The 72,089-nt window shown below is 28.5% G+C and overlaps 4 protein-coding genes across 4 annotated transcripts; 3 read left to right on the top strand and 1 right to left on the bottom strand.

Moving 5' to 3' along the window:
* The first annotated feature begins 25,400 nt into the window (after window positions 1–25,400).
* LOC131630996 (MYB-like transcription factor ETC1) lies at window positions 25,401–26,452 on the top strand. Its single transcript, XM_058901758.1, has 3 exons — window positions 25,401–25,549; window positions 25,706–25,790; window positions 26,178–26,452. Exons 1-3 carry the CDS (start codon window positions 25,495–25,497, stop codon window positions 26,269–26,271), a joined length of 234 nt encoding a protein of 77 aa, XP_058757741.1. The 5' UTR covers window positions 25,401–25,494; the 3' UTR covers window positions 26,272–26,452.
* Window positions 26,453–33,053: 6,601 nt separating this feature from the next.
* On the top strand, window positions 33,054–38,987 carry LOC131630998 (bifunctional L-3-cyanoalanine synthase/cysteine synthase 2, mitochondrial-like). The gene is made up of 4 exons (XM_058901760.1): window positions 33,054–33,080; window positions 38,494–38,553; window positions 38,706–38,786; window positions 38,889–38,987. The coding sequence occupies exons 1-4, from the start codon at window positions 33,054–33,056 to the stop codon at window positions 38,985–38,987; spliced, it is 267 nt and encodes an 88-aa protein (XP_058757743.1).
* Window positions 38,988–41,580: 2,593 nt separating this feature from the next.
* LOC131630995 (MYB-like transcription factor ETC3) lies at window positions 41,581–42,838 on the top strand. The gene is made up of 3 exons (XM_058901756.1): window positions 41,581–41,732; window positions 41,863–41,947; window positions 42,306–42,838. The coding sequence occupies exons 1-3, from the start codon at window positions 41,648–41,650 to the stop codon at window positions 42,397–42,399; spliced, it is 264 nt and encodes an 87-aa protein (XP_058757739.1). The 5' UTR covers window positions 41,581–41,647; the 3' UTR covers window positions 42,400–42,838.
* A 6,023-nt stretch (window positions 42,839–48,861) lies between these two features.
* On the bottom strand, window positions 48,862–49,870 carry LOC131631004 (aminopeptidase M1-like). The gene is made up of 2 exons (XM_058901766.1): window positions 49,332–49,870; window positions 48,862–49,233 (listed from the first exon to the last, which is right to left on the bottom strand). Exons 1-2 carry the CDS (start codon window positions 49,557–49,559, stop codon window positions 49,084–49,086), a joined length of 378 nt encoding a protein of 125 aa, XP_058757749.1. The 5' UTR covers window positions 49,560–49,870; the 3' UTR covers window positions 48,862–49,083.
* Window positions 49,871–72,089: the final 22,219 nt, after the last annotated feature.

Here is a 72,089-nt window from a genome sequence, read left to right as displayed (position 1 = left end):
AGCTCGCCACTCTAGAGGCTATATTGGTTCGGCCACTTGTCGACCTCGGACCAAGTTTTCACCTAGGGGAGGATACCAACCCTTGGCAGGGCACGAACCTAAGACGCCCAATAAACTTGGAGTAAAACCTCGTAAGTTAATACAAATATAGGAGCAATTAACTTGGGATCCAACACATACACCTTAGTCAGGTAAAAGCTATATCTTAATGTCAAATTCATCTACTCACGCTTCCCAATGCATGTATGACATATTTTAATTATCTTTGAACAAAAAAATATGGAGAAGGACACAACTAATATCTAGGAGAAACGACTTTTCTATCTTTAATTATCTGGTCTGGTTGTACTTGCTCCCTCAAAATATGCAGAAGGGAGTAAAAATGCTCTAGTTGAAGTAAAGCATTCTAAAAAGACTTAGAAACAACCACAAGGCCGACATTGGATAATTCATTTATTTTTTGGGCCATAGAAACATTCTCAAGGTGCAAGTTTTCAAGATCCTCCTGAACAATAAAGAGATGCATCCACAAAAGATAGAGCGACCCTCGCTAAGAGTTTTACCTAGTCAACTAATGAGCTAAGGATATTGATGGCACTAAGAGCATCACATATCCTAGTAAGAGAAACATAAGCCTTTTGTACTTCTTGTAGGTACGTGTCTTGCTGAAGCATACAAACATTATCCTGTAGTAGTCGTCTCTTATTATGACATCAATCGGATAAAAGAATATCCCAATAACCAGCCCCACCAATGGGCAGGACGAAAGAAGCTCGTGAATGTAATACGCCAGGTTTTACAACTTCTCCTTAAGAGCTTCATTAGTCATATTAGCAAGGTAAGAACATACCTCTTCTGAAGTAGACACATGATGCTCTTTTGGAGTGCGAGGTCCCGACCTCGTCAAGAAGACAGGAGCAAAATGACCAAGCATATGCGACATCCTTTGGGAATTTACAAGAATACTATCATCAAATGTAGGCCCCGAGGTGGTTCATTCTCGAGAGTCCAACCAAGAGGGATGAGGAAAAGTCCTAACCAGTATGGGCGGAGCAGGAACATTGATCAGTGTTGAAGTGTTCGAAAGACTAGAAATAGTTGGGAAGACTCGAATCTCCCTCTTCGTTTGGCAAATTATTTTCCCATTCTTCATTGAATTTGCATATAAAAATTATCAATTTATTGAAAGGCATTACAACACAAATTGGCATCGACAAATAGAGACAAGAGGAGCTTACTGAAGATGACCTTCCTTTCTTCCTTGGTACAGGCATTCATCAATAGACGAGTTTCAATAAGCCATTTTCGAGCATTTCTTTGAAGGTTCATTTTGAGGGACAACATCCTTGGCAAAGCCCAACTCTTTAAAAAAGGTATTTAACTACTTTTTCAGGTAAAACTCCTCCTGTGACAAGTCACTTTTCCTGTAGACATACGACCATTTACCCATTAAAAAGTAGCCCCTCATTCCAAGACTTAGGAAACAAACCAGTGCGTTAATTTTCTGCTATGGTCCATATGGCACACACCTCCGCATGAGCCTCTTTGTTGAGAGGGATAACCAATAAGATCTGATCTTTGAAATGCTTCACCCAATCAAGAAACATTTTAAAATAATGGGTAACTTGTGCCAGAGTAATAAAACCCTGGCCCTGTGTATGGTTCACTGAGCTATGTTGTACCTTGAAAAGATGAAAGAAAAGCGATAAAGATGGCTTTCCTCCCTAATAGTCACACTAGTACTAGAAGATATTAATATAGGCCAAACTTACGAACTTTAACTACGAGGGGAAATTATTAAACTTCAACTACGAGGGGAAATTATCCGATGGTTTAAAACCTTTATTTAAAAACTATTCGCCATACGTCAAGGAAAACAGAGATCCATGATCGAGAATGTACCCTCATAAAAAGGAATAGGGCATTCTCTATACTCACTACAAATCCTTTTATCCTCCTCAAGGATCAATACACCCTAGTCGAAAGAAGAACCCATGTCAAGGAAATCCCTTCGAGACCACCTTTACGAGCAAATGTAGAAGTAGTTGTTGAAACGATACGGTCAACCTAAGAGACATAAGTATCCTCTTTCGATTTCTTACTCATGGTAGACACTACTTCCATCGATTGAGAAAATAGTATGTTGGGCAAGTACAAGCAAAAATAATGCATAAAAAAACTATACAACTGACTCCGCAAAGATTGCACAATAACTTACCAAACAAAAAATGATATGTATTATCAACAGTCTATATTGCCTTAGAAAATATTAAATATAAAAATTCAATTATTTTAATTTTTATTATATTAAATATAAAAATTTAATAAACAAAATATATCTTACACTCGACAATATTTCCCTTCTAGTATTTATTTAGAAAGGAACAAAAGTAAATAAAAAAAACTTGGATTGATATTAAGACTATACACCATAAAAAACAAACACATTTATAACATTGTTATTCAATGGAACAAGGGCTCTGGCTAGGGTGAGAGGCCTGTTTAGGTCTCTTACCGTGAGAGATTTCATTTTTTTTTTTTTTGGTTTTAAATGCTTTTCAGCCATTGGATTAAATTAGGGTACCATTAGATTAAATTGGGGTTGCTGATGGTATGGTGTACCCAACACATACAATAAAACTCTTTAATGTTGGTCCATGTGTTTTGTTGTTTCCAATGTCTGAATGGTACAGTAAAAGTTAAAATTTTTGCAGTCAATGATTGTAGCATTAATTGAATGCTGAAAAAATTAAAAAAAAGGAAAACTGGGCGTGGAGCAAATTGAGATAGTGGTATCATCTTTGCAAAATGCAACCTCATTAACATATAAATATTACTAGTAAAATTAAAATTAATAATAAAAAAACTGCATATTTAAAATTTATATTAAAATTATAAAAAATATTGTTATTTATTTAAAAACTTGATGTTTATTTGAATAAAATAAATAAATAAAGTTTATTTTGTAAAATTTATTTTGTAAAATTTGATTTTTTTTTTAATTTAAAAAAAATTATGTTTACCATAAAAAATTTCACGTTAGTTTTAATTTTTTTTTAACTTTAAAAAATATTTTTTTTTATTTAAAAACTTGATGTTTATTTAAATTAAAAAAATAAATAAAGTTTAACTTAATAAATCTAACCGTTAAATTTATTTTGTAAAATTTGATTTTTTTTAATATAAAAAATAAATTATGTTTATCTTATAAAATCTAACGTTAATTTTTTTTTTTTAAATTTAAAAAATATTGTTTTTTATTTAAAAACATGATGTTTATTTAAATTTAAAAAATAAATAAAGTTTAACTTAATAAATCCTAAATTTATTTAGTAGAATTTGATTTTTTTATAATTTAATAAATAAATTATGTTTAATATTATAAAATTATTATTATAAAATTATAATAATATTAGTAATAATATTATTAATTATAATAATAATAATAATAACACATAGTTATAGTAACCATAATAATAATAAAAATAATAATAATTACCAAAATAATTGTAATAATAGTAATAATAATAATAACAACACATAGTTATAATAACCATAATAATGTGTGAACCATGTCAGAGATTCAACTGATGATGTCGAACTATGTGTGAAAAATGTCAGGGATTCAACTGATGATGTCGAACTATGTGTGATCCACGTCACAGATTCAACTGATGATGTCGAACTATATGTGAACCATGTCAGGGATTCAATTGATGATGTCGAACTATGTGTGAAACAAGTCAGGGATTCAACTGATGATGGTAAACTATGTGTGAACCATGTCAGGGATTCAACTGACGATGTCGAACTATGTGTGAAACATGTCAGGGATTCAACTGATGATGTCGAACTATGTGTGAACCATGTCAGGGATTCAACTGATGATGTCGAACTACGTGTGAACCATGTCAGAGATTCAACTGATGATGTCGAACTATGTGTCTACCATGTCAGGGATTCAACTGATGATGTCTAACCATGTGTGAACCATGTCAGGGATTCAACTGATGATGTCCAACTATGTGTGAAACATGTCAGGGATTCAACTGATGATGTAGAACTATGTGTCTACCATGTCAGGGATTCTACTGATGATTCGAACTATGTGTGATCCATGTCAGGGATTCAACTGATGATGTCGAACTACGTGTGAAACATGTCAGGGATTCAACTAATGATCTCGAACTATGTTACTACCATGTCAGGGATTCAACTGATGATGTCAAACTATGTGTGAAACATGCCAGGGATTCAACTGATGATGTCGAACTATGTGTCTACCATAATAGGGATTCAACTGATCATGTCGAACTATGTGTGATCCATGTCGGGGATTCAACAGATGATTGTAAATAATGCGTGAACCATGTCAGGGATTCAACTGATGATGTCGAACTATTGTGAACCATGTCAGGGATTCAACTGATGATGTCAAAATATGTGTCTACCATGTCAGGGATTCAACTGATGATGTTAAACTATGTGTGATCCATGTCAGGGATTCAATTGATGATGTCCTACTATGTGTGAACCATGTCAGGGATTAAACTGATGATGTCCAACTATGTGCGAACCATGTCAGGGATTCAACTGATGATGTCGAACTATGGGTGAACCATGTCAGGGATTCAACTGATGATGTCTAACTATCTGTGAACCATGTCAGGGATTCAACTGAAGATGTCGAACTATGTGTGAAACATGTCAGGGATTCAACTGATGATGTCTAACTATGTGCGAACCATGTCAGTGATTCAACTGATGATATCACACTATGTGTGAAACATGTCAGGGATTCGACTGATGCTGTCGAACTATGTGTGAAACATGTTATGAATTCCACTGATGATGTCGAACTATGTGTGAAACATGTCAGCGATTCAACTGATGATGTCGAACTATGTGTGAAACATGTCAGGGATTCAATTGATGATGTCGAACTATGTGTGAAACATGTCAAGGATTCAACTGATGATCTCGAACTATGTTACTACCATGTCAGGGATTCAACTGATGATGTCGAACTATGTGTGAAACATGTTAGGGATTCAACTGATGATGTCGAACTATGTGCCTACCATGTTAGGGATTCAACTGATGATGTCGAACTATGTGTGATCCATGTCGGGGATTCAACTGATTATTGTAAACTATGTGTGAACCATGTCAGGGATTCAACTGATGATGGTAAACTATGTGTGAACTATGTCAGGGATTAAAGTGATGATGGTAAACTATGTGCGAACCATGTCAGGGAATCAACTGATGATGTCGAACTATGTGTGAACCATGTCAGGATTCAACTGATGATGTCGAACTATGTGAGAAACATGTCAGGGATTCAACTGATGATGTCGAACTATGTGCGAACCATGTCAGGGATTCAACTGATGATGTCCAACTATGTGCGAACCATGTCAGAGATTCAACTGATGATGTCCAACTATGTGCGAACCATGTCAGAGATTCAACTGGTGATGTCCAACTATGTGCGAACCATGTCAGGGATTCAACTGATGATGTCGAACTATGTGTGATCCACGTCACAGATTCAACTAATGATGTCGAACTATATGTGAACCATGTCTGGGATTCAACTGATGATGGTAAACTATGTGTGAAACATGTCAGGGATTCAACTGATGATGGTAAACTATGTGTGAACCATGTTAGGGATTCAACTGATGATGTTGAACTATGTGTGAACCATGTCAGGGATTCAACTGATGATGTCGAACTATGTGTAACCATGTCAGGGATTCAACTGATGATGTCGAACTATGTGTGAACCATGTCAGGGATTCAACTGATGATGTCGAACTATGTGTGAACCATGTCAGAGATTCAACTGATGATGTCGAACCATGTGTGAACCATGTCAGGGATTCAACTGAATATGTCCAACTATGTGTGAAACTTGTCAGGGATTCAACTGATAATGTAGAACTATATGTCTATCATGTCAGGAATTCTACTGATGATGTCGAACTATGTGTGATCCATGTCAGGGATTCAACTGCTGATGCCAAACTATGTGTTAACCACGTCAGGGATTTAACCGATGATGGTTAACTATGTGTGAACCATGTCAGGGATTCAAATGATGATGGTGAACTATGTGTGAACCATGTCAGGGATTCAACTGATGATGGTAAACTATGTGTGAACCATGTCAAAGATTCAACTGATGATATCGAATTATGTGTCTACCATGTCAAGGATTAAACTGATAATGTCGAACTATGTGTTAACCATGTCAGGGATACAACCGATGATGTCGAACCATGTGTGAACCATGTTAGGGATTCAACTGATGATTGTAAACTATGTGTGAACCATGTCAGGGATTCAACTTATGCTCGTCAACTATGTGTGAACCATGTCAGGGATTCAACTGATGATGGTAAACTATATGTGAACCATGTTAGAGATTCAATTGATGATGGTAATCTATGTGTTAATCATGTCAAGGATTCAACTGATGATGGTAAACTATGTGTGAACCATGTCAGGGATTCAACTGATGATGGTAAACTACATGTAAACCATGTCTGGGATTGAACTGATGATGGTGAATTATATGTGAACCATGTCAAGGATTCAACTGATGATGGTGAAATATGTGTGGACCATGTCAGGGATTCAATTGATGATTGTAAATTATGTGTGAACCATGTCAGGCATTCAACCGATGATGGTAAACTATGTGTGAACAATGTCAGGCATTCAACCGATGATGGTAAACTATGTGTGAATAGAGAACTAACGATATCAATCGTTTAATTTTATTAACGCTTAGGATTTATTTATTTTATATAGAGATCACCTTTGAATTTTTTTTTATGTTTAAAATTTACAAATTCTATAATAAGATAATCTTACCATAAATAATTTTCTATTTCTTATTCTAACATTTAGAATAAATTAAAGACTATTTTTTTTCTATTTTTTTTATTTGACAAAATTAAACAAATAACAAGATTTAAAATTTTAATTTTCCAACATCCAATATGCACCTCAACTATTATAATATTGTTAAAATGGTAGAATTTATTTTAAATTGTCTGAATTATAGAATTTACAAAAATGAATAATATCCTAACTTTCAAATAAATAAATAAATCAAACTAAACTATTGATAATAATAATTTCACATTATCGAATGTTTTAATAAAATTAAAATACAAGTACTAAATAATTTAGGTATTTTTATTTAAAATAATCACAATACTAAAATATATAAAATAAAAAAGTTAATTTTATTTATAATATTTTTTATACTTTAAAATTAATATAGTTCTTTAATTTATGATAAATAAAATCAATTTTTTATTTTTGAATGTTCTACTATTGTGACTATTTTAAAATAAAAACACATTATTGATTTAAAATTATGGTTGAGATGCATATTGGATGTTGGGAAATTAAATTTTTTATTCTTGTTATTTGTTTAATTTTGTCAAATAAAAAAAATTAGAAAAAAATAGTCTTTAATTTATTCTAAATATTAGAATAATTATTTATGTAAGATTGTCTTATTATAGAATTTGTAAATCTTAAGCATAAAAGAAAAAATTCAATAAGGTGATCTCTATATAGAATAAATAAATCCTAAGCGTTAATAAAATCGGACGATTGATATTGTTAGTTCTCGTTTCTCATAATAGTTATCAGTTCTCACCGGATACGCTCTATATATATATATATATATATATATATATATATATATATATATATATATATATATATATATATATATATATATTTCAATTACTAACTTTAATGATTGATTTTTAATACATATTCATTCTAACCATTATTCTAACCATTTAATTTATTATTATCATTTATCATTATTCTAACCATTTTAATTTATTATATATATATATATATATATATATATATATATATATATATATATATATATATATATATATATATATATATATATATATATATATATATAATATAAAAATGAAAATATATTTTGTATAAATTTATTAATAAATTTTGAAAAAATTAAAATTTTAGAAATTATTTTCCCTTCCCTCTTATATGCTGAAGGTTTCCCACATTTATTTTCCATTTCCCTCTCATTTTCTGAAACTTTCCCTCTTTTATTTTCAACTTAAACTAAATTTTTTAAAATTATATAAAAAAAGATAATTTCAGAATATTCTGTACCACTAGGCACTAACATTCACTTTCTCTCTAATTTGATATCTTCACATTCTCTCTGTTCTATATGGTAATAAAATATTATTATACAATTTATTTGATGTCATAGATATTTTTTTTTATATTTTATTTATATTTACTTTTATATATTTCTTTTACATATTTATTCTGTTGTCGTTATTATTATTATTATTATTATTATTTGATATATCACTTAAACTAATTCCAATACTAAATAGAAAGTTTCTTTATTTCTCTCTCTACAACAACCCTTAAATTCATCTTCCCCAAACATTAACCCTAGCCGCCCCTTCCATTTGTTTGGCCATGATTCTGTTTTTTATGGCCACACCATCACCACTAATCTCTTCCTCTCAACATACATAGTTTTTCTACGGATTAAATTTGCGCCAGACATCCATCGGTGAAAGCTCCTCTTTGAATTTGTGATCTTAATGATTGAAGTTTCATCTGGATCTTCACAATTTCAACATTGTTATCGGCGCCGGAAATAAACTTCTGTTGATCTTCTTCTTCTCTTCACAGATGAGTAGTCAATTCTTTTTTTCTTTTGTTCAATTCATATTCCATTTGAAAAAAAAAATCCTTTTTTACCCTAATTTCTTATAGATCTGAAGTTTGCTAATATTTTTTTCTTTTTTTCTTTTGTTCAGTAGACGAGTAGTCAATTCTTCTTCTTCTTCTGATGTTTAGATCTGGTAAAATTTTCTTCCTTTCTCAACATGGTTAAGGTTTTGTTGTAAATTTTTAATATTTTAATTCTATTAATTTGTATTCACATTTATCTGTATTGTAGAGAAATTTCTTTTTAAAGTGTTAGCTATGTGTTTGTTTGTTTTTTACATTGAGAATGTTGGGAATCATATCAAGATCAGCTGGAGGAGTGCATCTCTTTGATGGAATTGAAGAATAGAAGAATTAGTATCAACACATTTTTGTTTAGATGGTCATTATAATATGCAACTCATTGAAATTAATTTCATTTTTTTATGACAAGTTTGTAATTTGTAAGAATCATCCTTCATTCTTGGATGTGAATTTATATTTTAACAAATGTACAAGTTCTTTGATATGGAATACTTTATATGAACAAAACCTTTATATATTTTATTGTGTTGTGTTATCTTTTAATTAATATTATAAAATATTGAATATGTAGTATTTATTAAAAAACATCTATTATATTTAAAATATTTTGATTGGCTAGTTATGAATATTTATTGAGATGATATAAAGATTCAATAATATAAAAAATAAATAAATAAAATTTTTGTAAGACAATTTTAAATTGAATTATTGAAAATTCATTGCTTTTTTTTTTAAGCAAATAGAATATATTACATCAAAAAAACAATTATGTACAATGGTGATCCTTAGATCCAACCTATCTAAAATTCATTGCTTTTTAGACTATTTCAAATGGCATAATTAAAGCAATTAAGTAAATAAATATTATACTTATTATTTATAAATTAGTTCATAGTTATCACATAATTATTTTAAAATATATTATAAAAAAAATTAATATTAAAAATAGTTATACTTATTTTGATTAAGTAACAACTTAAATTTTAATATTCTAAAAAAACCTTGTATTAAAAACTAACTTAATTAATTTTTATTTAATTTTTTTAGTAATGTTTAAAATTTAATTAAATAAAAAATGTTCTTTTAATTTACTGTTACAATTAGTAAGTACTTGCAGCATTGGAATCTTCAATGTGACAATTAATATGTAGTATTGAGTGTATTTTAGTGTGTGGTTGATATCTATGATAATAATTATACACTTGATATCAAATAGCTATTCAATGGCTGAGATTGATTTGAAACAAAAAAAAAAGAAAAAAAAAGTCTCTCATGTGAGAGACCTATGCATGTAGCTCACCTTAGACGGCGCCATGGAACAAGTAGTAGATGATGATTATTCGTCTTATTCCTGTTGGTGGATACCGTGATTGAGAGTGTGTTGTTGTGAATTGTGATGTGAAGTAACCTGAGAGATAGAGCGTGAATATGATGATGGAGCATGTGATATGGAGTGTGTCACCACGTGAAGTAGGGTACACACTAGCTGAGGGAGAAACGACACTGACACAAATTATCAGAAGTGAGAAAATAGTAGTACTATTATTAATCACTTTTGAAAGACACAAATAGTGATCAGAAACGACTATTGAAAACGTTTTTAGGGGCCATATAACTGAGAATGTTAGTACCTTAATAAATTTATTATAATAACAACAAAAACAACTAACTCAACCTTGTCCAGCAAACCACTAAATTTATTACATATAAATATTATTTAAATTATGCGTTTTAGTCTATTAGGTTAAAAAGAATTATTTATGATACTTAATCTGATATATTTAATTAAATAAATTTTTAAATATTTTTTTAATTTTAAAAAGACCTAACACATAAGTAAGAAGTTTAAATTGTAAATTTATTGTAATCAACAAAACTAATTTTAGCAGAATTGAATTTGATAGAATTAATTTTTATAAAATTTAGTTTAGCAGAATAAATTTATGTTTAGAAATGTAAAAATGAGTTGAACAATAAATTTCAGTCTAAAAATTACTCAAAATTAATTTTAGAGACAAAAATTACAAATTATAACTTATCAATTTTGAAAGAAAAATCAATTATACTTTTAAAAAACCAAACACATCAAAATCACCCAGAATCAATTCTACATCTCGAGAATTGATTTTAAGTTTTGTAGAAGTTGAACTAAAAATACACTTTGGATTGACGGTGGACATATTTGATTCTTGCAGAATTGAGTTTGCTTGAATTAATTTTAAGAGAATTGAGTTTAGCAGAATTCATTTATGTTTGAATACATTTATATAAAAGTGAGTTGAACAATAAATTTCAGTGTAAAAATCATTTAAAATCAATTATGAAGATAGAAACTACAAATTCTACCTTCAAATAGAATCAATTTTAAAGACAAAATCAATTTCACTTTTGAAATATCAAACACCTCAAAATCACCCAAAATCAATAATTCTACATATCTAAAATTGATTTTTTGTGTGTTTGGTTATACGGTAGCACAACACTACCTCCCGTTTAAACACTATTTCACCAAATTTTTTGAAAGCTACTAGTTGTAGCTTTTGTGAAACGTGCGATGTTACCGCAATTTCTCTCAAAAGTCAAACATAGACTTTGAATCTTGTAGAAGTGGAACCAAATATACATTTAATTCAATATATTTTATTTCAATCCTAAAGCATTGCATAAAATATTTGTTTTAAATTTAATTAATACGTTTTTTTAAATAATAATGTCCTTAGTTTTTGCTAACTTATCTAATGTTATTTTTTGTCTTTATATTTTATTTAATTCAAAAAATTATTTTTTTAATCTTAAATTTAAATAATTTTTGTTTCTCGCTTTCATTCTTTGTATTGAAAACTGGTAAAATAATATTTTTTAATTTATAAATTTATTAGGTTAAATATATTTGTGATCCTCCTAAATATCTCAAATTTTTTAGTCAATCAAAATATTTTTCTTTAAAAAATATCCTCCTAAAAATTTTTATCCACACTTTTGATCCTTAATACTAAAATCGTCATTAAAATTGGTGCTAATTCAATCGCTAAATAATAAACTGTCGCTAAAACTATCGCTAATTCTGTCATTAACTTGTAAAAATCATCTCTAAATTAGAGGAGAGATCAAAAGTGTGGATGCAAAATTTTAAGAGGATCACTCTTTGAAGAAAATATTTTGAAGGACTAAAAATAAAATTAAAAATATTTAGAAGCACCACAAACATATTTAACTTCATTTTATTTAAAAATTTTATATCAATAATTATATTATAATTTGTCATGTTTCGCACGAAAATTTTCATTTTAGAATCAACATACCATTAATTTTAAATACAAAAACATGATTGTTTAATTTTAAGAATTAATCTGTGAATATGGTAAAATAGAAAACCAAAAATCTAATTAAACTCAAAAATAAATAAATAAACATAAAATTAGTATATATATATATATATATATATATATATATATATATATATATATATATATATATATATATATATATATATATATATATATATATATATATATATATATATATATATATATATATATATATATATATATATATATATATATATATATATATATATTTCAAAGGGTGTGAATTAAACGATTAAATTGACTATTTAAGAGAAAGAAGCATATTATTTCTTGAAATGACTTATTTATTATTTTTGAAAATTAAAGAAAACATGTCACATAGGTAAAGGACATACAAATTAACAAAACTCATTAATTTTGTATAAAAAAATGAATTATAATAAATATTAAATTAAATACTCATAAATATAAATCCAAATTTACACAATTAATTAAATAAAGATAGTGATATTTATATTTATGTTAATTTGTATGTGTTAGTTAAATTAATGGATGTATACAGTTAATCTTTTAAGTTTTTTCAAATATTATTTATTTATATTTATGTATTAAAATAGATAAATTATAAATTAATAATTTTATATCTATAGCTGCCTGATAAAGACGAAAGGAAGAAGATATTTTTTTAACTTATTCAAGACTCAAATTAAATTATATCCAATGAATCAGCATATATATGTGTAACAATGTTTGTTCACTTAAAATATAAAGCAATTATAATAAATGTGGTTGTAAAAAAACTAAAATAAATGCAAGATACAAACAAAAATGCTTTATTGAGTGGATAGTTTTTTCTTAACAATGTTATAGATAAGTTCTTACTGTTGTGTTGTTCAAGGCTCATTGTATTCTCGGATAAAAAAAAGCAGCGAAGCACATAATGTAAGTTCTCTTTTTAATCAATTTTTTTTTTTTTCAAATACAAGAGCGATTATCTAATAAAATATAAAAAATATTTGTTTAGTTAAATAAAGTTTATTATAAATTTTTTAGTTTATTAATGTCTTACCTGCTTTATATATATTAAATAATTTATGTAACTATTTTATATCCTTTTAATAATGTAATATTTTAACTTTCATTATAAATAATTTTTATAGTGGTGTATATTTTTAAGTAAAAATTTTTCAAAGAAATTAAAAAATTCAAATAAACAGTTATTCCAAATAATTTTCTTAAAATGTTATTTAAGGTATATTATCCTTTTATTATAATTTTTTTAAAATCAAAATTTTAAAAAATTAGTTAAATTTGAATTTATTATAATCTTTTTTAATAAAATATTTTTTTTTGAAATTTTGACCATGTTTAATCTTCAATAATGTATTTTTATATTAGTGAATATCAAAATTAATCTTTTAATTTTTAATCAAGATATTTAAAAAAAAACCTTTAATATTTTTACAAAAATTATTTCTAAAAAAAATCTACTTTTTAAAGTTAAAACAAATGAGTTCCTTATATTTTCAATATAATTTAATATGGTGGATTATTTTTTATTTTCATTTTATATTCTTCAATCATCATTTCGTTCATGAAAGTAATAAGGTATAAGAGGGATAACTATTTCACTACATTTTTCATTTTCTCTTTTGATTCTTGAACTATTTGTTGATCATTTTCACCATTTTTCATCAAGTTGTTTATAACAGATTCATCTTCATTATTCATCTATCTTCATTATTTTCTTTCTACTCATTGTTGATTTCTTTACTTCTAAGATTTTGAGAGAGAAAAGTTATTGACAATAGATATATAGGTTCAAAGGATCTTTTCAAACATTCATTTCAAAGATGTTTATTTACAAAAATTCATAAGATCTCAAAAAAAAAATGCACTATTGATTCTTAAAGATTTATTTATTATAATTGAATACAATGTAGTTTACATTCTAGAAGAGTTTGAAGAAATTAAGTAAAACAATTTAGACATTAATTCTTTCTTTGATTGAATTAATATCAATCATAGAAAGTTCTTCAAGAACACAAAAAAATTTGGTGATATTTTTCTTTTTCTCATTTTAGCCTAATTGACATTGTACCTATTATTCATATTAAAAAAAAATATAAGCAAGCAAAATTTGTTTCTTTAATCTATTTCACATTTTACTTCTTATTCTATATAAAAAATTAAACAAAATTCTTTCTTTTAGTTTAATTGCTTAAACTAAATGTTTTATGAAAATTACTTCTTTTATATTTATTGGCATTTAGTTTCTATCTAATAAAAGATAGCTAAAACAAATTCTCTCTTCTTAGGATGTTTTTACTGCAATTATTCTTTCGACGTAATATATTTTTAGAGTTTGTAATATGTTGATTATTTTAGTTTTGTACTCCAAACTTATATCAAATTTTCTTTTACTATGATTTTGTGGGAGGATAATAGAATAAAGAAGTTAGTTGATTAGTTTGTTAAAATTTATTATAAATTTGTTAATGGCTTACATACTTTATATATATATATATATATATATATATATATATATATATATATATATATATATATATATATATATATATATATATATATATATATATATATATATATATATATATATATATATATATATATATATATATATATATTATCTTAGATTTTTTTAAACTCATTTCTTATTCTTCGCCTCCATTTATGCATTTAGTGAATATTATTTATGTGTTTACTGTCGTGAGTTTTTTTATAGTTATACTCAATATCAATCAGCTGTTAATGTTGGTTATGTATTAGCTCTGATATGAGAATACTTTATTCATATATCCTATTTGAATTTGTTGGTAATGATGTTGATTCTTTAATGGCAAAGTTAATGCTAATGTGAATTTATTTTCAATTTCATCGTTATTGACAAGTGGCGTGTCTAATTGAAAATGTTAAAGATATCAATGAATCCAAAGATTTTATGATTTTTTGTTGTTGTTAGAATTAGAGATATGTGGTTTTTCACCGGCATGTCAAACAAAGAGCACTTGAAAATGGTTATAATGGATGTAATGATATATGTTTTATCTAACATGGTAACTAATATGTTACTTTTTCAAATTGAATTATTCTTTCATATCTCATAATGTTTATCTTTTATTTGATATTTAAGTGTGACATGATCCAAGTCATCGTACCAACCCATTTGGTTCAAAAGCATAAATCTAAACTTATTTTAGGAAATGCATACATCATGCAAAACTTCAAGGTTGCTAAAAATGATTTCTCCTTCAACGTAACCACTCATAATTTTAAGTTGATATTTTATGGTGCATCATCCGCTCAAAGTGCAAATTTTTCTGATATTCCTTTGACGCATTTGAACTTGATTAGCTTGACTGACATACTTTAAGGAAAACTTTATCCTGATTTGTTAGATGGTAATCACATTATTCATATTAGTTTTTCGAGATATGTTATTGTCCTTTTTTGCTTCCTTTAAATATATTTTATTTATAGATGTTATTGGAGAAGTGCATGAAATCATTCAGACCCAGATGACTGCAACTAACAACAAAAATAAATGTCTTTTTACCATAACAGATATAAGGTATTTCCATATTATTCATAATAATTTAAGTTTAAGTTAAAATTCATTACACTATTTTTTGTTTGGCATATTAGCTCAATATTTTATTGTAGTAGGTCTTTTGTTCATTGTACTCTTTGCGGTAAAATTGCATCACAGTTTTCAATTACTACAATAATAAAAATGACCATGATCAAAAGATTGTATGATTACAAAATGCAAGGATCAAGAGAGTCGAAGGTATATAACTTCTATCTGTTTAACCCCTCTTTGAATATCTTTTTTTGTTGTTAATATAACTCATGTCAACTATACTGATATAAATATCTTTACGAAATTTTCCCTTGATTGTGTCCAATGCTTGGAATGACACAAAGTTACTAATCAATGATGTTACGATAGATGAAATAAAGAAGTTCCAAAACAAGAGGCATAATTTTATAAATTTTTTTACTTAAATAATATATCTAATTTGGATTCATGTTTGACGTTGATTTTATGTTACTTTATATCCAGTCTTCAAGGAGAGATTTTTTTATTATCAACTTCTCAAGTGAAAGTTGATTTGATTTAAAACTCTAAATATTTTGAACTTGACAAGTTTACATGGAAAGTTCAGGTTTTAAGTCTCTCTGAAATAAATTATCTTCAATATGTAATTGCATGTTAATATGATAATAACAATTGTATCTATTGATTTCATTTCAAACTAATATACTACTCTATTATTAATTATTTTTTATTTTTCTTGAAACCAGGAGACAAGTTGTGTCACTGTAGCCATGATAGATAAATTTGAAGCTGGATAATTTGGGTAGTCTTATGATGGTTGTGGTTAGTGTCCAAGAAGTGTTTCCCTTAAAGATGGAAAGTTGAAGTGTTTCTTAAATCATAAAACTGTTGAACTGGTTCCAAGGTGTGTTATTTAAATGATCTATTGTAATTTTTTATAAGATTCGCAATTCTATTGTGTTTGAATCTATTTAATAATTGATTTTCAAATAGATACAAACTTGAAGTTCAAGTTGTAGATGTTGGAACAAGATTGGTTCTACATCTACAATCCTTAAGTTGCGATGATAACAAAATACAAAGAACAATTTTGTATGCTAACAGTGTATCTAGTATGAAGAATCTGGACAAGCTATAAGGTGAATGTAGTAGAATATGGACTAGTCAAAAGCGGGATATAACAAACTCTGAACAAGATGCAGACTCTGAACAAAGTAGATTCCATGCTCTGAACATACTATGATAAAAAGAGACTCTGATCAAGTAGACTCTGGGCTATGCATGAAGACAAATTCTGAACGTTGAACTAAAACAGACTCTAAAGACCAGGATCTGAAGATTATTAAATCTCAAGCAAGCAAACTCTGAATTGTAGACGCACTCTGAACCATAGAAAGAAACAAAGACGTGTTTAAATGAAAGTCAAGCATCTAGATTCCCAAGTAAACGCTTATGAAGATATCCATCAAGATCAACTTTAATAATGACTCTGTTAATCAACTTTGAAGTCTCAAGACTCTGAAGTCTCCAGCCTTTGGACTCAATAGACTATGAAGTCATATTTTCACTAGGATCTAAAGACAAGGAAGACAAACTCTAAACTCTACTCAAGCTTCAATTAACTTATATACGAAGCCTCTAACTAGAAGTGTATCTCTGAAGAAACGAGTACAATCAGTATAGGATCAAATATTCTTTCCACTACTCAGAAAATATGGAAAAAGGACAGTACTATTGTATAAATGTGTTTTCTCTCGTTCTAAATCCCTCATCCACTACATGCTGCAAGCACCACTACTATGGTACTATCAAGCATCTCCAATAGCTATTTTTTGTGTGGATATTCCAACTTCACCCTTAAATAGATCTATTTCACTACCTATATAAATAGGATTTGGAAGCTTAGAAATAGTGACGAACAACAAGAGGATTGAGAGAAAACCGTGAAGTGATTCAAGCCAAGAGAAAAAGAGAAAATAAAGAGAAACATTTAGAGAATTATATTTCAAATAAATTAAGTGTAGTCTTTTGATCTTCATTTGTATAATCTTCTTATTGTATAAGAAATTTTGTAAACACATATTGTATTTAACCTTTGTTTAATTTCCTCTAGTGACAAAGTGTTAGTCAGAATACTCAAGAAGTAATTGACGGGTAGTATTTGAGTTGTATTTCCTTGAGGGAATAAGGTATAGCTAGAATCCTTGAGAAGTCTTTGATTGTGTGTTATTAAGTTTGTAATGAAAGTTTAGATTAGTGGATTTAGTCCTTATTAAGAAGGCAAAATCACCTTGGCAGGTGGGCTGGAAGTAGATTTGTTAACAACGAACTAGGATAAAAATTCTTGTGTCTTTTATCATTGTTGCATATTTGTTGTTTATGTTCTTGGGTTGAATTTTTTTTTTAAATTTCAGAACCCAATTCAAACCCAACTTTCTTGTGTTTCTTCTCACCTTCAGTGGATAACAAACACATGGCAAAATCTATCTTTTACAACAATGATTGTATCAAGATGATTAGAAAAACTTCACTCGAGCTCAAGACTGAGTTGATTCATATCCATAGATATCTTTATCCTAACATGTTATTTATATTTAAGGTCCTAATTTTTTGTATCATTTTAGGCCGGTGAAGATAATCCTCTAGCATGTCCATATGCACGAAATGAAATGTTAAAGAAAGAGTTAGAAATTAAAGCGGTGTTTCAACTAAAATTTGGTTGATTGTATTTCGTTAGATTCAGGGACAACAAAGAATCAATTCAGAAAATAAGGGACCAATTCCAGTGTGATGAGGTAGTCTAAATTCAAAGTCTTATATATTTAAATAAATTACATTTTATCGATTCTATTAATTTTTTTAGCATACACCAAGCTACAAATCACTGAACCTAATTAACACACAAGATGAAATTTATGTTGATTATGTAATACTCCTTCTCTATATTTTATTTTTTATTTTTCAAATTAACATCATATGTTATGAATAATAACATACTGCTTTATGCCACATATTCTTACATAATGTTAATTGATCTCTATGTAGGAATCTCTCTCTGTCTCAACTGATTATGACCCTACTAGTGAAAGTTCAGGTCTTACTCCTTCAAAAAGACCAGTAAGTGTATCAGTAGATGATATAGAAAATGTTAAAATATCCTTAACTAAGATTATCAAATTTATTAAAAAGGATAAATGGTGTTGTGTTTTCCTACTAAAAACCTTTATAATATATTTATAGTTTGCAATTTTATTTTGACTTGTGTTAAAATATATTGGTCGTATCAATCGTAACTTTAACAGTTCTTGAAATTTCTTTTGTAACATAAGACTTATCCTCAATGCTACAAAGCTTCATATTTTGATTCCAGTTTCACTGTTGTATTTTGATTATGTTGTCTTCTAATTTTGAAATTATGTTGTTATAATTATTATTGTTTGTTATATAGTTTTTATTATGTTCTGATTAGTTTGGGCATTCTGAATGTTTTGCTTAGACTTCTGCTTATATATTATTTCAGTATTTCAAAGTGAATTTTTTACTTCTTTCATTTCTAGCATTTCAGTATTCCAAACTTTACATGTTAAGATATCCTCATCTTCATAAGTCATATTAAACGTACTAGATATATGAAGAATATGTTAGAGGCACTTAAAGGGGGTCAACGAGAGAGCATTTTACACTTGTGACACACTTGGTGAGAGAGACACCACATACTCACCAAAAACCTTAAGGTGATAGGTGTGTGGGTTCTCTCACTTATAAAGTGTTCATTCTTCCATTTTCTAACCAATGTGGGACTTCTTCCTCATACTTGATTCTTAACACTCACCCTCAAGTGTGAGTCTATACAATACTCCTCCTCATGTGGAAGATCTCTCTTCCACATACACTTATATCCGTTGACTCTCTTCAACTACACGTATTCGTTGACTTTCCTCAACTACAAGTAAGTCGGTCCCTTTCTCGAACCAAAGGCTCTGATACCACTGTTAGAGGCACTTCGAGGGGGTCAACAAGGGAGCATTTTACACTTGTGATACACTTTGTGAGAGACACATCACATACTCACCTAAAATATTAAGGTGATAGGTGTGTGGGTTCTTTCACTTATAAAGTGTCCATTATTCCCTTTTCTAACCAACGTGAGACTTCTTCCTCACACTTGATTCTCAATAGAATAAGTGAAAGAAATGATTTTAGTTTCTCATTCTCGCAAGTATCAAAAGAGAGACCTAACCACATATCATCTTTGTATTTCCTTGTTTTTTTTACGAGTTAGAGGATGATATGTGTTTAGGGCTCTCCGTTAGGATTTTGTGTGAGTTGGAGGATGATGTGTGTGTTATATATATAAGCGTGGCGCGTCCAGGAATTATATCTCGATTTTTCATTGGGTGAGGTGAAAGTGTTGTTATAAAATGTAGGGTTAAATATATGTCACCCCTTGTAATGTTAGAGAGATTCGGTTTATCCCCATGTAATATTTTTTTTCTTGATTCTCCCTTGTAATGTAATGATTATGTGTCTTTGGCCCCTCAATTGACAAAATGACATGGAATTTTCATGTTTGCTGACGTGACATATCTAGGCGGATTTTCTTTTAATTTTAGTTTATTTTTTAAAAAGAAAATTTTAAATATATATATATATATATATATATATATATATATATATATATATATATATATATATATATATATATATAGTGGATTTTAAAACATTGAAAAAACGTGAAAAATGGTCCTAATGAATTTTAACTGAGGGCCATAACCTTCCTCTTACAGAGGCATCTTACTTCTAGGCCAATTGCTTTAGCTTGTCAATATTCATTTCCTTTTAATGAAACTACTCAAATTGTTTCTTTAAAAAATAAAAAGTCTCAAATGTAGATCATCAGTTTTACAATAATTATTCCATTGCTATTGTATCATCACTGAACTGGAAACAACAAGGTTGAAATTATTATCCCTTAAACTCAAAACCTATAAATCTTTCAACCCTTCAAAACCAGGTAAAGGACCATTAAAGCCATTAGAATGCAACCAAACCTCAGCCAAAGAAGTCATATTCTGCAAAACCTCAATTGACCCATTATGCTTAACATCACTCTTGTGAACATTCAACCACAAAGACTCTACCAATAAACCAGAAAAACACTTTGGCGTTGTTAGCCGAAAAAAATACAAGAACTTACCCTTAATATAAACATTAATGTCGAAGTATTTTTTTGGGTCTATTGGTTGAGTCTTTGTGGTTGAATGTTTACAAGAGTGATGTTAAGTTTAATGTATCAGTTGAGGTTTTGCAGAATATGACTTGTTTGACAGAGGTTTGGTTGCATTCTAATGGCTTCAATGGTGTTGTACCTGGTTTTAAAGGGTTGAAAGATTTAGAGGTTTTAAGTTTAAGGGATAATTATTTCAATGGTATTGTTCCCAGTTCATTGGTGGGGCAATAACAATGAAATAATTATTGTAAAATTGATGATGTTTATTAGAGATTTTTTTTGTAACAAAAGATTGGAATAGTTTCATATAAAGGAAATGGATATTGAGAAGCTCAAGCAGTTGGCCTAGTGGTAAGAAGCCTCAATTAGAGGAAAGCTACGGTCCTCGGTCAAAATATATTGGGACCATTTTTCAATGTTTTGTTATCTAAAATAAAAAATGTATATATTTTATCCCTGCAATGCCAACGAGTTTTGATTTTACCCCTGTAGTTAAAAATAATTAAAAAATTATATTTTTTTATAAAAAAAATTAGAAAAAATAATTTTGAATTTGTTTTTTTAAAGTAAATAAATAAAAAAGCCACATGGATGTTAAAAAATAAATAAAAATGAAAAGAAAAGCCATCTAAATATGTCACGTTGGCAAACATGAAGATTCCATGCCATTTTGTCAGTTGAGGAGCTAAAGAGATAGAATCTTTATATTACAAGGGGAAAATCAAGAAGAAAAAAATATTACCGGGGATGAACCAAATCTCGCTAACATTACAACGGTGACGTATATTTAACTCTTTATTTAATTTTTTAATTAAAAAAGAAATAACATTTCCCCTCGGTTTTATAAAAGAATCGAGGGGTATAGTTACTCTGTTAACCTACAACAAATGTATGCCCTACATTCATAAAGTAACAATGCTTAAGATTATCAACACATCAATCCACAAGAAATCCTCCACATCCAATAATAACGCGAACACTACAGTTATATATATTGGACACTATCTTATGAAACTCAAACATTGATAATGAAATCATTTGTCATAAACATCGTGAAATATAAAGAAGCTTGGAACAAATCTTTGGGATGGATTCCAAATGCAGAAAAAAATTTATTCCAAAGTTGGTGTTCTTACATAATATCTTATCTCTTAACTAAAATTTTATGTCATGTATCTAACCTTTTTTTATGTTATATCAGAAATTAGACGTGCTCAAAATCATTGAACTTGAAAAGCAATGAGTATACAACAAAATCTAGATTTGTTCTTCTTCAAGAATAACACTGACAATGATGAATCAGATTTGTAAAAAATTTGTACTTATAATTTGAAACCAAAATAATGTAACATAAAAACTTTGTATTTTAATAAAAAACTGAAGATTTATAGACAATGTAATTTAATATTTTGTATAAACAATGTAATTTGTATTTTAATAAAAATATATTTTCCCCTCGGTTTTGTTTAGAAACCGAGAGGTATGTGATACTAGTTTTAAAAATATAAAAATAATGTTGGTGGGGATCAAACCAATGACTATTTCAACTATCCCCTGGTTAGTTAGAAACCTACAGGTAAAGTGGCAAGTTTTCATGACGCCCTTTGTTATCTCACTTGTGTAACCAAGGTAAAATCTCTTTCGTGCCCGAGGTAAAATGTGTTTTTGTAGTAGTGTTTGGGAGTCATGACGTTCTTCAACCAACCAAGAAGTTGTTCATCATTGTCTGTCAATCTTCATATGTATGATTTAGTATTTTGCTTCAGTTCTCAACTGTGATGAAATATTCAAAACCCACCTTTGTCCGTAGCATATATCCACCAAGTTTGCAACCTTTGATTATAGGAAATACCAAGGATCTCCACATTGGGTAATTGTCAATGTCGATCTTGACAAAAAAAGTTGATAGAAGATCGTCGTTATTGTTTATTTTTGCAACGAATGTCATGATTAAGATTTTGAATCGAAGTTTTCAAGCAATGTTGCTCTGATGTCAAGTTAAAAAGTATATAATTTGTATAAATTTATTGTGTATTTTATTGGATGACAATGTTTTATTTAATAGGCATTAAGATGATTTCAATAAAACGAGTACTAGGGGTACTCGAACCCAAAATACAAAAACAAAAAAACAACTAAGCCTAAAAACAATCTAGGGGAGAAGAGAACCATTAAAGAAAAGAATGATTAGAGGTGATTTTACAATTAGACTTTAACCACCTCCAAGACATAAAGTTGATAGAGTTCAAGGATTTCTCAAAATTAAAGACTCTTCCTTAAAACAGAATGAAATTCATACATAGCTAAATGTTCCAAGAAATAAGTAGCAAATGTCTTAATCATCAATATAAACAAATCATGCTAACCATAATGTCAATATCCAACTAGTAATAGTGCGATATTTAATTCTAAGATTATTACGATTGCTTCCTCCATTGCGAGGATTGTTGCTTCTTTTTCTGTTATTGGTTTTCGCTCTAAAGCTAACTCCTTTCTCCCTCTGACGGTTTTTGTGGTTCTTAAGCATTTTAAGGTTAAAATTCAGCCTCCTGTTGCTAATAAGATTGTGGAGGTTATTTGGAAAACCCCCCGTGAAATTGGATCAAGATTAACTGTGACAGTGCCTCTTTAAACAACCCAGGGCCTTCGGCTTGTGGCGGCATTTTTAGAAACCACGAGGGTGATTTCTTTGGCGCTTTTTCTTTGTTCTTGGTCCTTCGAGTTCTCTCATTGCCGAACTCTCAAGGGCTATGTCTGCCATTGAGTTCACATATGAGAAGTATTAGAATCACATATGGTTATAGTCTGACTCCATTGTAGTTGTGCAGACTTTAAAACCCCCTTTTAAGGTTCCTTGACATGTTCGTTCTAGATAGATTGATTGTGTTAATATTATCTCCCATAAGTCTTTTGTAGTTTCTCATATTTACAAAGAATCCGATCCTATTTTTTTGACTCTCTTCTTGTTTTTTTAAGAGCTGACTTTGTAAAGAATAGGCTTGGATTGCCCTTCTTTAAATTTTTTTCCAGCTGAGAGGGTTCTTGGTTTATGCCCCCTCTCTTTTTTTGTATCTCTTCTTTTCTTTTTAATGATATTTTGGTTTATAAAAAATAATAATAACTTGTTAATTACAAAACAATATAATTTAGGATTAAATATGTTTTTAGTCTCTATAAAATTGAAAATTTTGTTTTTGATCTCTATTAAAACAAATGACATGTTTTCGTCTATACAAAATTATTATGCATGTAGTTTTAGTCCTACTGTAAAATCAATGTATATTTTTAAATGATTTTTTGCAGACATGTTTAGAGCGTTTTAAAAAATTCTTTGAAAAAAAAGTAACTCAAAATTTGTTTTTTATGTTGAGATTTTCATTACTTTTATCATTATTTTTTAAAAATTTAAAATTTCATATTTAATTCTTCGCATTTTAAAATTTGATAAATAAATATTTTACAGTAGCATAAAAAAATTATTCAAAAAAAAATTAAAAGGTAATTAAACAGTTTTTAAAATTTTAGAAAATAGCAGCGACTAAAACTGCATGCATACAAATTTTTAAAAAATTATTCATCAAAATTATTTTTTCTAAGAACTAAAAATAAGGGTCGCATATTTATAGGGACTTCTGGTATATTTAATCCTATAATCTATGTAATGTATAAATAATTTTTTTTTTTTTTTGGTTACGAAAGACACTCTCTTTGCCTTCTATAGATTTTTATAAATATAAAATTTAATCCAAAAAATTGCTCTAAAATAATAAAAATTTAATTTTCTTTAGTATTCAAACAGAATCCATACATGACTAATTTAGATTCACATGCTTAGTCATATTTAAAAGGTACGTTTTTGTCCCTTTCCAATAATGAATATGTTTTATACATATCAAGGTTCTGTCCTCCTCCATATAGCAAGAAATTCTCAGCCACACACCATTTAGGTAATAAATAATAAATATATATATATATATATATATATATATATATATATATATATATATATATATATATATATATATATATATATATATATATATATATATATATATATATATATATATATATATATATATGTTTTTGCACGGACATGTGTATGTCATTTTCTGAACTTATATAGTTCATTTTATAGTACATATGCTCAGACCTACATGTTTTCCATAAAATTCACCATACATGTATATACCATATGAGGAGTGATCAGAGTTATTAGAAGATATCAGTAATTCTAAGTTTATTCTGTTTCATAATTTATTAAAAAATAATATATTTTGTCAATTCATCTGTCAAATGAAAAATTAATAGTGAGTAGTTAAATTTTAATAAAATAAAAATTTAAAGCTATTTAATACTTTATTAAATAATTTCAAATAATTTCATATGCTATATTTAATAGTTACAATTTTTAAATTTATTTAAAATAAAATAAGTCAAATGTGAAGCTTTGAATTATCCATAGAATAATTGAAACCCCTCTAGAATAATAGTATATATATATAGACTCATATATATATGCTTATCTCAATACGAGTTCCTGCACACATAAACTGAGTTTAAGTTATCCTTTCACAGCAAAAAATATGAGTGACTCAAAGTATACAACCACTGCAAACAATGGTCAGTATGCATATGCAGGTACCACTTCAAGTTGACCAACCATAATATATATTATCTCTCTCACATACACATTTATGTGTGTGTTTGTTGTTTTTAACTAATCTATGTTGCAATCAATTGTTCATCCCTTCTCAGATGATATAAATCTATATTTGTTTCTGCTTGTTGTGTCAGATCAAAAGAAACGCGAGACTGAGCTGGAATTCTCCCCGGAAGAAGAAGATATCATTGCAAAAATGTTTAGATTGGTTGGAAAAAGGTAAAATTTATTATAGCATATATGCTGTTATGCGACTGCAATATTGCGGTTGTGGTTTTGTTTAGAATTATTTGTGAACTGAAAATTATAATAAAAACTGCATAGTCGCAATATAATTCTTGTTTTTTTACCATAAATTTTAGAAATGATTTTAAAAAATTAGATCGGCTGCAAGGCGGCAATATATTTCTTGTTTTTTTATAATAAATTTCAAAAATAATTTTAAAAAGCTAGAAATATTTATTGGAGGATTCATAATGAAATAAGTATTGGAATTTAAATATGAAATAATGAAGCATAAAATAAATACAAAATAAAATATTTTATACTAATAAAAATAAATTCATAATTACATCTATTGCAATTTGTTTGACATGTTAATTGTAGATGGCATCTCATTGCTGGAAGAATTCCTGGAAGAACAGCTGAAGATATTGAAAAGTATTGGAATTCAAAGTTCTCTTCATCAACTGCATGTTAAATGCTATAGCTGATTCTCACATTCTTCTGCCTAAGTACCATTCTAAGTTCCTTTTACTTTTCACAATTAATATGCATGCTTTGAGATTGAGTAACTTATTATGCAGTTATTGTTATAAAGATCCCTACACTGTATCCAATATGCATGATGTAATAAAGATCTGTTGGGTGATTTTATTTTATTTTTGGTATGTGATAAGTGATTTTCTTTAACCATGCCCCTTTTGGGAAAAATGGCCTTGATAGGTTTAGAGCTTGATTCTAAAGAGATAGAGTTTAATTTACAGAAAAAAAAATAAATAAAAAGATAGTGATAAATTTTCAATTTAATTTTGTAAACGACTAGGGTTTTAGGTCTCAAACATTTGAGCTTAAAAAAGACTTCAATTTATTTATTTATTTTGTTATAATAAAATATAATGACATATTAAACACATAAATTATCATAGTTTAGTTGTTAGAATTTAAGTCTCTTTTCTTTTTGGTATTGAGTTAAACTCTTAGCAACCACAAATTTATTATTTTAAAATATGTTTTAAAGATTTATTTAAAAATATATTTTAAAAATTCATTTAATAATTTTCTTTAGACCTTCAAATGGGTTAGACCGAGCCTAAAAAAGATAAAAAAGTAAAGATAGATATGACATAGGAAGATAAAGTTTCACTTTATATGTGTTTTGATGTGCATTTGATAAGAAATAAATGGACTTCAAATTCAATTCTTGAGAGCAAAATTTTTTAGTATATTTTCATATTATTATAATAAAGATAAATTAGATAAATTGTTAATACTATAAATTAGTAATTAAAATAAAATAAGATTAGTAATTTCACAAACAATCATCCATTCTAAAGCAAAAATATAGGAGATTCAAGTAATCGGTTTTCATCAAAAATCGTTTCAAAAACCATTCAAAAGACTCCAGTAAATTCACTAAAATTCTTGATAAATTACTATTGTCCAAGACCCAATTCAATTTTTCAAAAATAAAACTTTTTATACAACACTCGCTAAGCGAGGCTCTAAGTTCGCTAAGCGAACATGCAGAAAAATTCTGCTACTGTTCGCTACTGTCACAACCCCTAAATCCCTCAAAACTCCATCTTAGACAGTCCGATTTTACGGAAAAATCATATATTCATGCTCCTCTAATCATATAACATCTACTGGAACCTTAAAAATACGATTCTACGACGTCACTTTCGACACCAATTTTACCGTCAAAACACGAAATTTCACGAAACAATAACAACACCAATTATCATGCAATATAAGTCATACAATACGCATACACCACATAACAACAAGAATCATAATCAAACATGCATCAATTTCATCAATTGCATAGAATTTCTCATCAAAACCTAAGTTATCAATATAAACCTAAAACCCCGTTCCTACATACAAATTATCATACTCAACCTTATATAGTTAGAACCCCACCCTTACCTTGGATTGAATGTGCTCTACTCTTTCAATGGAATCCTGCCCTAACCTCTTTGTGCCTCTTCTCCTCTTTCACATTCTCTCAAAAACTCTCCATCTTCTCTATTTTCCCAATTCTTTTTTCTCTTATTTTATTAATTTCTTACTAACTTTCATCACTCTAATGGGCTTAACAACACACCCCTCCCCAATTCTAATGCTAACACCATAATAGGCCCAATTACCTAATCAATCATCTATTCTATTATTATTATTATTATTATTATTATTATTATTATTATTATTATTATTACTATTATTATCCATTTATATACTAAAATAGCACAAATACCAATATCTAGCCACACGTTCATGTTTCTACACTTTTAGGCATACACCCCTCCAAAAACATAAATTAATCACAATTTCACCAAATAGTTCACAATCAATTAATTAATTAAATAATTAAATAAATTAAACGGGCTTTACACTAATCGAGGTGAATAGTGGTTTGTTATTAGATAAAAAATAAAATATGAAGAAATACACCAGTTTTTCTTTGGGTGAGGTGAAAGTGTTGTTATTAAATGTAGGATTAAATATACATCACTCTCGGTAAAGTTAGTGAGATTCAATTTATTCCCGTGTAATATTTTTTTCTTGATTCCCCCCTTACAATGTAAAGATTATGTGTCTTTGGCCCCTTAATTGACAAAATGACATGGAATCTTCATGTTTGCTGACGTGACATATCAGGCGTTTTTCTTTAAATTTTTATTTATTTTTTAAAATTCAACGTGGCTTTATTTATTTATTTTTTAAATAGAAAATTTTAAACATTAGGACAATTGCTTTAACTTGTCAATATTCATTTCCTTTTAATGAAACTACTCAAATGTTTTCTTACAAAAATTAAAAAAATCTCAAATGAACATCATCAATTTTACAATAATTATTCCATTGCAACTACCCCACCATTGAACTAAAAACAACACCATCGAAATAACTATCCCTTAAACTCAAAACCTCTAAATTTATCAACCCTTCAAAACCAAGAAAATGACCATTAAATCCATTAGAATGCAACCAAATCTCAACCAAAGAAGTCATATTCTGCAAAACCTTAAGTAACCCACTAAGCTTAACATCACTCTTGTGAACATTCAACCACAAAGACTCAACCAATAACAAGAAAAACACTTCGGCGTTGTTAGCAGAAAATATACAAGAACTTACCCTTAATATTAACATTGTTAGTAGAATTTTTTTGAAGCAAAGAATCATCTTTAAGAGAAACAAGATGCTTTTGTGTTGCTTCGACTTGTGGATGCTAGGAAATGAAGGCTTCTACGTTGCTTCGATTTGTAGTTTCGAAGCAGAAGGAATCTGTGATGTTGAGGAAGGCATTTGTTTTTTTATTTGTCTGTTGTTGATTTTCCAGATATGTGTCTAGTGTTTGAAGAATTTATGCGATTGGTTCCATTAATAAAATTCTTGTTGCATAAGGGTGGTTTGTTGGGAGAATGATGAGAGAGTTGAATTGTAAAATTTGTAAGATAACAATATAGAATGGAGTAAATTAACACAAATAACGAGTGGCCGAGTGGTAAAAATTATGTGTTATGTTACAAAGGTTCTTGTGGTAAGGCCCCTCTGCAAGAGGGAGGCTATGGCCCTAGGTTCAAAACCTATTGGGACCATTATCCATTGCAATGTTACCAAATTTTGATTTACCCTCTCATAATAAAATATACGTGTAAAAAAATCCACAAATTGAAGTAATGCAGAAGTATCCTATTTCTCTTAAAGAGGCTTCATCACTTCAGAATTTTTCTACTAACAATGCTAATAGTAAGGGTAAGTTCTTATATATTTTTTTGTTAACAATGCTGGAGTGTTTTTTATGGTATATTGACGTGGAGTTCTTATATATTGAACCCTATATATATTGACAATGCTAATAGTAAGGATAAGTTCTTATATATTGATGTGGCGTGCCACGTAGGCCTCCGTTAGTCGAATCTAACGGGAGAGACGAAAAATATTGCGAGAACCATTGTTTGAAGAAATTTTTTGTAGGAACTAAAATTGAAGGTTGTCAAATTTATAGAGACTAAAAACATATTGAACCACATATATATATATATATATATATATATATATATATATATATATATATATATATATATATATATATATATATATATATATATATATATATATATATATTTACCCTTACAAGTTTTGATTTACCCTACTTGTATTAAAAATAATAAAAAAAATGTGTTAACAGTAATATATATATATATATATATATATATATATATATATATATATATATATATATATATATAAAACAAATTAGAAAAAATAATTTAATTTTTTTTTAAAAAATAAATAAACCACTTGGATTTTAAGAAATAAATAAAAATAAAAAAAAAAGTCATTTGGACATGCCACAAATTTATACCCTACATTCATAAAGTAACAACACTTAAGATTGCCAACACATCAATCTACAAAAAATTATATACATCCAATAAAAACGTGAACACTGTCACTATATATATAGATTGGACGCTATCTTGTGAAACTCAAACAATGATAATGAGAGCATTTGCCATAAAACAATGAAATTTAAAGAAGCGTGAAACAAATCTATGGGATGGATTGTAAGTTCAGAAAAACTTGTTCTAAGGTTGATGTTCTTACATAATATCTTATCTCTTAATTGAAATTTTATGCTATGTATCTAACTTTTTTTTATTTTTTATGTTATATCAGAAATTGGATTCGTGTAAAACTACTGAACTTGAAAAGCAATGGATATGCAACAAAATTTAGATTTGTTCTTCTCTAAGAATAATAGGGACAATGATAAATAAGATTTATCAAAAATTTGTACTTGTAATTTGAAACAAAAACAATGTAACATAAAAAACCGAAAATTCGTAAACATTGTAATTTAATGTTTTGTGTAAACAACATAATTTGTGTTTTTTTTTAAAAATTATTTTCCCCTCGATTTTGGTTAGAAACTGAGAGATATGTGGCGTTAGTTTTAAAAATATAAAAATATTGTTGGGGATCAAACCAATGGCCATTTCAACTATCCCTTCGGTTAATCAGAAACCGAGGAGTGAAGTAGCAAATTTTCGGACGCCCTTCATTATCTTGCTTTTGTAACCGAGATAAAATCTCATTTGCTCCCAAGGTAAAATGTATTTTTTTTTATAGTAGTGTTTGGGAGTCACGGAGTTCTTCAACAAACCAAGATGTTGTTAATCATACTCTTGTCAATATTCATATGTATGATTCAATATTTTACTTGAGTTCTCAACTTTGATAAAATCATCAAGACACATCTTTGTCCGTAGCATGTATCCATCAAATTTTCAACTTTTGATTATAGGCAATATCAAGGATCTCCACATTGGGTAATTGTCTATGTCCAGCTTGACACAAACAATTGATAGAAGATCATCTTTATTGTTTGTTTTTGCAACAAATGTCATGATTAAGATTTTGAATTGAAGTTTTCAAGCAATGTTGCTCTGATGTCAAGTTAAAAAGTATATAATTTGTATAAAGAATTTTTTTTCACCCACCTCCCAACCTTCTTGCCCACCCATGGTGAATTTACCACAATACCCCTTGTTTCGGAAGTTCATTTCCGAAACTGTACTTTTTTTTAAAAAAAAGGTGATTTCGGAAATGCATCTCCGAAAACGTGTTTTTTTTAATATAAAATATTGATTTCGGAGATGCATCTCCGAAATAAAGTTACATTTTCAGAAAATGTGGTGTTTCGGAAGTTCATCTCCGGACGCACCCCCCTTGGGGAATTCGGAAATGAACTTCCGAAAATATGTCTGGACAGAAGAAAATGAAAAACAACAACAATTCGCTTTATTTAATCGGGTGAAGATTACAACGATAATATTACATATAATTAAAGTTACATATTGTTGAACACAGGTAGGTGGGGATGAGTCAACATTTTGATAACATCGTCCGCCGATCTTTGAAGTTTCGCGTCCAACTCGATCGGGCCCTTCGAAGAAAATCGGTCGAACATTGTCCACAAAACCGCCAAATCTTCGTCGTTCTTGATCTCAAAAGGTGTGAACTTAATGCCTCCCTCGTCGTTAAGCGATGGCGAGCGGTACTCGAGCTTGACAACCTTTCGATTCTCGGGATAGCGCAAAAGCGTGTTGAGCGACGGTATCAACTCCGCAAACGGCGTGTCGCGCGAGAAGCGAAATTGGAACGGCATCGGGTAGCCGGTTTCAAAGTAGACGAATGCTAGGTGGGGGTAGGTATGTGTCATTTGTGTTTTGTGGTGTGGAGAGGATGAAGAAGAGTGTGTATTTATAGACTTATTGGAGCATTGATGTCCTAACAAACCTTATCATGCCTCAGGGGACATTTCGGAAATGAACTTCCGAAAATAGGCTCCAGACATGTATATTTCGGAAGTTCATTTCCGAATTATGCAGAAACAGACATAAATTTTGCATTTTGTTGATTGCTTAGTGTGTTGTCTAAATTGAACATATGGAATTGACATTAACCATAAATTAGACAAGCAAGTCATAAAACATAATTATATTATACATGTATTGAATCGGTCCGATTTTACATGATAAACAACAATACATACAAAAAACGATCCGGAACAAACTAAAATTCACCGAACCAATCGGTGGATCCTAAGTCCAAAATAGGCTCATTCTTCGACCGCTCTCTATTTTGCTCGCGCTCTTGGCTCATCATTTCTTCAAACTCCGCCATTCTTGAAACAAAAGGATCCGGCCAAGTTTCCGCCTTATTTGAACGATGTGCGGTCCATTGACAACAAGTAGCCGGTATAGGACACCCCGGTTTCAAAAACACTTGGACGAAGTGCCGCGATCGTAGTGAAATAGGGAATGAAATAAGTGATGTTTACCTGAAATTGTAGCTTTTTATGCTCCCTTTAACGTGATCAACGGTTTGAAACTTGATTTTAGGACGGAAAATGGATGGAGATTGATTGGGTTTTGTGGAGGGTTTGGAAAAGTGTTGGAGAAAAATGATGAAATAGTGAAGGAGGGAAATTTGTATATGCAGAAATATTTTCGAAAATGAACTTCCGAAATATTAACGGTTTTGACATCTTCGGAGGTTCATTTCCGAAGACAAAAAAAAAATTCAAAAAAAAAAGCGCTTCGGAAGTTCATTTCCGAAGCAGGGGTAGTTTTGGTTTTTCGCTGGGGGTCACCCCCATAGGGAGGTGGCTAAAGAAAAAATCTTGTATAAATTAATTGCGTATTTTATTAGATGATAATGTTTTTAGTTTTAATAAGCTACGAGATGGTTCTAATAAAACGAGTACTAGAGGTACTCGAACACAAAAAACAAAAAAAAAAAACGACTCACCGTAAAAACATTCTAAGAAAAAAGAGAACCATTCAAGAAAAAAATAATTAGAGGTGATTTTACAATTATACTTTAACCGCCTCCAAAATATAAACTTGATAGAGTTTAAATATTCCTCAAAACTAAAGATTCTTCCCTAAAACATAATGAAATTCCTACATAAACAAATGTTTCAAGAAGTAGCTACATAAACAAATGTTTCAAGAAGTAGCTAACCAATGTCTTAATCATCGATATACAAGAATCATGCTAACCATAATATCATAATCCAACTAGTAACTTGTTAATTACAAATCAATATAATCTATGTAATGTATAAATAACTCTTTTTATGGGTACAAGTATAAATAGTTATTCTATCAATGAAAGACACTTTCTTTGCCTTCTATCAATTTTTATAAATATAAAATTTAATCCGAAAAATTACTCTAAAATAATAAAAAAAAAAAATTTTCTTCAATATTCAAAGAGAATCCATATATGACTAATTTAGATTCACATGCTTATATTTAAAAGGTACGTTTTTGTCCCTTTCTAATAATGTATATGTTTTATGCATGTCAGGCTATGTTTTCCTCCATATAGCAAGAAACTCAGCTAGGGCTGATAAAAGGGGCCGTTAGCCCTGCACCCATTCCATGTTAAATTCGTCAAAAAGTGAATGGGATAAGAAAATCCGTCAAATAAATGGGCATAAAAGTCAAATAAATGGGCATAAAAATCATATCCGTTCCGTTAAAATGGCGGATTGACGCGTGGTAGACTTGTTTGCCTATTTTATTATTTATTTTTCATTCATTTCTTTAATAGATTAATAATTTTTTTATATTTTAATTAAAGTTTTCAATTATTTTTTAGACCTATTTTTATCACTAGTACAAAAACATTAATATAATTTTAAAATTTACACCCAATATATTAAAAACGGGTGTAAATGAGAAATATGGTGGCAATTTTGTAAATAAAATGGCATTTTAAGCATTATCAGGTGACAAAATACACCTTATTTTCTAAAAACGGGTTTAAATTAAAAATATTACTATAATCAAATCTCAATTACACCCTTTAAACTAAAAACGGGTGTAAATTTTTATAAACTAAAATTTTTTATTTAATTTTACAACTTAAAATATGTAATCTATATGACATTTTAACAAATAATTTAAACATTATTAACAATTTAATGAGTCTAAATTTCTTAAGTTAATAAAATAATTTAAACATTATTTACAAATTAATAAGTAAATATTAACTTATAGGATTGAACAAAACTCTCAACGTTATTCTAACTAGCGCTTGTTTACCAGTTTTCTGGGTAAACAGTAGTGTATAAAATTTTAATGGTAACAAAAATGAAAATTATTGAAAATATAATTATAAAATTTAAGAGTTAAAGTTTAAAAAATGAAAAGATATATTATTTGGTTTAGGTGATATTTTTTAATAATAATTAAATCAATTTAATTTGAAAAACTATGAGAGAATGACACGTCATCTGAAAAGCTATGAGAGAATGACACATCATTCTAAAGCTAGGGTTTTGTCTAGGGTTGCCATCATGACAACCTTACATTTATATTAAGTAGATTTCATAGCAGTTTTCAACCAAACTCTTCTAAACCCAGTTTTCAACCAAACTCTTCTAAACCCAGTTTTCAACAAATTTCATAGTCTTCTCAAATCTTCCATTCTCCTTCTCCAACATTGAAACCCTAACCTTCTCTGAAACATAGTCTTCCCAAATATTCCCTTAATCGAAATTCCGAATAACATTCAGAAATAACAGAAAACCCTGAATCGTGAAGAACCATGGCGAAGAGTATGTTTATCCAAACGCAATCCACTCCGAATCCAGAATCTCTCATGTTTCATCCCGGTAAGGCGGTTATGGATATCGGAAGCGCCGATTTCCCTAACGCTCGTTCCGCCTTGAATTCTCATCTCGCCAAATCACTCTTCGCTATTGACGGTACTTCCCTCGCTCTATCTTCATTCCTTCTAATTCTCTCGACAATGCCCCATCCTCATCAGTAGTAGCAGGAGTGCTATTGAGTTCACTCCCAGAGAGGTACGAGAAATTACACGTTCAATTTCACAAACGTTAAACGCAAGGAATCCAATTTAGAGTAACCGGATTGAATTTCCTTTTTTTCTGATTCAGTCATTTGATTCCTCTCCTAATTGATTATTTTTTTTTTCTTTAGGGTTGGAATTATGAAAGGGTTGTTATGCGGTGAAGGTTGCTGATGATGGATGTTGTAGTTGAAGCTCAGAACTGAGTTGTGGAGGAATGTTTGGATGTTGCAATTCAGTGAAGTAGATGCAGATTGTTGGGAAGTTGCGAGTTGATGTGTTTATTTTTGTTGAAATTGGCAAGTACGGGTTTCGGTTCTGATTGCATTTTGGTGACACTAAACGCGGGTTGAGTTCGATTGAAAAATGGGTGAGGATGCGGAGTTTGTTGAAGGTGAAATCGAGTCCAGATGTGAAGCCTAGGAAAAATCAGGTGCGGATTACTCTGAAGTTTATTTTGGTAAGCATTTGAAAGTGTATGCATAGAGTGCAGTGTGGACAACATTGATTTTTAAAGTTGTGACCTATAAAAAGTTTTTCTTTCTTAATTTTCCTAATTGAAATACTCACAAAGGTAAAGCAAGTTATTTCTATGTCATTCATGTATATATTTGCAACTTTATCATGCTGATGTAAGTAAGTTTCTACACCGCTTCTACTTGTGGCATCCGTTTATCATATAACTGAACTTCATAAGCTCCAAAATGTACGCAAGTGGATGCAAGCAACACTAGTTGACTTTTATATCAATGTTGTGGCTCTAGCAGCAAATCTACATTTTATTAATCTTAGTAGCTCTAAATTATTTTCACTGACTTTGCGGATTAATATTCAAGAAGTTCTGTTTGTCCACAAATAGATTTTAAGACACTCTGTTGACATTATTATTATTTTTGTGCTTATAACAGAAAGACTTATTCTATGAAATTGTCAATACTCCTCTCCTTGACCTATTTTATGACTGACTAGGGGTCACAACATTGTTATTTCAGGGTGAAGATTGGATTGATGAAGCTGAACTTGATAATTGCAACGAGAGAACAAATAACTGAATTCCCTTAATGCAAATAACTTCTCACTTAGCTATGTAGTATTAGATAGATACATATTACTCTGTTAGAAGGTATGAAATGTAAATGATTTCCATCAATAGAAAAAAACTGATGTTTGGTTTATTTTAAGTTTTCATTTTCAGTTGATGATAAGTTTTCACATAATAAGAAAAATGCTATCTATTTTTATTTTCACTACCGTGCCTCAAGATTTTTTAGAGGTGAGAATGACACAATCTTGTTTCCATTCCAATGTTTTTCTAAAATCACAAAACAAGGAAATAGAATATCAAATTTAAAGTGAAAACTTCATCAACAACAAATTAATGCGAGTAACATTGACTGTGTTGGATACAATATCTATAGTGCCAGGCTTCAAGTATTAACTTTAGTACAATTCTTTATTTTACAGGCTTCGGAAAACACAATTCTCTCTCATTTCTTTGGGATTCTTTTCTCACTAGAATTGTTGAGATCAGTCACATTACCGCCTTCAGAAGCTCTTCCATTTCTCAAGTTTGCATAAGGTGTGTCTCAATTTTGCATAATTGTTTCTAGTGGTTGTTTTCTAAATGAATTGTGTTGAGTCTTGATGCAGCATTTTAAGGCCCTCTTTGTTGGTGGTTGCATCTTATATTTCCAAATTGAAAAGTTGTTAATAAGTGTGAATCATGATAGCTCCTCAACAATTCAAGAACCATGAGCAGATTATCACAGTATCGGGCTTCACCGCACTGTCGACAGTTTGGGAATGTTTGAGTTTGAACCTTGTCACCCTCATAATTGGTCCACAGTAAGTGTAAGAATGGAGAAATTTCAAATTGCAACTCTGAAACTGTTGTATATTAGGCCTGTCATGCAATATAATAGCTTTTTAAACTCAAAATACTGGTTACATGTCTGTCTGTTTAATAAGAGATATTTCCTTCTAATTAACTAGTAGTTGTTCAATGAAGGTTGTGATTAGAAAGCTATCTACGACTCTAAAGTGACATGTATTGATAGAGAATCTGCACTAGAAAGAACATTTAAATTTCTATCTATACAATTTTGTCAGGCTTTAAGAATTAAGTGTTACTATTACTCCTATAGCACACAGTTTGAATGCTTATAAGAACTTATTTAGAGAAATGGTTTTGATGTGTCTTTCTCTTGCAATTGGTTATTAATCTCACATATTTGGCATGCTATTGATTCCTAAACAGGAGTATAACTACCTCCTCAACTTATTTACCTTAAGTACGATATGAAAAAGAAAAGAGGGAGACCTAGGAAGTATGGTCCTGATGTACCTGTTTCTTTGAGGCTCTCTTCTCCTATGTCTGCCACTGATAATTCCATGTCTCCTTCGGAGAAACGGCCTAGAGGATGCCCACCTGGAAGTGGAAGGAAACAACAACTAGCTGCTCTAGGTAAGCATAGATACTTGATTGTATGTATTGTTTAAGGATTTGGCATTGGAATTTGGCATGTTCATTTTAGAGAGAAAGTGTGATTAGTTATTTACGATTATCTGTTAATACAAAAATGTGAAGATATGTTGCTTTTGTTGCTGAAAGCTTTTGTCTATAAAATTGGTCATTGTGAAGTTGTTCACTTGCTAAAAGTTTACTCTATTGAAATTATCGATTTACTAATAGATTAATTTCTTTAGAATTTAGATAGACTGTGACTTTTAGGGACAAAGCATCCTAAGTAGCACTTTCATGGAACTAAATTCTATTTATATTCCAAGATAATTGACGGATGAGGGCAATGATAATTGATAAAATACATGTGCATGTATAATGAACTATTAGGTTGTTGAAATTTAGTGTTATGTTTATTTCTTGAAGTCCTCGTTCAAATTTCTGATATAGATTAAAGCTTCATAATGAATACAAATTAGAAACCATGTGCATGTATAATGAACCATTTTTTTTCAAGTGCTGGAAGAACTGTAGTTTGAAGAAATGTGAATGTTACTAGCCACCCATTTATCAAATAAGACTTTCTTTTAGGAAGTGACTCACAAGACTAACTTTTCTAATATCTCTTTTTGATCTAGAAAACTCAACAGCATTTACAATCATAAGCACAATCTATTCTCGGTTCTAATATCGTTGTTGTTTATTGCCTTTTTGAAATTGAATTTTCAGATTTGTTTTGAACAGATTTTGCAAATTGTGTGTGATCTGTTATATTTATGAGTTAGTATAATTAGTTGTCATTTACTTATACTAACTTGTCACAAACTTACATTGTTGTAGGTTAGCAGTGAAGATGCAGTTAACATGGCTAGGACATTGGCCGTAAAAGAAGGACTCATGGTAATCTTGAAATGTCAATTTCCTACACTTAAAACAAAAAATGTCGGAGAAAACTTCAATCTTTATACATTGGATACATGATTCTTAAATAAATTGCAACAAACTGTTTGCGAATTGCAATTGGAAGTTTGATAGTTTAAATTTTTTTCTAGGTTGGCATATCGTCCGGAGCTAACACGGTTGCACCACTTAGATGGGCTAGTCTTCTTGAGAACAAAGGAAAACTTATTGTGGTAAGAACAATTATCCTTAAAACAGCGTGAAACTTCATTATGCGAGGTCTAATTAGAGATATTATTAAAATATTGTAAAATTTCTGATGACTTGAATTTCAGACTGTTCATCCAAGTTTCGGGGAACGATACTTGTCATCTGTCTTGTACCAAGACCTTAGGACAGAAGCTGAAAACATGCAGCCCGTGTCCATCGATTAATTCTTTCCATGAGTTCTGATTCAACTAGAAACTATAATTTGAGTTTGAAGATAAGATTATACCCGAGAAAGTAGTTTCAATAGGATACATTTGTAAGTGTGGTATTCTATTAATCAGACATGTTGTTTAACATATGGCTAATGTGCCATGAACAATAGGGTTTAGTGCCCCTAGCTGGCTCAAACAATGAATCATGGTGCCAAGGTATAGACGGTCTTGCTTCTTGTTCGGCTGCATACTACCAGCAAGGTGCCAGTTTCGCCAAATGGTAAGTGTATGCTTGCATTGGTACTACTTGTCATGATCATTTTATTAACCATACGAGTTTCTATCGTATATTAGGCGTACTGTCGTGAGCATCCCCAACGGTCTTTCTGCTCTTGCTGTCAAGGAAGCAGCCCGGGATCTTGTTCGCAAGGCTACAATTAGTCAGGTGAGAAAATCACTCCAGTTATATAAATTCTTTCTTTTAATTCATAGTTATTAGTATCACATCAATAAAAGGCAAAAATATGTCCAGGAACCGTAGTTTGTTTAAAACTAAAGATGTGATACTAATAAACATCAATAAAGACCAATAACACTTCCACCCATGACTCTTGTGAGACTTCTCAGATTTGAGAAATATTTGATTAAATCGTCTTCGACTACTGTCTTTAGTTCGGTTGATCCATCATTCGACTAATAGAAAAGTGATGTACTTCATATTTCATTTGTTTGTACTGAATCTTTAATGCAATAAATTATTATTTTAATATTGTTAATTTATTATATGTTGAACTTGTAGATATTTACAGACACGTCACCATATGAAAAAGAGACAATCGACCATATTCGGCAACTTTGGGCTCAAGTATTTTTGCAAATGGTTGAAAATCAAAAGGTTGAGGAGCAAAATCTGCCAGATCAAATGCAAATGGTTGAAGAGGATAAGGAGATAGAAATGTTGCCAAAACAAAAGCCAAAGAAGAAGAAGAAGAAGAAAACTTATATATGAAGAAAGTGTTATGACTTAGTTAAAATATAATTTTGATGTACTTGAAATATTATGACTGCACATGATTTTGTATACTTTTTGGTTAATATTAAAAATATTTTGACTTAGTTAAAATATGATTTTTATAAGTATGATTTTATAGTATTTGTGACTGAAAATAAAATTTAACTAAATGGTGTTTATGAAATTGGGTGTAAATAGATATAATTGCTCATTCATAAATGGCGTATTTACACCCGATTTTTACTAAAATAGGGGGTAATCAAGAACATATTTACACCCGATTTTTATTAAAATAAGGAGTAATTAAAACATAATTAAGCCCAATTACACCCGATTTTTATTAAAATAGGGTGTAATTAAAACGTAATTAAGCCCAATTACACCCAATTTTTATTAAAACAGGGTGTAATTAAAACGTAATTAAGCCCATTTACACCCGATTTTTATTAAAACAGGGTGTAATTAAAACGTAATTACGCCCAATTACACCCGATTTTTATTAAAACAGGGTGTAATTAAAAACATAATTACGCCCAATTACACCCGATTTTTATTAAAACAGGGTGTAATTAAAAACATAATTACGCGCAATTACACCCGATTTTTCTTAAAAATAACGGGTGTAAATTCGTTAGACATTTCTCACCCTGTGGATATACACCCGATTTTTATTAAAAATAATGGGTGTAAATTTAATAAAAAACGGGTGTAAATTAACATTTTTGTACTAGTGTATAAAGCATCTTTTAGACAAATTTTGCCTAAAAAAATGTTACATATAAATAATAAAATCATCAAAAATTTAAATTACTATAACTAACTAAAAAAGGCGGAATTAAGGCGGAATGAACTTAACAAATATGTGAGGCGGGCTTTTGCGAACGACGAATTTTAGCGTTGCGAGTTTAGACGGACAACATGTTTTGATGGAGCGGACTTTAGAAAACGGCAGACCCAAAATCTAAATTCAATCTGCCATTTTTTAACGGATGCGCGGACTGACTTGGCGGGCCACCGCCAATTTTGTCACCCCTATTCTCAACCACACCATTTAGGTGTGATAAATATACATATATGTCTGTTTTTGTACGGACATGTGTATGTCATTTTCTGAACTTAGTTCATTTTATAGTACCTAGGCTATGCTTATCCTAGACCGACATGTCTTTTTTATAAACAAGCTATATTAAAATTCACGCTACATGTATATAATACGAAGAGTGAACAAAGTTATTACTAGAAAACTAATTTTAAGTTTATTTTGTTTAATAATTTATTAGAAATAATAGATTTTGTATTTCATCCATCAATTAAAAAATTATTTGCATATAAAAAATTTTAAATTTCATAAATTTTATAATATAAAAATGTAAAACTATTTAATACTTTATTAAATAATTTCAAATAATTCCATATGTTATAGTTAATAGTCATGAAAAATTATAAATTCATTTAAAAATTTTGTATATTTTTTTTGGACAAATATACATAAATATAAACTAATATTCACTCGAATCATTAATAGTAATTTGTCTAACTTATTGTTTATGATAAATTATAAAATAAAATAAGTCAAATGTGAAGCTTTGAATTATCCATAAAATAATTTAAACTCCTCTCGAATAAGGAAAATTCTTAGTGTATATATAGACACATATATATGCTTATCTCAATACTAAGTTTAAGTTATCCATTCACAGCCGAAAATATGAGTGACTCAACGTATGCAACCACTGCAAACAATGGTCAGTATACTTTCTCACACACACATGTATTTATGTGTGTGTTTTATTTTTAACTAATCTATGTTGCAATCAATTTTTCACCTCTTTGCAAATGATATGAGTCTATATTTGTTTCTGCTTGTTGTGTCAGATCAAAAGAAACGTGAGACTGAGCTGGAATTCTCACCGGAAGAAGAAGATATCATTGCAAAAATGTTTAGATTAGTTGGAAAAAGGTAAAATTTGTTATAACATATCAAGTTATGCGACTGTAATATTGCGGTTGCGGTATTGCTCACAATTATATCACAGATCAATTGTAACTTCACTGTAAATTATAATAAAAACTGCATCGTAACGCTGTAAGAGCCGTATTATATTTTTTGTTTTTTTATCATAAATTTCAAAATAATTTTAAAAAAATAAAAATATTTAGAGGAGAAATCATAACAAAATAGGTATCGGAATTTAAAGATGAAATTATGAAGCATAAAATAAATACTTAATGATATATTTTATACTAATAAAAATAAATTCAATTTACAAATATTGCAATTTGTATCCAACTAAGTGTTTGTGACATGTTAATTGTAGATGGCATCTCATTGCTGGAAGAATTCCTGGAAGAACAGCTGAAGATATTGAAAAGTATTGGAATTCAAAGTTCTCTTCATCAACTGCATGTTAAATGCTATATATAGCTGTTAATCTTTTGTCTATGTACCATTCTATGTTACTTTTACTTTTTACAATTATTATGCATGCTTTGAGGTTGAGTAACTTCTTATTTATTTGTTGTTATAAAGATCCCTACAATGGTATCTTCAAATATGCATGATGTAATAAAGTTCTGTTGTGTGATTTTATTTTTTTGGTCTGTGATAAGTGATTTTCTTTAACCCTGCGCCTTTTGGGGAAAATGGCCTTGATAGGTTTAGAGTTTGATTTACACACAAAAAAAAAAAAATTAGTGATAAATTTTCATCTTTTAATTATTTAATTTTGTAAATGGTTCCCCTCAAACAAGATTAATTTTCTTTTTATTTGTTTGATGACCAACTAAGATAAAGACGAATAAGATAAAAAAAATTAGAGATAGGTATACATGAGGAAGATAAAGTTTCATTTTATATGTGTTTGATTGCATTTGATAAAGAAATAAATGGACTTAGAATTCAATTCTTGAGAGCAACAGTTTTTAGTATATTTTCATGTTATTATAATAAAAAGTAAGTTGTTAATACGATAAATTAGTAATTAAAATAAAATAATATCTATTATTTTATGATATATTATAAGTAAATTAAATGATTCTTATATTTAAATGATAAAACTATTTGAGACAAGTTTAATTGAATTTTCTAATGAAATTTAGATAAATTTTCAGAATTTTATTACTTTTAATAATAATTTTTTTAAAAATTAAATTCTTATTTTTTTTTGATAATCTTCTTAATAATTTTATACTATTTGTGTTTGATGTTTTTAAATTCTTATACCGCTAGAGGCTCTAAGTTTTTTTACAAAGAGTAAAAAGAAATGCAAAACAATGCTGGGTCCTTTAAATCTATAAATATAATTTTTAACAATATTAATTTTATCATTAAAAAAGTTTCTTCTATTTATGAGTAATTCTTCATATATTGAATGATATTAATTTTGTGAATATTAACTGCAATTTTCACAAGTCCATATTTCTTTTTGGTTATATCATTAAAAATTATCCCTAGATAAAATTATACATAATTTTTCAAAGTTAATCATTAATATTTTAAATTTTATAAAATTTAATTTAATATATAATTGTATTGTTTTTCAATTTAAATTTTGAATATTTCAAATTATGTTTTTTTGATTAAGATTAGATGAGAAAATTATCCTCTTAAATTCTGAAAATTGCTAACTCAGATCCACATGTATCATATGATCTTTCCTCACAAATAATAGACTTCTTTTTAGTGGCTCACAAATTGAACTTGCATAAACATAGGTACGACTTGCATATTCTGTTCTGACAAACGTATTTTTTTTATCCAAAATTTTATCCAAACTTTATTAGATTGCATCAATCTATTATATATATATATATATATATATATATATATATATATATATATATATATATATATATATATATATATATATATATATATATATATATATATATATATATATATATATATATATATATATATATATAGAAAATGGATCATGCACTGGCAGTGTAAAATATTTTTACACTGTCAACCAATCACTACCATGCATCCAATTAAAACATTCTTTTATTTAAAAAAAACTTTAATGACATGACACATTCACGACTCCCTATTGGATGACAGTGTAAAATAGTTTTACACTGTCAGTGCACTACCTTTTAACTCATATATATATATATATATATATATATATATATATATATATATATATATATATATATATATATATATATATATATATATATATATATATATATCCCTCATTGATTTTCATTAATATGATGGTAATAATTGATCATTTAATTTAATTATTTTTGGAAATATTTTTTTATATAAAAAATTAATTAAAGTCGTTAGATTAATGATAATCAATGGTTAAGATTTAGAATAAGTGTTCAATACTTACTCTTGAAATATATCCCTCCTCTCATATATATATATATATATATATATATATATATATATATATATATATATATATATATATATATATATATATATATGAGAATGTCTTTTTTATATGAGAATGTGAGAATGAATCTTAACTATTGGATTTTAAAATAAATGGTGGAGATTATGTGTGAAACTTTTCTCTCTCTCCTCCATTATTAAAATAAATGATGTAGGGGAGAGAGAAAAAAAAGATTCATACATAATCTCCACCATTTATTTTAAAATTCAATGGTTCAGATTTATTCTCACATTCTCATATAAAAAAGACATTCTCATATATATATATATATATATATATATATATATATATATATATATATATATATATATATATATATGAAAACATATATATTCTTACATCATAATTGTCAATTTTTCTACTTCTCCTATTGCAACATGAAAACATTTCATATTTAGATTTATGTCCTCTATGTAATCATTATTCTAAAAGTTTTATGATTTTTTCTTCACTCTTTCGACACTTTAATAATTTTTTGTTTTAAAAATTTGGCATATACATAATTCATTCTTTAATCTAAAATTCTAAGGGAAAAAAATTAAATTGTGATCTTTTTTACTTTTTGAAAAATATTATCAAATATAATATTTTTTCCTTTCAAATATTAATCTAAAAGAAGATTATATTTTTGTATTATAATTATAAAACATAAATTTTACATTTATACTCTAGTTGTATTCAATAAATTCACATTTATCTTTAATCAATTCAACATTTACATTATATTTTTATCCAATAAACTAAACAAGGTTTAGTAAAAATTAAATCTTTATTTTTGCCAAATAAAAAAAATCTCCTTTAATTGTAAAAATAAAAAAAGTTGTATGTCTTTAAAAATTAATTTTACATATAAACATTTCTCAAAGAGTGCCCGGTGTCGATAAGAATCTGGAAGAATATTCTGCAGTAGATAGGCAACCCGATAAAGCTGTCATTGGGGTAGTTTATGTTCTATTTTTATTATTGTGAGAAAGTGTTGTGCAAGTTGAAAAGGACGATTATTGTTGTAATTTGGTTAGCAACGACGTGGAGTCTTTGGCTTTTGCATAACGATGTCATTTTTAACGGAGTAACGTTTATCTTTGATGATTTTATGTCGATTATAGTTCTAAAGTCTTGGAACTGATTATGTTCTTTTTGTAAAACTGTCGTTCTAAGCAACTTCTCTATATGGAATACACTTCCCCTTCTCTCTTTAGAAAGTAAGGGGTTGTTTGGTTTCTAAAAGGGCAGAGTATCCCTTATAATTCATTTTTAATGGATTATTTGTCTATTAAAAAAAACAATACTATTAAACATTTTAAGTTTTTTTCTTAATGATAAACATTTAAAAACCCATTTTACATTTTTTTCTTAATGATAAACATTTAAAAATCCATTGTGTATTAATATTATTATCATTATTCAACACTTACCTGCATCGCGCGGTCACAATCTAATTTATATTATTGATCATCCCATAAATTTCTACAAAATATAGATCTTTCACAATATATAGTCATACAAAAACATATTTAAATTATATAATACTAGACGTACACCCGTGCGATGCACGGATATGTTTTATAAAATAAGTTATTTACAATTGTTAAAATTTAGTTTAATAATTTATAAAATATTATTATAAATATTTTATATGAAAAAATTAAATAAGAAGTTGAAATATTATAAAAATGTGAACTTAAAATAGAAGAAAAAATTAAGTGATAAAAAGAATAAAGTTTAATAGTTTATAATATGAAATAACAAAGATATATGAAATAATGATTTCTTGTAGTGATTACTTAAACTTATTAATAAATCTAATATATGAAATAACAAAGATATAGTTTATTTAAAATTTTGATCCAAAGTGAAATTAAATTAAAAAAATAGAATGTAAGAATAATAATATAAATAAAGAATATAATTTTTTTAACACACCATCTTTCATAACTCAACGTTTTAAATTATATCATCATTAAAAATATACATATTTGTAATGCTTTAAAATTTATACCTAAAAAAATAAACATAAAAAATTAATATACAACAATAAAAAAAATAAAAATAGAAAATAAAGGTAAGACATGAACAATATCTTTATTTAAAATTGTGTTTTCGTGATTCCTAAAAATATATACCTACAAAAAAAACACAATCAACAATTAAAATTAGAAGTGAAAGAAATAAAGGTAAAACATAAACAATATCTTTATTTTAAAATGTGTTTTTGTGATTCCTAAAAATATATACCTAAAAAAACACAATCAATAATTAAAATTAGAAGTGAAAGAAAATAAATAGAAAAATAGAAGAAGAAAAAAATAGTAAAAGAGAAAACATATAATGTTATAATAAATTAATAAAATATCAAAGTTGAAAAACTTTATCGAAGACTATCTTAATTTTACATGTATTTCCTTCATCTTTAACATGTTTGTACCTAAAAAAACAAAAACAAATATAAATATATAATAAGTTGAAAAATAAAATCAAATATTTAAAAGAGAAACTTAATTTATGACATGTTGATATATGCATAAATATAATACATTATATTTTATACCTTAAAATTTGATCCTTGAACAAATTAAAAAAATCAAAAGAAACACAATAATTGTGTAAATTGTTAGAAAGAAACTCACAAAAATGTTAGTTAAAAATTGACAAATGAGTTGTTAACTTGTAATGGATTGTGTTATATGTGAAACTAGTAACAAACCCGTGCGTTCGCACGGGTTCTGGTACGGGACGCGTATTTGTTTCAGATGTATATTTTTTAACAGAAAAATATCTAGTATTCGAGAAAAAATTAATAATTGAATATATAATTAATAAAAAATATTTTGATGCGGGTTTTGGTACGAGATGAACATTTGTTTCAAATATATATTTTTTAATAGAAAAATGTCTGGTACCCGTGAAAAAATAATAATTGAAAGAAATACAATTGTAATTGATTTGGCTTTGCAATAAATTTGTCATTTTTCTTATTTTTCGATAAATTTAGAAAAAGAAATACAATTTAAATCAAATAGCAAACTTAAAAAAAGTGAATTTGAAACGTAGCTTAAAATATAATACAACTAATAAATCAAAGAAAAAGATTATTTTATCAAGTATGTTCCTTTTTGAATTTATCTTTTCTTAATAATCTAAGCCGCTACACTTATAAGAAGAAAAGTGAATAAAAAATGTAGCTTAAAAAATAATACAAATAAAAAATAAAGGACAATGATTGTTTTATGTATGTTATTTTGTAAGTTGGCCCCTGCCATTGCTGTCTCCACTTGAAGAAGATAATATATGGCCCTTGATTCATCAATAAACAACAATATTTAAACGCCTAAATCTACCTTCATCAAGGTGATAATTTTGTTGAAAAAACGGTAATGTATTCAATTTAATGGCTTCAGGTGTGAATTGGACCGGATTCAATTATGTATATTTTATCTTAAAATTTATTGTATTTTAAATTTAAAATAATTTAAAAAAATATTAGTAACATAAATAATTTAAAAACAATTTATTTTTTCCGTGTCTGAATTCGTATATAATTTTAAATATTTTTTAATTGTATAAAAAAATATAATAACCCGTGCATTCGCACGGGTTCTGGTGTGGACTGCAGATACATCATCAGTTTTGTTTTGAAATTCATCTAAAATAAAAAATATTTAAATTTAATTGTAAAAAAAAATAGTCAAAGATAAATATATAAGTAAATCAAAGACAAATATTTAAATGAAAAAAATATTTTTAAAATTAAAATAAAATTGTATCAATTTTCCAATTTTTAAAAGAAATACACCAATAACAATAACAATGAAAATTGATCAAGTAGTTATGAAATATTTAATTTTTATAGCTCAAACTAAGTAAAATAGTAATGTTAGAATTCATGTTTCTACCCTTCAAAAAAGAAAAGAATTTTTTGGTTCAACCAACTGGCTCAGAGATTTTGTCAAAAAAAAAAACTGGCTCAGAGATAGTACTATCATTTAACTTTTAAAATAAAATATTATATAACCAAATTCTTTAAGATCTAATGTATAATTTTCAAATAAGTGTTCCTAATAATAAGACAAATAAAATTCATGTAAAATAAGGTAAAATAATAATTTGGAAAGTTATCAAGCAGCACCCTTTCTCTTTTTCTTATGAAGCTTTTTCATGTAAAACTCCAACTCTCTACCTTCCAAAATGTAGTTGCATAATCATAAAAAGAGTCAAGAATATATGGTTAAATAAAAACAAAATAACATCAGTAACTAATGAAAATGCAACCATTCAAGTGTAATGTACCAACCTTGTATAAATCAAGTTGTAACTACAAACATTAAAATGACATAAAAGCAAGCATAAAATTTTAAAAACTATTAGAAAAGAATTACCTCAGAATCTTTCTTGTCATCAACTGCTTCAAACTGTGTAACTGCCATATTCCTCTTCTCACCGTTATGCTCATATTTGCTGCTATATATAAACATGTCCATATGATATATATGATATATAGTAACTAATAGGACTATCAAACAATCAATTTAAAAACCAGTAAAATCCCAACTGGTTAAGTTCAGTCCCTATGTATATTCGATTCAGTGATCAAGTGCATGATTTAGCATCAATCTCGAAAATCATTTTGCTTTCAACTTGTTAGTGGAACTTTGAAATCAAACAATGCAAAGCTTAAAAAAAAGAGTTACCTTCGGTAAAAACCTTTCATTCTATCATTCAATATTCCATCAAACTGAATAGTCAATACACCCAATCCAATAGATATTCCCTCTGGAAACTCCAAGACCAGAATTTCATCATCTTCAAATAATTCAACTTTTGAAGGTTTGAAAACCTACAACATAGACATTCATCAATCCTAAATCAGAAAAAAATTATGGTAACAGAAAAAACTCAAGTTGACCAAAAAGAGTTGAGAAATGAGAGTAGTACCTTAGAGAAATGACAGTTAGTGAATGAAATAGCGTCGTTACCGATGGTGAGTTCAGCGGCATTGAGAACGATGAAATGAGTAGCGGTGATGATGTCGAGATTGAAGACAACAGAACCGTAGAAACGACATTCGATGAGGTCGGATTTAAGCTTAATGTCGTAACGTTTTGGAACAACGAAATTAGAAAGACGAGTCTGTCCTTTGAATTCATCCATGTTTGAACACATTACTGAAACTTAATGATTTACATTACTGAAACTTAAAAATTTGCACTTGATCAAACATCAAAAGAAAGAAAATAAAGAATATATATCATAATTTTCACATAATAGAGAATTCAAAGTTACTTATTCTATACCAGTTGCTTCCTATATATAATAAGCACGACACCGATATTGACACGTCGACGTTGATAATAATTTTTAAAATAAATAATTAAAACGTAATCAGTGTTTTGTTGTTGGTATCGAAGTTGAATTTGAACCTGAGTGGCAACAATAACGGGAAATGAAGCAAAAGAAAATGTATAAGCTAGAAGAATACCACAAGAAAATCCCTTGATTGTGTTGAAGTGAAGTAAGTTACTTTATTTTCATATCCATTCAACTCATATTCTTCTACAATTATAACAAAACAAACAAATTTCACTGACTTGGGTGGATTTTACATAACAACAAAATAAGCTAATGTAACAAAATTAAGAAAAAGAATTGAAAGAGACTTAGACCAATGCAAGTAATTGTGAAAGGTGCAGATGAAGTGGTGAAATACCGGAGTTTGGTTGAGCAGTTGTGGAGTTTGCCATTCTTTTATCTTCACTTCCAATTTTGGAACATTCAAAATTCAAACCACTCCAAACAGTTGCTTTTCTGCAGATAAATATGTTACCTATAATCATCTGTGGAAAATTCAATATTTCATTATTTCTAATGACACTTTTATATTTTGTGGACTTGCCTAAGAGTTAGCAAGAGACATTCAAACACCTAGATAATCATCACATGCCACCAAAACAAAAGGTTTTTTTGACAGTAAAAATAATTTAAATGCCATTGAAACACAATGGAAATAACATCTAATTATAAAATTTTATAAAAAAAGAAGCCAAATACAAATTAAATCAAAATGCTTTATTTTTTCATGAGTTGCATCAGTCATACTCTATTAACAATGTCAGTCATACTCATAGTTGTGTTGTTGATCCTCTACTTTAGCCATTCACCTAGATTTTTCCACTTGTTGATCTCATCTTAATGTTGCCACTAAGTTCTCAAGATTAACAATCATTCAATCACTTGTAGTGTGACAGTAATAACATAAAATTCAGGTAACATTTTCATGCGCTATGATAATATAGGTAAGGGAGCAGAAGACCTTATCGGTGTTAAGCCATTTTAGGTTCTGTTAGAGAAAAAATACGCCTAAATCACTATAAAAATATTAGACTGTAGTTGCAGGTTTAATGTAAAAGTGTCTGGCTGGAGAAATTAGAAAATCTAACCCGAGTAATGGCACCAATTATTCCCTAGTGGCTGATAAAAATTATAAATCCATTATTTTCCCACCAGTTATTTCCATCAGAAACATTATCCTTCCCAATACAATCTGACACTATCAAATTATAATTCTCATCACAAAAAACATTAACACAGTCAACTCCCAACATAATACGAAAAAGATATTCAGTAAATTCGGACTTCAAGAAAGTCGCCGACATAAAAGATCTATAATGGTAAGTCGACATGTTCGGTTCGAGTAAGGATTTACCAAACGGGAGGAAATGAAATTTGTGAGAGAGAAGATGAAATTTGTGAGAGAGAAGAAGAAACAAACTCAAGGCAGAACGGTAAGAGGAAAGCTTGAGTGAGTAAAATAAGTAGGGTTAGAAAAAGAGTACCAAATAACCAAAATGTATAAGGGCTTGAACATTTTTTCCCATTTTGATCAGTAACATGGAAACTAAAGATTAGCAACACAATAAACATTTTTTTTATGAAAAATCAATGGTGATTAATTAATTGATGAAAAATTAAAGATTATGATAAAGATTATATAATACCATCCATAAACCATTCTCCATCAGATGGTTTAGAGTCTTGGGCCAAACAACCTGCAATGGAGTAAAAAATCAAAAATCAAATTAATACCGACACTAAAAACACAACACCAGAAACATAATCAACACTCAAAATCATCCATCAAAATACCCAGAAAAATTTCTATCATAACTCAAAATCATGAAATCAAATTTCTATTCTAAAAATCCTAATCACAAATTATACCCTTTTTATTATCAACACCAACAAAATTAAAACCTCACTTTCCCGATTCTTCTATTTTTTTTTTACATAATCATACCTTTCTATTTTACCCACAAATCTTTTGTTACTGTTGACGAAGAAATTAGAAATCCCTAAATCAAACCTAAAGAACCTGCTAATTATCAAAAACAAAAAAATCAACTAAAATCAAAAATCAAAAACTAAAATAGATTATCTGATATGCAAAACCTTAATTTCTGAAACCCTAATTTTAGGCATCTTCTTCATTTTCATAGGATTTCTGAAACCCAAATTTTGTGCATAGTTATCGAGTTTGATTAGGGTTTCGTTAGCCAAATATTACATAGAGTATCATTACGGTTTGTAAAGAAGAAAAGGAAGAAGGAAGAAGAGGAATGAGAGAGGAAGAAAAATGAAGCAGCAGTAGGTGAGAGAGAAAGAAAGAAAGAAAGAGAATGAGAAAGTATAAGAAAGAAAGTATAATGCTGTTTGAAGAGGTCATCCACGTGGTGCTCTAGTAAGACAGCAGGGTAAAAATGGTATTTCAAGAACATATAATTTTCTTATATTGTAGATTTATAAGTAAAATATGGAGTTAGTGCGAGATTTTATATCTTTAAGTTTGACGTTGAATAAATTAAGAAAAATTAGAATGAAATTTACCTAATAAGAAGAAGTTATATATGGTTAGTGAGAGATTTTATACCTTAACTAGTAACAAACCCGTGCGTCCGCACGGGTTCTAGTACGGGACGCGCATTTGTTTCAGATGTATATTTTTTAATAGAAAAATATTTAGTACTCATTAAAAAATAATAATTGAACGTATAGAAATATGTCTGGTACCCGTTAAAAAATAATAATTGAATGTATAGAAAAGTGTCTGGTACCCGTGCGTCCGCACGGGTTCTAGTGTGGGTAGGACCGAGTTTTTCAGATACATATAATCTTAAGTAAAAAAATTGAAAAATTATTTTTATATGAAAGTGAAATATAAAAATTATGGCTTACAAATTGTCTTTAGATATTGTATTTTAGTGATACAATTACAAATTGTCTTGTACATTAGATATCCCACTAATGACTTACACAACACATGAATTTCATTCCCTTCAAGTAAATGAAATACCAATAGCATTCATGAAATACTCTCTTTCCATTATTCAATCAAAAAGATTTGAAAAGAAACAAAAAGATAGAATGAAAAGAAAATTGCAAAGATCTATTTCAACATTTCCACGATATCTCATAAAAAGAACGTACAAGTGCAGTAATGTTCTTCTTTTTCTAAACCAATTTCCTACCATCATCTTTCAAATTTCATCTCCACCGTCTTCTACAAACCAGACCACCACTTTTAACACTATCACCATCTTCAAGTATTCATGTAACTGTGAACCTCCATTCAACCACCTCAACACTCCCACTTCCACACTACCGGCCATTCGTTTCCTTTCAACCTCTATAACCACCTATAAAGATCCAAACCTTCAACCGGCTTTCCATTCACTACTGTGTTAATTCTATTCATATTAAAGTCCATAAACCCGCTGCAAATCCATTCTTCTCTTCACATAGTCAAAAGCAAGTGCTAACATAAACTACTGAGTATTCTTAATAACAGTAAGTAAATATATCTTATAAATTGGATATAAGAAAAAGATGTATATTCATCAACAAAAAGAGTAATAGAATGTTGTGTTCTAACTCCACACCACTTCACCGTAAAAACAAAGCATTTAAACATCAAAGCATATAAATATCTATATCTATTAAGTCTATTAAATAACATAAAGGATAAAAACACCCAACTTAGAATAGTAACAGAAACATCAAGAAATTTTTGCTTATGTCATGACAGTTCCATCAAGATCTTCGATTTGTCTTTTAACCATTTCGTATTCAGTGTCTTCGATTTCTCGAGTTATTGTCCGACTCATGGCATGTAGTAATAATCTCCTCGGTTGGATCGGAAATCCTTTTCATTGCTTCACGAACCATTGAACTGTTATCAAAGCAACATGTTTCAGCCCGAGCTCCCACATTACACGGGTATCAATAGAGGTTGATGTATCATACTTGCTAAATCATACTGCAACTAATTCTCTGCCAAACAAAGCAATGCAACAAAAGTCTCACATAACATGATTCAAATCCATTAAGTTGAATATAAAGTCATGCTACATAATAAAAAGCTAGATTAATAAGTCCAATGTTAAGATTAGCAGCAGGTGAAGATGTCAAAACAGATGGGGCCAATGCCGACATAGCTGGATTAATTGCTGCACCGAAGTAAAAACATGTGAAATGATTGTTTAAGAAACATGAAAAATTATTAAATGCCATACATACCATTTATGTCTGGGTGATTGTAGCGGCAATTGACACCGAACTTGCAACTGATTTATATACTAACAGAAATTAAGCATTAACCAATTAAACAAAAATTAGTATTTCCACTTCAAGAAAAAGAACCATCAATATTTACCTTCCAGTAGTTTTCATTTAGAATGGACAATCCACTTCCCCTGTTAGTAGTGATTTATACAGTGGAAATCAATGCTTAGGCAATGTTGATTTTATGTGTTTTAGCTATTATGCAAGAGACGATAAACACCAAGGAAATTAAGGGAAAAAATACCTGTCTGAGGGGAAGCCCTTTGCTATTAGGAGACAATGGAGAAATAAGGGGATGAGTTGGATGTGCATATCCTATTGCCCCGTCAAACACAGAAGAATTTGTTTGTGTATGCTCAGTGGTACGACTCAATTCATCAGAGGACTGAATCTGGATATCCTTGGGGTGATGGAATTTGCATGCAACACCATATTTACATCAAATGCAGCACTCTCTGTCATTGGATTTCTTTGCAATAAATACCGAAAATTGAAAAAGGCGAAAATAGTTACCTTAAGCATCTGCATCAGTGTAGTGATTTGGTGTATCACAGGATGATACAAACCCTTGAGACCTTAGGAACATGTAAAAATGTCTGTGTTTTCTTCCCTTCCAATCACTGCAACACAAACATCGATACGACACTAACATGTCGATCTTGACAGTAATTTGACATAATAGAATTAAAAACTACATAAGAATAAAAAAATATTAACCTTATTGGTCCAACGACACTGCCCAATATCGTAACACTACCTTTTCCGAAAGAGTTGTTTATATCGTTCTTTCTCTTTTGCTGCCCAATATCGTAACATTAACTCTTGTGCGCTATATCTGGCATGAAAATCTGATGGAACACATCAAACATCAATGACCATTAAGTCACCATTTTGTTTCTGAAATAAATCAAATTGCAATAAAGAAAACTGACAGGAGCTTTTGAGCGTAAACAATTTACTCAAATGGTATCACTTGCAATAGTGAGTTGGAAGCTAAAATCAAATATATATTCAACATTAAAAATCACATGATCACCATGCATATATTATACTCAATAACGAAAATGAACAAACATGAGTAAAAGAGAAAGAACGAAGAATTAGGAGGAGTTTCTCCACATTCAATGCGGAATTTTATCGAACACCTGGTTGGTAAAAAGTGAAAGAGGAAGGAACCCTACAATCTGCACAAATTAAATACCAATTAATATAAACACAAAATGACAACAGAAGTACACATTTGACATCACAAACCTTGTAACAAAGATGATTAAGTTTGCGAGGAAGAAAAATACTGTAAACTATGATTAATAATAACAAAGAAAACAAACACTGATGTCAACCAAACCCATAAATCTCACCACCGCCGACGATTCTTCCCCCTTCTGCGTGAGCCAACATCACCAAACCTGAAACAACAAATACTAAATCAAATCGAAGCATTTCGAAACTCAATAACGAAAATGAACAAACATGAATAAAAGAGAAAGAACGAAGAATCAGAAGAAGTTTCGAGAAAAGTTTCGTAAGAGAGAAAAAGAAATATGAGTACAGAAGCTCAAGGAAGCAAGGAAGATTATTCGGTGGTGGAGGAGAAATGAAGAGAGAGGGGAAGATGAAGTAGAGATAGTTGTATTTTCAAGATAAACCAACAATGCAAGCAAAGTAGGTGTGATAGGTAGTGATATGATGGGAAAGGATGGGTGCTGCATTTGTGTTCTCGAGAAAAAAAAAGAAAAGAAAAATTTATTTGCAGAAAGTATATACATGCAAATGAAAAGTTGTTTTGGAAAGTAGGAAAAGAAGGAAACAAAAAGTGAAAAAGAAGGAAACAAAAAGTGTAGAATTGAAAGGAAGTAGAAGACACTATCCACGTGTCAGAAAAATTTGCAAAGAAGGGTAAAACAGGTATTTCAAGAACAATGGATTTTCTTATATTAAGATTACACTATAAAATTGGCTTTCTCTTGAAATTGTGTAGACCAAATGCAACCAAAATTTGAAAAGAAATTTGTGGATGACATCTCAAATGGATAATAGAAATTTGAAGATCATTTAGTAACTGCAAATATTTGGAACTGTAAATTTAATGGTATTGAAAAAGAGGTAGATGAAAAAATGGATAATAATATGGAGATAAAGAATTCTTCTATGAATTGCAAATATTTAAAGCTACAAATTTAATGATGTTGAAAAAGAGGTTGCATGAAGAAGTGGGCAGTGAAAATATGAGAAAATGGTGGAGCGGTTACCATTCTTCTACTTTGTCAACGGAAATATGGGAAAAAAGTGGAGTGGTAAATTTTCTAGATATTTTTTTTTTGCTTTAATAGTGAACTAGTAGCATTTCTTATAGAAAATAACTTTTTAAGGCTAGTAAGTGGAGGACAAAGATTTTAGATATTTAATAAATTATTTTTATGTATGAGATTTTATTAAATAATTAAATAATTAATTAATTGATCAAATAAAATATTATTTTTATGTATGAGATTTTATTAAATAATTAAATAATTAATTAATTGATCAAATAAAATATTATTTTTATGTATGAGATTTTATTAAATAATTAATTAATTGATCAAATAAAATAATTAATTAATTGATCAAATAAAATATTATTTTTATGTATGAGATTTTATTAAATAATTAATTAATTGATCAAATGAAATATAGAGAGGTGGAGGTTTTGGAGGGAAATTTTTATGGGAAGAAGTTATAGGATTATAATTTAGTATAATAATTTAGTATGATTATTTAAATCATTTGAAAACAAAGTTATATAGTTGTAACTTACTAACTTGTAAACAAAGAATCACATTAATTTGTAGTTGAGACTTGAGCAAATACTTTCAAGTGCGTCCGACATTTCACTTATTTTTAAAAGATAGAATTCCAACTATTTTCATATTAAATTAATAAAAAGATCATTTGAAAAAAGTAAAACTATATTCTTACTCAACTAAAATAACATGTAGACATGATGTAGTACATTGATAAAAAAAAAAATACATGGTAGTACAAACTAATTCGTCAAGATAAATCCGACCTTCCTTAGAAAAAACAGAATCCAAAATAGACAATTCCAAAACACAAAAATCCCATCAAAAAAAGTAGATGCTTTCAAAATAGAAAATTCCAAAAGACAGCTGATAGAATTTTGCCTTAGGGTTTGCTTCATGCCTATTATAGTTGCAGCTATATGTGATTGCTTGTCTCAAAGTGTGTTCATCTGTCGTCGGATAAAGCTCCAATTGTTCCTAACACAAATCTGATATGGTTTCTTTATGTCATCACAAATTCTGGTTGATCATATTACTCAACACCTGGTTTGCAAAACATCATTGGTAATCGACACCAACAGTTATAATTATATTTAATTTATTTATTTTAATTATTATTAGTGTTAATGTGTGACTGTCTGTATCGTGTTTCAAAAACATGTGGCTGTGATGCGACAAAGTCATATGGAATAATTTCAGTTAAGAATTCAATTATGCTGCAAATGGTGATGTTGAAATACGTACACTGAATGGTAATTCAAGGGCTGGTGTGGCTTAGCATGGATGTGGAAGAAGCACATGAGGGTGGTGTTGATTCATCAATTTAAGAAACATTTATCCCATTGATAAATTTTGGGAATTTTTAAAAAAAATTGTAATAATTAATATTGAGAGTCTTGGTAGTGTTGTGCTTTTTCTCTTTCTTTTTTTGAGATTTAGGCGTGGAAGCATATTTACCAAGGTTTTTTCTTTACCCACCTCCGTATTGGGTCACCCCAGCAAAAACCGCACTTTACTCCTGCTTCGGAAATGCATTTCCGAAATATTTTTTTTCTAAATTTTTTAAGACTTCAGAAGTGCATTTCCGAAAAAATCCCAAAAATTAAGATTTTGATTAATTCGGAGATACATCTCCGAAAAAAAAAATTTAAAAATCCTAAAAATTAATTTTAGGATATTAATTAATTTACATATCATAAATTTGATATAATGAGTAATGAATAATAATAATTATATATTTTGATATAATTTATGAGTAATGAATAATAATTATTATATTTTTGTATTCTGATTCATATTTTAAAATTTAAAATAATTTTAACTAAAATAATTTCACTTACAAAATGAGTTATAATTTTTTATTTATATATTTATATATTTATAATAATTATTATATATTTAGAAAAAAATATTAAAAAAATGAGTGTTTAAATTTATATGTTTATATAATAATTATAAAAATTATTATATATTTATAAAAATTATTATATATTTATATATTTATATATTTATATAATAATTATTATATATTTATATATTATATATTTATATATTTCACTTACAGAATTAATTATTATTATTATTATATATTTATATATTTCTATTCTGATTCATAATTAAAAATTATATTTATATATTTCTATTCTGATTCATAATTAAAAATGAGTTATAATTTTTTATTTAGTTTAAAAAAATTAAAAAAAGATTTTGTCTTAATTTTATTTAATGAATAAATTTTATATTTAACTCTATATAATTCAAAATTTACTTATGAAATTAAAATGCTTTTGATTTATATAAGTTAGTAAAATAATTTTTAACTTTAAAATTGTATAGGAAATTTTGATTCAGCTTGATTTTATTGATTCACCTTCATTTTATTGACTCACCTTGATTTTATAGCTATTAATTGTATTGATTTACCTTGATTTTAATTTTTTAATAATTATTGAATTCTCTCGGAAGTGTATATCTGAAACATTCCAAGACCAATTTGGTCTTGGAATATTTCGGATATGCATCTCCGAAGACACCCCTCTCCCAAAAAGGGGTGTTTTCGGAAATGCATCTCCGAAAACTCAAAAAAGGGGTGTTTTCGGAAATGCATCTCCGAAAACACCTTTTTTTTCGTGTTTTCGGAAATGCATTTCCGAAAACACCTTTTTTTCCAATAAAAGTACGTTTTCGGAAATGTATTTCCGAAATAAGGGATATTTTGGTAAATTCACTAGAGGTGACTAAGAAGGTTAGGAGGTGGATAAAGAAATTTTCATATACCAATTTATGTATACGTTGGAATCATTTTCTAGCTATATTTTCTTTAAGGATATAGAAAGTTTTTTTTTTTTAAGTCTTCTGAAATTGTTTTAGGCTCAATTTTTTTTATAAGTCCACAAATTTCTATTTTATTTTAGTTTTGATTAAAAGTTTATTAGGATTTTTTTCTATTTTATTTTTGTTTTGCATTAAAAATTCATTAGGATTCTTTGCTTATGTAATTAAACACTTTTAACGAGAGTCAAAGATCATCTTTTTATATAATAACATTCAACATTTTTAATCAAGTGAATTTTGAAAGAGTGAAAAACACTTAGAAGGAGGGGGGGGGGGTTGAATAAGTGTAACTCAAAAACTTTGAAGATAAAAACAATGAACACAATTATTTTTATCCTGGTTCGTTGTTAACCAAACTACTCCAGCCCACCCCTGACAAGGTGATTTACCTCAATTGAGGATTTAATCCACTAATCCAACTGATTACAATGGTTTTCCACTTAGATACCCTCTAAGTCTTCTAAAGTCTACATATCACAACTTGATCACTCTAGGATATCATTTACAATCAATGTAAAATAAAGTTTACAGAGTTTGAATGCTTCTAATAAAGCTGTAATCATAACTGTGATATTTCTCTTAAGTTCTAAACTTAACACTCACTGAATATTATAAAGAGTTTGTGAGGTTGAAGATGAAGTTCTTTAGCTTTTGAATTTGACAGCGTTTTTGTAAATTTTGCACAAGTGTTGTATTTAGCTTCTGATCAGAACTTCTATATATAGGCGCTTGAGAGGAAATGACCGTTGGGATGCATTTAATGCTTTGCGTGAATAGTACAACGCTGCATTTAATGTTTCACACTTTTGTCAACTACCCGAGCCTTGCTTTTGCTGCTTTTACTGACTTTGCGTTTTGTAGCTTCTAACGTTCCTTTTGTCAGTCAGAGATTTGACGTTACAGCCTTTCATCTTGTACTTTCTTCTGGATTCAGATTTGTAGATAACAACGTTTGAATATCAGAGTCATCAGCTTTGGTGCAAAGCATCTTCTGTCTTCTGACTTTGAAGAGCTTTGAGCGTGATACCATCAGAACTTCAGAGCTTGTACTTCTGACTTCCATACTTCTGATGCTTTCCAGTTCATGTTCTGATTCTGCATGACCATCTTCTGATGTCTTGCCAGAGCATGTTCTGATGAAGCCATCCAGAACTTTCTGAGTCAGTGCTTCTGAGCGCTAATTTATGCATACTTTTTAAGTATTTCCTGAAATGGAAAATGTAAAGGATTAGAGTACCACATTATCTTATACAAAATTCATACATAATGTTATCATCAAAACTAAGAATATTGATTATAACATTTCTTGTTCTAACAAATTTTAGAGTTTATCTAATAGGTTTTGCGTTTGCAATAATGTGTTCTCATTTTAGATTTAACGCTTATTAATCCCTAGTGTTTCCGAATGGGTGGCACTAGAGTAGTTTTCTCATGTTTCTTTTTGTAACTTGATTAGCCAAGGGAGATCAACTGGTGACCAAAATAGATCTTGAGGGAATTACCTCTACTTTTACGATGACTCTAACTGCTTTGATTGAATAGATGGAGAATTTAGAAAATTAGGTGAACAACGGCAATAATGAGAATCAGCGAAGAGACGGGGGAGGAAAACAAGTCAGGGTTCCGCAAGGTGGAAACAATCATCGTGTTAGTATTGTTGTAAATTCGAGTTCTAAAGAAGAAGAACCCTACAAGGAAGAGGTAGTTGATCATGGTAATCGTCATAACCATGATAATCGAGTGAATGTTGATATTCCATTATTCTGTAGAATGATGGGAGTGGAGGAGTGTCTAGATTGGCAGATCAACATCGACCGATTCTTCAATGTTATGGGTGTCCTTGAGAATAAGAAAATTAAGATGGCGGAGATCAGGCTAAAGAGTATTACTGATGTCTCATAGGATAAACCTATTGTTCAGAGGCAGAGGTAAGGGAAGGGGCCAGTCAGAACTTCGTGAAGAATGAAACAATTAATGATGGAGCATTTTCTACCGGAGGATTATGAACAGATTTTTTTTATAAGATGTATATTGAGTGGATCTACAAACACTTCACATCCCTCTGTGACAAGCATGATGTGTTTTCTATCATAGATGGTTCTCCACAGGCCACAAGGTGGGCCTCAAGCATGCTCACCCAGGAGGATTTCAGGAGTATTGACACATGATTGGAATTTTCACCCTTGATGACGTCACATGGACACCATCATGTACATTAGTGGTTTGATGAGTTGCATTGTTTACAAGTTATTCGCATTAGGACAATACAATGATTGCTTACCTTCTTGAACAACATCTAAACCATTTTTTCTATAAGCAGGGTGTACCTTAACCAACCCATGTTGTACCATATATTATTAATGGGTGGTTATGTGCTAACATTGTGATTAGTGCTTCCACAATTAAATAAAATGCAGTGGTTGTATAATATATTCTAGGCACTATTTAAATGGGGTACTTACAGTGGTACTATAGAGTATCATATCTAGGGATGCTCATGGACGGTTTTTGTCCATAACCAATCCATATCCATGTATTATCCATTTGGTATAACCGGATTTTAAAATCAATTTTCATAACCGGATTTATTTTTTCAAAATCGGTTATAAACCGGTTATATCCATGACCAAATTTTATAACCGGTTTTAAATTTAAAAATTGCATTTTTAAAATTTAATTTTAAATTAAGTTATTAAAATAATATTTTTTTTTTTGGAAAATCGACTTTTCATATTTTTTAAAGACACGATTTTTCAAAAAAACTCGAATTTTTCATTTTTTCAAAATACTCGATTTTTTGTTTTTACGAAAAAAACTCGATTTTTTCGTGTTTCCGAAAAAAATCAATTTTTTGGTGTTTCCGAAAAAACTAGATTTTTTTGATTTTTCAAAAAAACTCGATTATTTCGTTTTTTCAAAAAAAATTCGATTTTTCATTTTTTCAGAAAAAACTCGTTCTTTCGTATTTCCGAAAAACTCAATTATTCGTGTTTCTGAAAACTCAATTTTTATTTTTTTTTTCGAAAAAAACTCGATTTATCATTTATTTTAGAAAAACTCAATTTTTTCGTATTTCCAAAAAACTGAATTTATTTGTATTTCCAAACAACTCGATTTTTTCGTATTTCCGAAAAACTCGTTTTTTTCGTATTTAAAAAAAACTCGATTTTTTCAATTTTTCAAAAAAACTCGATTTTTTGTATTTCCGAAAAACTCGTTTTTTTGGTATTTTCAGAAAATTCAATTTTTTCGAACTTTCGAAAAACTCGATTTTTCATTTTTATGTTTTTTTTTCTTTCTGCAAAATATTTTAAAAATTTATATATTTTTGTGATTTAAAAATAATAGACCAATTAAATTTTTATGTTGGATATGGATATCCAAAATATGGATTTGGTTAAAACCATATTAATAATATATCCAAAATATGGATTTGGTTAAAACCATATTGATATTTAACCGGTTTTTAATAACCGGATATGGATATGGATATGGATAAATCCAATAACCGGTTTATTTGAACATCCCTAATCATATCCTCTTATTATCCCTTTTAGTTCAGACAACCCTCCAGATGTTGTTAAACCTTCAGATGAGATTCCATCATCTGGTATAACTGACCAATAGAGGATGCATACATTATATCTTCTTTTTAATAACCTCATTGGTTTGATAAACCTAGATGGCTAGCCTTATGCATTAGTAGCACGAATTACACTCATTTCACGTGGTGGGCCTTCATAGATATTTTATTACTACTTGTTGTATCATGACTTAATGTTGTTTCATGACTTTTGATGTTTCATGATTTTTCACAGTATTATTACTTATTGTTGCAGTATTACTTATTCATGACTTATTGTCGCATAAGCTTAAAAGTTAACTTGACCATAACTTGACATTATCGTTGTGAGATGTTTCATCATTTTCAAAATATTTTTTATTGATCTTGCAAATGTCGCATCCATCTCAATAGTGTTAACCATTTTTCTATTGTCATTATGGTTTAAGAGATTATTGAGTTTGGACTTGAGATCTATAAGGGTGGTGTTCTCGGTAACCCTAAATTCAAACGGAGGGCTCATATAATTAAAGTAAAAAAGTGAAATGTAAAAAAATTAAACATAAGTTAGCTTACCGGATTTTCAAGGATGTGAAAAAATTCTCCTACCAAATTTTTTATAAATTTTTTGTTCATGTAATAACGTACTAGATTTTTTTAATTGATATAAACATGTATCAGTATTATAACTTTACCTTAAACTAGTAAGAAACTCGTGCTATCACACGGGTCCCATCTGAATCCACATTACATGTCTTTCACTCTCATTTGTAAAGTTTGTCTTCATTCAATCAGTTATTTAACATTTAAATAGCTACAAATATAGACTAATAATATGCACCACCAAAATTAAGCATTGATCTGTACTTATAATAAATCCTAAAGCTTATTCTCTAACTTCAATTATATAAAACAACAGCAAAAGAAAGATTTAAAAGATGAACATTAAAATGAATAATCTAGAGGTGATATCTCATAGATACGTTTACATCTACCTATTGATCTATGCTTGCAAGAACCTTCATTACGATGAATAATCTACAGCTTTTAAATTGAGAAATTAAATGAGAAATAAAAAAGAACTCTTAGATTAATGTACTTGACCAAGAGAGTATTAAGTTTTTAATGTTAATCATATTTTGTTAAAAAGATTCTACAATTTAGTCAAAAAGGAATTCTGTAGTGAATTAATATAAAGCAACAACAAAAGAACGACTTAAAAGATGGACATTAAATGAGCAGCCTACAATTGATATCTCATAGATACGTTCACATCTACTCGTGGATCTATGCTTGCAAGGACCTTCCGTACGATGAATAATCTACATCTATTATAAAAATATTTGTAACTTATCCCCGTTTATTAATTCCAACATTATTTTACAAAAAATAGAAAATTTTCTATTAAGTTTATAAAAGAGTTGAATATGTTTTTGGTCCCTATAAAATTACCAAATTTTTCTTTTGGTCCGTACAAAATTATTATACACATAGTTCTAGCCCTGCTGTTAAACTAATGCATATTTTTGAATAATTTTTCTGCAGACATGTTTAAAACGTTATAAAAAGTTTTTTTGAAAAAAAGAAACTTAAAATTTGATTTCTAAGTCGAAATTTTCATTACTTTTATCATTATCTTTTAAAATTAAAAAAAAATCATTTTTAATTCTTCTCATTTTTAAATAATTTAAAATTTGGTAAATAAATATTTTACAATATTCTAAACAATACTAAACATGAATGAAAAAAATTATTCAAAAATTTAAAAGTTAAAGGGTGATAAAAAAATTTAAATTTTTTTAGAAAATAGCAGGGACTAAAACTTCATGCATAAAATTTTTGTAAGGACCAAAATTGTGTAGGAGGCAGTTAAGTTACTGAAAGAAGATCAAGACTAGCAGGTCCTACAATATCAATTAGTTTCCATACATTGCTAATTGGATGGCCAGAGTTTATGAAATGAAATGCAATAAAATTCAAAAGATTAATGAATACCTATAACTGCAATATTCATTTAGAATTTAAAAGCTCCATTCATTGAAATCCCTAAAAATTGAATCTTGCATGTATATATTATAACATAAATAAGTTCATGTTATATACAACTAACTTTGGAACCGTATAATTGTTGGATATGTAGCCAAATCTCTTAAGAGAAAGCTTTCATTACTTGGAAGATTTATGCTGAAGACTTCATACTGCTAGAGTAGAAACTCAACAGGTTGAGGTATATGAAAAAAATAAATATAGTCAAAGGATAAATTTTATGTATTTTTCAGCAACTACTACTTCTAATAATTGGATGCCTTGTATCTACACGACCTTCTGCATACACTTCTTCAGTATGGATTTCAGTATGAGCATAGTCATGTATACTTAATACACATCAATTAATCATTAGCTATAAAGTAAAACTCATGACAAATTGCCAAGATGTAATCCCCAGCTTCTTCCACAGTGTCAACAACCTGCAAAAACAAAGTTGTAATAAAAATATATAATAAACATTAACCACCCCATGTTAAACACTGCAACACTTTGTCATGATTTTACCAGATTTGCTAGAAATTTGTCAGGATTTTCCTTCCCCTTGAAAACACCAGTTCTCTTAAGAAAAGAAAACCAAGGATGCCCAGCCTGAAATGCGGTATTTTCATCATAAGCATTTTTGTAACCAAATAATTGTACCTAATACCATAATACTTTTGAATTCCAAATTCAATAGACATACCTGTCGTGCAACTCTGATGTCCACTGCAAGATTATCTCCAATCATGTAAAGTATTTGAAAATGTTTAGTGTTTTTATGGTTTATGTCGTTGAAATCTTCGTAGACTCGGGGCACATGTAGCTGCAATACAGTTTCTGCATTCTTGAGTACGGATGGATGTGGTTTTCCAAAACATGTGTACGTTAAGGAATGGGGATGAGTCCAACATTTAGAGTATTTCACAGTCCTAAGTGAATGTTTTTTAATAGTATAATCAACATATAACATTCAGTTCTAGTGCAATTATTAACTAAAGAATTTGTTAAATCACTTTCATTTTTCAGTTGGCTTAAAAATTGAAGTTTTAAATTATTGAAAGCTTCCCTATTTATTTCTTTCCAATTCACAACCCTAATCAGATAAGTGTCTGAGACATGGAAGCCCTCGATAATATATATCTCCATGGATAAATATAAGATGATTTTTAAAACGCATATCATGAACTCATCAGTAATGCACAGAGAGGTTAAGCTACAATACTAAAACCTATACCACTCGACAAATGATACAGTTAATTCTTTCACTAGTTGAAACACCCATCCAAGAAGATAAAATTTTACCAAAGGAGCATCAGGATGAATCTTAGTAACACTAACATCATGAACAATAGTGTATTGACTAAAAGTATAAGTTCCCATAAAATTATAAATTGGTTTTCCCTTAATAGAAAATGGAGGCTTCCGATCCGCCGTCATAACCCCAACACCAATAGGAGCACAAACCTTTCCACAAAGGTTGGTCTTTCTTGATTTGCAAAGAATCATAGAATATCATGATTCTCATGCTTAACATCAATCTCACCTTTTCCAAAACTTTCAACAATCCTAATAAATCAAAAACAAGATGAAAACTTCAATTAAATTAAATCTTATGAACAATCATCGAGTTATGTCAATGTTAGTTAGTACCCTATAACCTCGTGACCGAGAATGCATGGGAAAATACCTTCAATATCCACCATGTACGACCTTATCAACCTGAGATGAAAGCACCTAAGCATAAATAAAAATTATTATGATATGACTGTAAAGAGATCAATAAAATGGAAATATATGCATTTGATTCATGATTGTAAAGAATTATATAACTACATGCAAAGAATGATATATTTATGGAATGAGGATGACAACGAAATCCTAGAGAAACATAAGACCAAAATGAAAATTAAATATGAAAGAAGAAGATTAGAGGTTTTCATATGAAATAAGAAAGGAACATTTCTGCATGACTAAATTTTAAATTAGGCATCATTGGTAATTGTGTTTTCAAATATATAACCATCATGAATCACCTAAATGTTTTCATGATGCTAAAATTGTAAGCAACTGTATTAAAATTGTAAGTTGCTATGAAATTGAGAGCATAATACTCAACCTCAACATATTATGTACCATTTCTTTGCAACAAAACAACTAAATATCATTGGTAAAGCTACAGGTCAAGAATATTATTAGTGGAGAGATTTACAAGTGCATAATCTAGACAACACTAAGAGTGTTTGTGTAGCTTGACCTTTTCTTTTACCTATTTTCCAGATTTTATGGATTGATAATCATACAAATTGTCAATTGGGTAGCCAGGATTCAAGTTTGTGCCTTTATGAAACAAATAATAATACGCCCATTTTATACAAAAAAATTATTTATTTAGTATATGTATTAGGAAATTATCATATCTAATAAATCACATAATCTTCACCTGTGAATCTAACCTAGTTTTGTTATCATTTTCTAGAAGGACAAAACTTTTCTTTGCACCCTTCATATTGGAAGGCTTAAGATCAGGTTTTCATGCAAACAATTTTCCAATCATTATTGAAGAATCACTGTACCGGGTACACTTACAATTGGGTGAGAGCCAATTAAACATGAGAGAAGAGAGAATAAATGGAAATACAAAACAATTGAAACTCATGAAGTCTATAGAGGAGATTGAGAAGTGACAGTTGAGCATTAATAATTTGCCTATAGAAGTTTCAGCTTGGTTGAGAAAGCCATCAAGTGATTCTAGCCCCAAAAGAATATATGCAGTCTATTGGTTGTACCACACATGCAACAAAATCAATTAACATATATAAGAAAATTGTAGTACATACTCAGATAAAAAGTGCACAAATCATAACGAAGTTCTATTAAGTCACTACCTTTACGAAACAACACAGATCTATTGCAATCAAATATGAAGCTGTTGCAAATATCATCACATGGATTTCACTGCACATGAATTCAATGTTACTAATGATGAATCATATCTTGATAAAATTGATGAACAATGAAAATCTTACAATCTTACCGCATATGTTTCAGTTGCAAAATAACCATTAAGAAAATTAATGAATCTGATTGCTTATTAGTTGAATTAGGAGGAAAATCATGAAAAAAGATAAACAATTAAAACAGTCACATATCAATTTGAAATAGTAATAATAATATGATTTAAATTTTAAATCATTTAGACGAATGAAAAATATGCCCACCTTGCACCAAATAGTGCTACTTGCCCTGGCAAAATATAAAAAACAGACCCACCAAGAGATTAGCAACTAGAAAAACAAAGCCATATACATATCTTGCTTTTGATGCAACTGATGCAGTCAACAACTACATTATATTAAAAAAATAAAATGATCTTCTAAAACATTTTATCAAACAGATGGCGTGCATATGCAAAAGTAAAATAAATCATCATTAAATTCAAACTTTAAGAAGTGACACGGTAGAGAACATATCATAATTATCTCTTTTGATATTTTGATGAATTAATAATCTAAAGAAAAAAGTAATTAGTTTATACTTTTACATCATAATTCTAATAGAACAACCCATCTAGAAACCAACTCCTTATGATCTCCCACCTTCTCAACAAACACATGATAGACATCCTTCTTTACAGTTTTTCTGTAAACAAAAACATCAGAACAACATAGTCAAAATAAAACACAAACAACTTTTGCATGTCACATAAAAATGAGACAACCCAAAAAATATCATGATGTTTTTTAGATCGGTTAAATCATTGATTTTTTTAGATCTGTGACAAATATCAGTGATATTTTTTTAGATCTATGATATCTAACAAGATCGATTTGGTTTTTAACGTACTATTTATTTGTTTTCCAGGTTTTGTGTTCATCTTTCTGATTCGTGTTTGTGTTAACAAGATTTGATAGAAGGAAGGTGAGTTGTTACTCTGTATTTGAATAATGTTTTCGAAAATGCTTTCTTCAAATCTTTCATTCTCTTTTCAATCTCTATTTTTTCATTCACTTTTATGATTTTTTAAGTTATGTTTTCTATTTTGTATTCTTGTTTTCAAGATTCAACCATTATATTTATTACATTCTTTCGTGTTTGTGTTAATTTTTGCAGATCTGAACTATAATGAGATGGAACAAAAATTTCCAGATTTGAAATTAAAGGAAGGTGAGTTGTTACTATGTGTTCATTTTTCTGATTCTGCTTTATGTTTGTGTTAGTAGGGTTTGATAGAAAGAATGTGAGTTGCAGACTTGAAAAATGTTTATGCTTTTTTCATTTATTTATGTAATGTTGTTTTTGTAGGACAAATATTTTATTTTCATATTGAAAACTCTTCCTACTTCACACGAGAGAATAGAGCATATTTTTTCTACTGGCCAATGAAATGGGTTGATGGGTGGAATGAGATGCAGAATGGAAATGTTTTGAGCTTGATGTTCTAACACTAATCAACTTGTGTTTTAACAAAATAATTCTTATTTAATTACAGTTTTCCAAAAAATATCAACAAATATATGACCACATATTTATTACAATTAAATCAATAAATATGAAATAATTATAATTTTTTTAACATTCTAAACATTTTTTCAAATTTTATTTCTTAATATACTATTATATAAATAACTTTTTATTTATATTCTCATATTATAGATTTAAGATATTTATTGTTTTTAATATTTTTAATGAAAATGATCAATTATAAAAATAATAATTTATCATTTTTAAAATATTAAATTAAAATAGATATTAAATAAATTAATTAAGTCGCCTATAATTAATATAACCATTTATTTTTAATGATAAGTAAAATTTTATTATTATCACAATAATTTACCTTAAAGATAGTTTTTAATTTTTTTAAATTACCATCAATGTAGTTGTACTGGTTGGATTTTTTTAACGAAGAATTTTTTTTTATATTATTTTTAACTTAAGATATTGTTTGATGACATGAGAATGGTGGTGGTAATGAAGCTAAAAATTAAAAAAAATTAACTTTAGATATAGTTTAAATTATTTTTATATTAATTTTAAATTATTTTCTTTAGATTTTTTCATTTTTTTAAAAATACAAATGGCGAGAGAAACTTAATAAATTTTGTAGAAAGACTATATCAATATTGAAGGTAGATTGGAATGATATTGTAATGAGAGGAAGAAGAGTTCTCTTTGTGAGAGTGAAGAAGATTCTTTTTAACATAAGACTTCTCTCTTTGTAATATAATATAATTGTTATTGAAATTATATTGATACTGAATCTTTTAAAATCTGATGAATATCTTTTATCTTTAATATATTAAATATATAGTATATTTACTCATTTAATAAAAATATAGAAAATTAAAATGACATGTGTTATAGTATATAAATATTGTTGAAATACCAACAATTTTTTGTTTTAAACCAATATACAAATATTTAGTAATTTTCTCTATTTTACACCAATATACAAATATTTAGTAATTTTCTCTATTGACAATGATCACATGGATAAAAAAAAACACATTTTGAATTTTTCAATGCCAATTTCACTCCTTCCAAGTAATTTAGTGCAACATGCCTAAACTTAGGTAGCAATATATTAGGTAACAATGTAGGTACAATAGTTCACATATAATGATATATGGTTAACTTTAATTACTATAGAAGTGTTTTTTTTAGTTTGTAATATTGCCAACACGTCACACTTTTGGGGATATTTTTTGTCTAACTGAATCAATTTTCAACTTTGATTTAAATCTGGTTGCAAGTGACTGTCTTGGTCTTTATGTGAACTACTTCAAAAAAAAAATCATTTCCAAATCAACATATTGGACCTGTTTGTTTTGGCTTTTTTTAAAAATGATTTTTATAGTGTTACCAAATTTTGTGAAAAAAATTTTTACAAAGAAACTTTTTATAAAAACTTCAAATAAAAATTTTGTTTGAATAGTTATTCTTAAAATGTGATTTTAGGTATTTCATCTATTTATGGGAAAAAAATTGGATATTAAAATTTCAAAAAATCACTTAATTTTGAAGCTATTTCAAATAGATTTTCATAAAAATCATTTTTGAAATACAACTTTTTGAAAAAATTAGGATTTTGACTAAGTTTTGGTCTTCAATTATGTATGTTTATGTTATAAGATGTCAAAACTAATGTTTCATTTTAGAAAAAACGAATATAAAAAAACTTTTAATATTTTGAAAAACGGTTTTAGAAAATCTATTTTCAAAAATACAAAGATAAAATCCATTTTTTTAAAGCTGAAACAAACTGGCTCATTATCTTGTCTAATCATTCTTTATGTGACCTGTTTTCAATTTTTTAATCATTTCCAAAACAACGTATTGTCCCGTCTAATCCGTCTGCAAATTACTTTTCCTAATGTCTTTTTATTATGTTGCAATTTAATGTTTCAATGAATGACCATCTTTACTGCATCCATACGGAAACAGATCACCTGCAGCTCTTTATCTTCAGCCATCTCTCCTGCCTTTCATCCGACGACTTAGAATTAATAAACAATAAATTAGTGAAAATTGGTTATTTTAAGAAGAGATAAAAAAAGTGAATGAGTGGTTGAGAAGAGGGTTGGATGAACAGCAGCATCAAAAAAGTCGGAGAAGATCCGGATCCGCATCCATACTTTTCTCTTTTATAAACTCCTACTCTTACTTCTCAATTTTTAAATTTGAAATTTAAATATCAAATTTCAAACTTCGCTTATACACTTTTTATAACACTCTTTTTCTTTATAAAAGCAAAGTCCTCTCTTGATTTATTTCCAATTTTTTTCTCTTAATTTCTTCCAATCACTTTTTCATGCATAATTTTTATTTCTTTCTTTTCTCTCCCATTTTCATATTTCACTCCACTTTCTCTAATAGTTATATTCATTTGGAAAAAAAATTAAAAATTATTCTTCTTTTTCTCATCGAACATAAATTTTTCCCGCTATTTTTCATGATATGTTTGATAATGATAATCAAAGTTGATTTTTTCACTTCTGTACATAACTAACATATTTTTTTTGTTAATTTACAATTTTAAAAAAAATTATATTTCAATATTTTTCCCTTTAGATCAGCTATAACAAGTATTTTAGTGAATCTTTATTAACAAATAAGTTATAAAAAATCTTAAATTAATTTATTAAAATACATAAAAAATTCTTTTTATTTTACAACAAAAAAAATTACAAAATATTTTACACGATACTAAATATTGTAGACAAGAAAAAAATAAAATAAAAAATATTTTTACAATCATTTCATCATAATATTTAAGATGTTTTTTAATTTTTGTTTCTTGGAACATGACTTTTGAGGTTCTTTGAAAGTGATTATGGTATAGTATAATGGATGACCCAATTTTATAGTGAG

Source organism: Vicia villosa, unplaced genomic scaffold (genome assembly GCF_029867415.1).
Source record: "Vicia villosa cultivar HV-30 ecotype Madison, WI unplaced genomic scaffold, Vvil1.0 ctg.000758F_1_1, whole genome shotgun sequence".
NCBI lineage: Eukaryota > Viridiplantae > Streptophyta > Magnoliopsida > Fabales > Fabaceae > Vicia > Vicia villosa.
Note: the sequence above shows the minus strand (reverse complement) of the source record. Positions and strands in the feature narration are given on the sequence as shown.

Coding starts and splice junctions, on each gene's coding strand:
- LOC131630996 (XM_058901758.1), top strand. CDS start 25,495: ATGAGTGACTCAAAGTATACAACCACTGCAAACAATGGTCAGTATGCA. Junction 25,550..25,705: donor TGGTCAGTATGCATATGCAG/GTACCACTTCAA, acceptor TTGTTGTGTCAG/ATCAAAAGAAACGCGAGACT. Junction 25,791..26,177: donor TTTAGATTGGTTGGAAAAAG/GTAAAATTTATT, acceptor TGTTAATTGTAG/ATGGCATCTCATTGCTGGAA.
- LOC131630998 (XM_058901760.1), top strand. CDS start 33,054: ATGGTTCTAATAAAACGAGTACTAGAG. Junction 33,081..38,493: donor TAATAAAACGAGTACTAGAG/GTACTCGAACAC, acceptor ACATTGTTGTAG/GTTAGCAGTGAAGATGCAGT. Junction 38,554..38,705: donor CCGTAAAAGAAGGACTCATG/GTAATCTTGAAA, acceptor ATTTTTTTCTAG/GTTGGCATATCGTCCGGAGC.
- LOC131630995 (XM_058901756.1), top strand. CDS start 41,648: ATGCTTATCTCAATACTAAGTTTAAGTTATCCATTCACAGCCGAAAAT. Junction 41,733..41,862: donor TGCAACCACTGCAAACAATG/GTCAGTATACTT, acceptor TTGTTGTGTCAG/ATCAAAAGAAACGTGAGACT. Junction 41,948..42,305: donor TTTAGATTAGTTGGAAAAAG/GTAAAATTTGTT, acceptor TGTTAATTGTAG/ATGGCATCTCATTGCTGGAA.
- LOC131631004 (XM_058901766.1), bottom strand. CDS start 49,559: ATGTGTTCAAACATGGATGAATTCAAAGGACAGACTCGTCTTTCTAAT. Junction 49,234..49,331: donor CTAACTGTCATTTCTCTAAG/GTACTACTCTCA, acceptor TCTATGTTGTAG/GTTTTCAAACCTTCAAAAGT.